The sequence below is a fragment of the Xenopus laevis genome, chromosome 7S (assembly GCF_017654675.1).
Source record: "Xenopus laevis strain J_2021 chromosome 7S, Xenopus_laevis_v10.1, whole genome shotgun sequence".
Taxonomy (NCBI): domain Eukaryota; kingdom Metazoa; phylum Chordata; class Amphibia; order Anura; family Pipidae; genus Xenopus; species Xenopus laevis.
In genome coordinates, this window is record NC_054384.1 from 11,255,881 (window position 1) to 11,316,828 (window position 60,948).

At 40.8% G+C, this 60,948-nt stretch overlaps 2 protein-coding genes across 5 annotated transcripts; both read right to left on the minus strand.

Moving 5' to 3' along the window:
- Positions 1-3,715: 3,715 nt before the first annotated feature.
- On the minus strand, positions 3,716-21,337 carry bub3.S (BUB3 mitotic checkpoint protein S homeolog). 4 transcript variants are annotated; one of them, XM_018227349.2, is made up of 9 exons: positions 21,183-21,313; positions 18,768-18,894; positions 17,002-17,107; positions 12,800-12,994; positions 12,598-12,667; positions 10,764-10,915; positions 8,689-8,847; positions 6,520-6,697; positions 3,716-4,797 (listed from the first exon to the last, which is right to left on the minus strand). In XM_018227349.2, exons 3-9 carry the CDS (start codon positions 17,017-17,019, stop codon positions 4,577-4,579), a joined length of 993 nt encoding a protein of 330 aa, XP_018082838.1. In that variant the 5' UTR covers positions 17,020-17,107; positions 18,768-18,894; positions 21,183-21,313; the 3' UTR covers positions 3,716-4,576. The 4 variants fall into 4 exon arrangements, with proteins under 4 accessions (XP_018082838.1, XP_018082837.1, XP_018082840.1 ...); XM_018227348.2 differs by lacking the exon at positions 18,768-18,894 and having other exon boundaries at positions 21,183-21,337; XM_018227351.2 differs by lacking the exon at positions 18,768-18,894 and having other exon boundaries at positions 17,002-17,089; positions 21,183-21,325.
- A 10,972-nt stretch (positions 21,338-32,309) lies between these two features.
- Positions 32,310-60,718, minus strand: LOC108697376 (homeobox protein HMX2). The gene is made up of 3 exons (XM_018227353.2): positions 60,643-60,718; positions 33,914-34,188; positions 32,310-33,020 (listed from the first exon to the last, which is right to left on the minus strand). The coding sequence occupies exons 2-3, from the start codon at positions 34,185-34,187 to the stop codon at positions 32,500-32,502; spliced, it is 795 nt and encodes a 264-aa protein (XP_018082842.1). The 5' UTR covers position 34,188; positions 60,643-60,718; the 3' UTR covers positions 32,310-32,499.
- Positions 60,719-60,948: the final 230 nt, after the last annotated feature.

Below are 60,948 nucleotides of genomic sequence, written 5' to 3' on the forward strand. Positions count from 1 at the left end.
ACAAGCCATTATTATTTGGAACAAGACTCAATGAATGATTCAATGACACAGAATCAGCAGCATGACAGAACTGTTGAGTCTGTTGGTTTCTATTACTCTACTACGACTACTAGTAAATTATTTGCCATGTAGAAATATAATTTCTACCAAATACATTGATCGATCAAGTTAGTGATGTCGGACTACTATTATTCCGAACACAACTGTACGTCTGCACACGCAGTTAGCAAAGTTCAATTTCAAGCGCAACTGAATGTTTTTCCCAAAACGCAACATTTTCCCAGAATTTCAGTATCATTGCACCAGCCTAAAGTTTCAGCTTGTCAATAGCAGCAATGATCCAGGACTTCAAACTTGTCACAGGGGGTCACCATCTTGGAAAGTGTCTGTGACACTCACATGCTCAGTGGGCTCTGATTGGCTGTTGAGAAGCTAAGCTTAGGGCTCGTCACTAATTATCCAGCAGAAAATGAGCTTCCCTGGCTGTAATATAAGCTGATGCTACAGGTTTGCTGATTATTAAATTCTGATGCTAATTGCACTGGTTTCTGTGCTGCCATGTAGTAATTATGTGTATTAATTACTTATCAGCCTTATATTGTGACATTTCTATTCTATGTGTACTGTATATTGTGAGTGGCTCCCTAAGCTCAGTAAGTGACAGCAGCACAGAGCATGTGCAGTGAATCAGCAGAAAAGAAGATGGGGAGCTACTGGGGCATCTTTGGAGACATAGATCTTTACTGCTAAAGGGCTGTGGTTGCCTTGGGCTGGTACAGAAGCACAAAACATAATGTACAAGATTTCTAGCTACTTCTTTAGTTAAGCTTTAGTTCTCCTTTAATGTTTACATGATTTTCTGGTAGACTTAAGGTATGAAGATCTAAATTATGGAAAGATCCGTTATCCGGAAAACCTCAGGTCCCAAACATTCTGGATAACAGGTCCCATACCTGTACTGCTTGAAAAAATGAAGCTATAATTGATATAACAAGACTACCCTTTAAAAATAAACAATAACCCACGAGTTCCCTGGTCTGGTTATTCCCTTTTAATACAAGAAACTTCAATGAGCTCCCAAACAAACCAGAATATTAACAACCAATGGAATCATCAGTAACAAAAAGAAGACGACTTGCAGACATTAGGTATTTACAGATGTTTTATTACTAATCTCTGATCAAATAGACCAAAATCCATTTTGTTTAATATACAGACACAATCTTAACAGATCACAAACAGTACAGGATGTTTAAAGGAACAGTAACAAAAAAAATGAAAGTGTCCTAAAGTAATGTAAATATAATGTACTGTTGTGCTGCACTGATAAAACTGGTGTGTTTACTTCAGAAACTCTACTATAGTTTATATAAACAAGCTGCTGTGTAGCCATGGGGGCAGCCATTCAAGCACAGGATACACAGTAGATAACAGATAAGTACTACTATAGTTTATATAAACAAGCTGCTGTGTAGCCATGGGGGCAGCCATTCAAGCACAGGATACACAGTAGATAACAGATAAGTACTACTATAGTTCATATAAACAAGCTGCTGTGTAGCCATGGGGGCAGCCGTTCAAAGCTAAAAAAAGGATAAAAGGAACAGGATAAACAGCAGATAACAGTAAAGCTCTGCAGTATACAATGGGATTCTTCAGAACGTATCTGTTACTGGATTTGGGACCTGTTATCCAGAATGGTCGGCAGCTGGGGTTTTCCGTAATTTGGATCTTCATACCTTAAGTCTACTAGGAAATCATATAAACATTAAATAAACCCAATAGGCTGGTTTTGCTTCCAATAAGGATTCATTATATCTTACTTGGGATCAATTACAAGCTACTGGTTTATTATTACAGAGTAGGGATGGGCGAATTTGACCCATTTAGTTTCGCAAAAATTCGCAGACGCCCATTAAAGTCTACGGGCGTCAAAAAAATTGTCGTTCGGTGAAATTTTTTTTGACGCACATCTTTTTATTTTGACGCACAATGCCATACAAGTCTATGGGCGTCATGTTTTCGGAGAAACAAGGCAAAAAAATTCACCCATCCCTATTACAGGTGATAAAGGAAATCATTTTTAAAAAAAAAAAATTTGGATTATTTGAAACTGTAGTCTATGGGAGACAACCTTTCTGTAATTCTGAGCTTTCTGGAAAACCGATCCCATACCTGTATGAGTCCTGTGCTTGAATGGCTGCCCTTGCTCATTTATTGCGAATGAAACGTTTCGGGCCGTAACCCCTTTGTCAAGCGCCGAAACGTTGCATCCACAATAAATGAGCAAGGGTTTTCCCTGCTAGAAATAACCCATGCTGTGCCAGTGATTCTTCTCCTCTTCACGCCGAACTCGAGGTCGCCAACGGCTCTTTAATTGAGCACCTGGGACTCATACAGATTAGGAAGGCCAGGGGGTGCGAGGGTAATCTCTTCTCTATTCCTTGAATGGCTGCCCCATGGCTATTTGTTTATAAAACTATAGTTGCTTTGCCAGTGCAGGGCACAAGTACATTATATTGTCTTTCCTTTACAACACATTTTTTTTTTGGTGTTACTGTTCCGTTAAGAAAAAAAGACTACAGAAAAGGTAAAAAAACATTGATAAAGAGTCTACTGTGGCTGAAACACTGAGAAAACGCAATCTGTAAATTCATATAAAACGGTTTTAATTTCTTTGAGTTTGGCACAAAAATCAACCCATCCCCGATGGTGAAGAATGAAGCTACAGAAACAGCTTCTTAAAGCAACCTAAAAACATCACTGCTAAAAATGAGCACAATAAATAGGATTTGTGTTGAAAATGCCTTCTGCCTATTCGTTTTACTTAAAAATCTTTTTTTTTTTTTTTTTAAATTCTTAAAGGGGTTGTTCACCTTTGAGTTAACTTTTAGTATGATGTAAGGAGTGGTATTCTGAGACAATTTGCAATTGGTTTTCATTTTTTATTATTTGTGGTTTTTATTATAATTATTTTTATTTATCATTTCGTTTTTTTAAATCAGCGGCTCTCCAGTTTACAATGTCAGCAATCTGGTTGCTAGGGTCCAAATTACCTTAGCGACCATGCCCCGATTTAAATGAGAATATGAAATATTAATAGGGGAGGGACGGAACAAAAAGATGAGTCATAGAAAGTCGCAATAACAATAAATTTGTAGCTTTACAGAGCATTTGTTTTTAGATGGGGTTTTGAAAGCTAGAAAGAGTTAGGAGAAAAAGGAAATAATTCATAAACTATAAAAAATAAATAATGAAGACCAATTGAAAAGAAGTTGCTTAGAATTGGCCAGTCGATAACATATTAAAAGTTAACCTGAAGGTGAACCACCCCTTTAAGCACTAATTTGAAAGTTTTTTTCCCACTGAACATACTCCCTACGCCCCTTTTATAAACAGGTCAGTTTGTGCAGAGCTCTTTACCTTTGAAAAACCCCTCCCCCTTCTCTGCATCCTTTAAGCAGCTCATAATCAGAGGGCATCTCAGTGGACCGGCAGTAGCTTTTCCTGTGCTCTGCAGGACCAGGAAGTGCTAACATGAATCAGGTTTCCTTTTCTTGTTTAGTGCCAAAAATCATAGAGAAATCTGTGAAAATATATTCAGAAGAAGCCCAATTGATTGTGTGCGTGCTGAAAAGGGGTGCAGACTGTCTCTTTAAGTGTGTCAGAACATAGCTGAATGGATAAATTCTAAGCATTGATTTTTTTTTACAGGACAGGAATGGGGATGTGACTCTGCTCCACTTAGATGGAGAAAAATGCAGCGTAAAGCTTCTAAAAGCAAGTGAAACCTGCAAAGCAAAACAAAAGCCGGTGACAGATTTTGGGGTGCTAATTTGCAGTAGAGGAATGAAGTTGTTTCACCTTTCACCCCTTAAGGGTCAGGGCACAGTCAGATTCAGGGAGATTGCCCGGCGACAAATCTCCTCTTCTTCGGGGCAACTAATCGCCCCGAACTGCCTCCCGCCGGCTAGAATTTAAATCGCTACGGGATGGTGCTTGTTTTCCGAAGTCGCCTCGCCCAAAAAAGAGGAGATTTGCCACTGGGCGACTGATCTCCCTGAATCTGTAAATCTTTCAAATTCCACCTGTAAAATGGTTTGACTTTTAGATTTGTTTAACCTACGGGAAAGATTTCCAATGGGGGATTTAGTGAAAAGCCTTTATAGCACCCATACGCCTGCAGTTTTCAGAAGCAGCATTATGTAAATGTAATAGTGAGATTGGAGTAATAATTGCCCAAATAAGCAGGTGAGATGGCAAATGACAGTCAATTCTGCAACTGCATTATAAAGGGCAAAGCCAACAGTAAGGAGTCCTCCAGGTGAAATAATGAAGATAATGAAAATGCAGAAGAGGTCGACGTGCTCCAGTATAAAACAACGGAGCATAATTTTATCTGTCAGACGTCTATCAACTGGCGGATATTGAAAGCTTGGAAAGATGTGATAAAATCTCCCCCGGCCCTACAGTCAGCCACAGTTATCTCCCCTTGACATCAATAAAACTATTCATGAGCCAAGGGAAAATTAATAAAATCTCGGAGCTGGGGGGAGGGGGAGGAGTAGCAGCTGCCTCACTTGGGCTTTGTCTCTGCGTCTGTCACTTGCCGTATGTAGATTGCATCTTCGGGGTGATCAATGTCATCCATTTCATACATGTAGGAGGCGGCGATTGCCAGAGTGCTGCCGTCGTTGCTGAAGGCCAGGGAAGCGATGCTTGTGGGATAGCGATGGAACTGGCACAGGCGCTTTTTGTTAAAGGGATCCCAGATGTTGACAAAACCATCAGAGCCTCCTGTTTTGAAGTTTAAGACGATGTTAAACATGAACTAGAAGCAGTTTTATTTTTCTGGTCCCTATACATGTACATACACTGGAAAGTGGTGCTTAGTTAGTATAAGGAATAACTTTTGGTAAGGCTCTTACATAAAAAAAAAAAAAAAGTCTTTGTTTAAGGTAAACAATCTGAAAACAACAAAACTGAAAATAGTGGTTGTTCATCTTTAGGGCAGAGACACACTCTCAGATTTGGGGAGATTTAGTCGCCCGGAGGGGTGGCACTCAGAGCGATTTGTTTTCCGAAGTCGTCCAAAGTTTCCACATGAGGCAACTTCGGAAAACGAAGCGCACGGATTGCCATCCTGCCAGCGATTTACATTCTAGTCGGCGAGAGGCAGTTCGGGGAGATTAGTCGCCCCGAAGAAGAGGAGATTTGTTGCTGGCCGACTATCTCCCCGAATCTGAGCGTGTGTCTCTGCCCTTAAATTATATTTTAGTATGAAGTAGATTCATATTCTGAGATAATTTGGTATTGGTTTTAACTTTTGTGGTTTGAGTTATTTGGCTTTTTTTATGCATCAGCTCTCCAGTTTGTTATTTCAGCAATCTGGTTGCTAGGGTCCAAATTACCCTAACAACCATCCATTGATTTGAATAAGACTGGAATATGAATAGGAAGAGCCTGAATAGAAAGACATATTACAAAAAGTAGCATATTAACTAATTTGTAGCCTTACAGAGTCTGTTTTTTTTTAGATAGGGTCAGTGACCCCCATTTGAAAGCTGGAAAGTCATAAGAAGGCAACAAATACAGGCAGTCCTCGAGTTACCTACAAGATAGGGACTGAAGGTCTGTTCTTAAGATGAATTTGTATGTAAGTTGAAACATATACATTTACTTATTAAATGCAACTTATAGTATTTATTTTTACCTTTCGGTGCTCAGCAGTAGAAAAACGCACACAAGAGGGGAGGTGGTTTATTTAAGCTAAATACTAATAAAGGCCAAGCAAACCATAATATGTTACTGTAACAGCCCCCGTCTGTAACTGTGAGTTGTACGTAAGTCGGGTTTATGTAACTTGGACTCCCTGTATTAAAAAACTATATATAAAAAAAAAAAAAAAAAAAAAAAAATTAGGGATGCACCAGATCCACTATTTTGGATTTGGCCGAACCCCCGAATCCTTTACGAAAGATTAGGCTGAATACCGAACCAAATCCTAATTTGCATATGCAATTTAGGGGTGGGAAGGGGAAACCATTTTTATTTCCTTGTTTTGTGACAAAAAGCCACGCGATTTCCCTCCCGCCACTAATTTGCATATGCAGATTCAGTTCAGCCGGGCAGAAGGATTCGGCCGAATCCCGAAACGAATCCTGGTTTTGGCGCATTCCTAAAAACAAAAGTGAAGGCCAATTGAAAAGTTGCTTACAATGAGCCATTCTATAACATACTCACAGTTAACTTAAAGGTGAAGCACGCGTTAATTCATTTCCAGGTGACAGATATTTGTGTGTTCCACCAAACAGTATTTCTAGACTTAATTGATTTATTTTTTTTCCACTGGGTCTGTACCAGTCAATTAACACTTGCTTGTAGTGCAGAGGAACACACAAATCCACACTCACCTGAATTAAAAACGCCCATGTCTTAAAAGTTTTATTTTTTAGTAGAGAACACAAGCAAATAAATAGGAGGAGGTTTGTTGTTCGTACGGGGACAGAAGAAACTGACCTGTGGCAAAGGTGTTGTGCAAACCGTGGAAAGACACGGCATTGACTGGGTAAATTTGCTCGATGTTGTTCTCTTTCAGTCGATGACACTTGAAAGCATATTTCTTCTTCTGGACTTCCAAACTTGGATCCAGGTATTCGACAGCGACTCTGCCTTCAATGGAGCTCAGTACATACCCCTGCGTACGACAAAACAGAAGAGAAGATTAAAGGGGTGGTTCACCTTTAGGTTAACTTTTAGTATTTTATAAGCAATGTAGATTGGTCTTCATTATTTATTTTGTATAGTTTTTAATTATTTCCCTTCTTCTTCTGACTCTTTCCATCTTTCAAATGGGGGTCACTGACCCCATCTAAAAAATAAATGTTCTGTAAGGCTACAAAAGTATAGTTAATGCTACTTTTTATTACTCGTCTATCTATTCAGCCCCTCTCCTATTCATATTCTATGGTCTTATTTATATCAATGCATGGTTGCTAGGGTAATTTGGATCCTAGCAACCAGATTGCTGGCACTGCAAACTGGAGAACGGATGAATAAAAAGCTAAATAAGTCAAAAACCACAAGTAAAAAACAGTTTCAAATTGTCTCAGATTATCACTTTCTACATCATACTTAACGTTACCGTGTACACTCGAGTATAAGCCGTCCCGAGTATAAGCCGAGGTACCTAATTTTACCTCCAAAAACTGGGAAAGCTTATTGACTCGAGTATAAGCCTAGGGTGAGCAATGCAGCAGCTTCTGGTAAGTTTCAATCAAAAAATTGAGGGTTTCTGCTCCCATTGGAGGTGCCGGCATCTGGTTTTTGGATGCCGGCGACCATTCTTGGACGCCGGCGAATATTCTTGGAGACTATTCTTGGATGCCGGCGACTATTCTTAGGCGCCGGCGACTATTCTTAGACACCAGCGACCATTTTTGCACTTGACCCGAGTATAAGCCGAGGTAGAGTTTTTCAGCATATTTTGGGGGCTTGAAAAACTCGGCTTATACTCGAGTATATACGGTAACTCAAAGGTCAACAACCCCTTTAAAAGCCGCTATGTAGCAAAGTTTTACAGTCAGCTCCATGGACCCACACATTTCATTGCACTTTATGATGTGATTCATGAGGTATTATTATCGGTCTCTCAACCTAAAGGCACATGAAAAGAATTCTGTATACAATTTAAACATAAGTACAGGTATGGAATCAGTTATCCGGAAAGTTCCATATTACAGATGCCTCCCATAGACTCCATTTTATCCAAGCAATCCAAATTTTTTAAAATTATTTCCTTTTTCTCTGTAATAATAAAACAGTACCTTGTCCTTGATCCAAACGAAGATATAATTAATTATAGGAAGCAAAACCAGCCTATTGGTTTTATTTAATGTTTACATGATTTTCTAGTTAACTTAAAGGAGAAGGAAAGGTTTAAACTAAGTAAGCTTTATCAGAAAGGTCTATAAATATACCAGTAAACCCTCAAAGTAATGCTGGTCTGAGTCCTCTGTCAAAAGAAACACTGCATTTCTTTCCTTCTATTGTGTACTCATGGGCTTCTGTATCAGACTTCCTGTTTTCAACTTAAACCTCCAGGGTTAGGGTTTGAGCATGCTCAGTTTGCTCCTCTCTCTCCCTCCCCCCTCCCTGCTGTAATCTGAGCCCAGAGCTATGAGTAAGCAGAGATAAACTCGGGCAGGAAGTGATGTCACACCAAGCGAATATGGCAGCTGCTATCCTAAACAAACAAAGAGAGCTTTTAGAGCTGTTACTCAGGTATGGTAAATAATTCTGCAGAATAAATATAGCATTATAGCTTGCACTATTGTGGCTAATCGGCAATAAACTGCCTCGGTAGCTTTCTCTCTCCTTTAAGTTATGATCCAAATTATGGAAAGATTAGTTATCAGGAAAACCCCAGGTCCTGAGCATTCTGGATAACGGGTACAATACCTGTATACATTTTGAATGAAGAGGATTGCTTGCAATTTAGTAATCATACCATGAAAGCCTTCGAGTTTGATGAGAAGCTGGTGAAGAGAGAGTGGTAGTTCTCTGACCCTCAGATCTCACTGTGTTTAAAACGGCAGTCACCTCTACTGGCTTTACAACCAGGACTTGAGCTTACTGTATATAAATCAAATCCCAGAAAGCACACATGCAGCGACTAGACATCATTACCTGTTTATTTGGGAATGCCCTGATGCATCGCGTTTGGTACTTAAGACTGGATTCTCGCCTTTGCTGCACATAGCCCATATTTCGAAGATCCCAAACCAGTACCCTTCGACCAGCAGTTCCCACGATGAGTCTGTCCCCTGATACAGACAGTGTGTAAACCTACGTGAGAAAGCAAAGTTCTATTAAATCCCTGTTGGACAGATACAGCCAGACAAAGGCTATGTATTATAAAAAGAAAAACACAGAAGGAAATTGAGCATAATAAACTTGATAACTTCAGTCAGCAAGTTGGTGTGATACCCCCCCTCCCTTTTTCCCTCAGCAGCCTAACAAGAGAACAATGGAAAGGTAACCAGATAGCAGCTCCCTAACAAGTTAACAGCTGCCTGGTAGATCTAAGAACAACACTCAATAGTAAAATCCAGTTCCCACTGCGACACATTCAGTTACATTGAGTAGAAGAAACAACAGCCTGACAGAAAGCAGTTCCATCCTAAAGTGCTGGGTCTTTCTGAAAGCACATGACCAGGCAAAATGACCAGGGCTAATTGTTAAATTCTGATGGGAATTGTGCTGGTTTCTGAGCTGCCATGTACCAATAATCAGATTTGTTAATAACCCTTATATTAGGACATGTATATTATATTTTCAGTAACTTTTGCTTCAGTCCCTAAACTCAGTAAGTGACAGCAGCACAGAGCATGTGCAGTGAATCAGCAGAAAAGAAGATGGGGAGCTACTGGGGCATCTTTGGAGACAGATCTTAACTGCTAAAGGGCTGTGGTTGCTTTGGGCTGGTACAGATGCACAAAACAATGTAAAACATTTCTAGTCTACTTCATTACTTGAACTTTAGTTCTCCTTTAAGGTGGCCCTGCCTCTTTAGGATCCTCGTAAGAATAAAAAAATCCCCATAAGGGATGAAATATGTTGTCCCCCTTTCCTACAGTTTCTAGGACACAGGTCTATCCCCAGAACCAAAGATGTGAACAGGTCCTGCAGGTTATGTGCTAAAGAACGAAATTCACTGTCCAAATTTATCAGCCACACACATTTCAGAGGCAATGGCCTGTATGCAGGACCATCCATGTAAATACGCTAGAAATGTCAGGCTATAATGACCTTTAGGTTATTATGGTAGGAATTGTCTTTTGCTTATGAAAAACATTCCAGCCAATTAATATAATATTCTAGCCCTCTTATACTAATATAAAAAAATTATATAGGACATATGTACACCACCTAAAAATGTAAATGAATAAAGTGATGCTAGCCGCTTTACAAAACTGCCACAGGTACAGCGTCTGCCACCATTACCAAGACATACAGCAACTACAACACACATGAAGGAGAAATCCTAATGAAACAATCTTGCCCCGAAAAACCTAAATCTTCTTTACAAACTGGTGTCACACCTGGATTGGAAGTAGTCTTTCTACCCAGCAGTCTCATCAATCACCCAAACTAGCGTGTCACGCAGCCGACTGGGTGGACACATTTATCAGGAGTATGGAAAGAAAAAAATTAAAAAAAAAAAAAAAAATTGACATGCCCAGCTGTCAGCCAATCAGTAGGCGGCTTCCCAGTGGCTGTCTATTATATGCTGTTCTGTCAGCTATTCATCATGGCCTTTTACTGGCCACATACATCCATAAATCAAACCAAGAAACAATGCAATTATTTTGCTCCGCACAAAGGTCTCGCCAGAAGTAGATTCAGTCGTGATGGGGTAAAAATGATGGCCATTTAGAAAGAGTGCAAGGCCTGTAAATGATGGCTCCAAACTGGCCGGTATATTTAAGACGAAGCACAGTCACAGAAGTGTTCTGTTGATTTAGTGGAAGGAGATGGGTTTCCTGCTTTATCTTGAAACAATAACTTCGTAGAAAATATGAAGGAGAAAAGAATGTAATAAATGTAAGCACTTCAATCTTATGTGAGGTATGGAAAAAAACAATTGAGTTTTAGGTGATCACTAAAGCCGCAGCAGCAAATATTAGGAACACGACTGTCAGAATCCACAAGCTGAAGCTTATTTGTACTTATGCATATTGCAACTAGTAGAGGTAACAAACCTTATCTGGTTGAGAGAAGGTCCCTGCATTGCAAGGAGTCCTTGGGTCCCATAGCTTCACGGTTTGATCCCAGCTCCCGGTCACAATTACATTCACCTCTGGGCAGTATTCCACACATCGAATGGGAGCCTCATGACTCCCAACCACAGTCTCTGCACAGAAATAAAATGGCAACCATCATAACCCATAGGTATAGAGAAAAAAAATCAAAAAAAAAATCTGAAAAATCTGAATGTCTAGCTAAAGAGCATTGCTGCACTGCTAGCCAAACCAAGAGCTGTGGAAAATAGTAAAGGAATAGCAATGAGATACAGGTATTTGATCCGTTATCTGGAAAGCTCCCATACACTCCATATATCCAAATTGTTTCAATAATTTTTTCTCTGTATTATTAAAACAGTACATTGTACATGATTCAAACGATGATATAATTAGTCCTTACTGAAGGCAGAACCATCCTATTGGGGTTATTTAACGGTTATATGATTTTCTAGTAGACTTTTGGTATGAAGATCCAAATTACAAAAAGATCCATTATCCCCAGGTTAAAAAAAATCACAAGTTTCCGAGCATTCTGGATAACAGGTCACATCAGCACTAGGATGATAGCTTCTAGCATGGGACTGTGGGACAACAGTAATAGTAGGGAGAGATGGTGCCTATAGTAACAGTGGGATAACAGTCTCTGGGAAGGGAGTGTGGCTGTGGGATAGCAGGTATAGTAGGGAGAGATGGTGCCTATAGTAACAGTGGATAATAGTCTCTGGGAAGGGAGTGTGACTGTGGGATAGCAGGTATAGTAGGGAGAGATGGTGCCTATAGTAGCAGTGGCAATAATTCTCTGGGAGGGACCATGATTGTGGGTTAGCATGTATAGTAGGGAGAGATGGTGCCTATAGTAACAGTGGATAATAGTCTCTGGGAAGGGAGTGTGACTGTGGGATAGCAGGTATAGTAGGGAGAGATGGTACCTATAGTAACAGTGGATAATAGTCTCTGGGAAGGATGTGTGACTGTGGGATAGCAGGTATAGTAGGGAGAGATGGTGCCTAAAGTAGCAGTGGCAATAAGTCTCTGGGAGGGACCATGATTGTGGGTTAGCATGTATAGTAGGGAGAGATGGTGCCTATAGTAACAGTGGATAATAGTCTCTGGGAAGGGAGTGTGACTGTGGGATAGCAGGTATAGTAGGGAGAGATGGTGCCTATAGTAACAGTGGGATAATAGTCTCTGGGAAGGTAGTGTGACTGTGGGATAGCAGGTATAGTAGGGAGAGATGGTGTCTATAGTAACAGTGGATAATAGTCTCTGGGAAGGGAGTGTGACTGTGGGATAGCAGGTATAGTAGGGAGAGATGGTGCCTATAGTAACAGTGGATAATAGTCTCTGGGAAGGGAGTGTGACTGTGGGATAGCAGGTATAGTAGGGAGAGATGGTGCCTATAGTAACAGTGGATAATAGTATATGGGATGGGGCTGTGGGATAGCAGGTATAGTAGGGAGAGATAGTACCTATAGTAGCAGTGGGATAACAGTCCCTAGGAAGGGACTGTGGGATAGCAGGTATAGTATAGAGCGATGGTGCCTATAGTAACAGTGGATAATAGTCTCTGGGAAGGGAGTGTGACTGTGGGATAGCAGCTATAGTAGGGAGAGACGGTGCCTATAGTAGCAGTGTGGATAATAACCTGTGATATCACTTAAAATACTGTAAAACAGTGCCTTCAGTACCAGCAAGCACTAAGGGTGGTGAGGGCACAGTATACCCCCTTACTTCCAATACTGTGCCATACAGAAGATAAACCTCATCAGAAAAAAAAAAATGGTAAACATACCTCCATCCATATTTAAATCATGCATTTTTAATTGGTGGTCTAATCCTCCACTCCAGGCATGGGTTGGATCCTGAAAAGAGATTGTTTAAATGCTACATGAAATTCAAGGGATCATTAAGTTATACATTAACTATAATGGGACATGAAATACATGAATATATTTAAACAAAGATGTACAAGAATGTACAAATGCTATGCTTACATAAAAAGCACAGTCCAGGACTGGCCCCGCATGCTGGTATTTAAGTCTCATTGTGTTTGCAGGTACATCATACAGACGCACAGATGAGTCCCAAGAAGAGACCAGCAAAAACTGGGAAGTGTTTGGACTGAACTTGACTGCGGAAATCCCATCTTCGGGTGCTTGGTTTAGCTTAAACTCGTTCGACCCGGTCATCTAAAGAAATGAACAACAGAAAGGGAATCAAATTAGAAAGACTGACAGTTAAGACACAAGCTCTCAAGCATTCAGACAAAAGCACTAAAAACAACCAAAACTGTGTGTAAAGGGCAACTAAAATTATCTACGGAAATGTTACTGGTTTGAATTTCTAACAATCAGTATGCGGTGAGGATCAAAATGAAGCACAACTTTGCCCACCCAGGTGATGCACTGAACTGGGCTGATATAGTTGTTGGTCTTTGAGACTAATAGTTGGACCCCATACAGGCTAACAAAATATTTTCGAGGAGGCTGTTGTTTCCAACCAATATAGGGTCCAATAAACTAGCAGCTCACTATTTTACATTTTACATTATTATTATTGCAAAGGCAGATTATCTTCATACACAGCAGTAGAGCTGTTATTTGTGTTGCCAGCAAAATGAGATATTAAATTGAATCAAGCGTCTTCTACAATAGACTTTAAAGTCTGCTAAAGGAGCAGGAAAAATGGCATAACAGCAATGTGCTACCATTAAAGGGGTGGTTCACCTTCAAAGAGATACTGTCATGGGAAAACATGTTTTTTATCAAAACACATCAGTTAATAGTGCTGCTCCAGCAGAATTCTGCACTGAAATCCATTTCTCAAAAGAGCAAACAGATTTTGTTATATTCAACTATATCCTGAACTTACTGGGCCAACCTAAAAGATACAGCGTCACTATAGTAGCAATGATGCAGGTTTTCACTGGAGTTTCCTATTTTGGATTTTGTTAGAAGTGGGTGACACTCGCATGCTCAGTGTGCTCCAAGGAGCTATTAAAGGGATACTGTCATGGAGAAAAAGGTTGTTTTTTTTCCAAAACACAGTGCACTGAAATCCGTTTCTCAAAATAGCAAACTGATTTTTTTATATTTAATTTTGAAATCTGACATGGGGCTAGACATACTGTCAGTTTCCCAGCTGCCCCCAGTCATGTGACTTGTGCTCTGATAAACTTCAGTCACTTTTTACTGCAAGTTGGAGCGATATCACCCCCTCCCTTGACCCCCAGCAGCCTGACAACAGATCAATGGGAAGGTAACGAGATATCAGCTCCCTAACACAAGAAAACAGCTCCATGGAAGATCTAAGAACTGCACTCAATAGTAAAAGCCAAGTCCCACTGAGACACATTCAGTTACATTAAGTAAATAACAGCCTGCCAGAAAGTAGTTCCACCCTAAAGTGCAGGCACAAGTAACATGACTGGGGCAGCTGGGAAACTTACAATATGTCTAGCCCCATGTCAGCTTTCAAAATTGAATATAAAAAAATCTGTTTGCTCTTTTGAAAAATGGATTTCAGTGCAGAATTCTGCTGGAGCAGCACTACTGACTGATTCAAACATTTTTTTCCCATGACAGTATCCCTTTAAGGTTCAGTAACACAAACAATATATAAATATTAATGTATATATGTATGTATATATTTTGGAAAAAAAAACATGTTTTCCCATGATGGTATCACTTTAAGTTAACTTTTAGTATATTATAGAATGGCCAGTGCTAAGCAACTTTTCAATTGGTCTTTGTTATTTGTTATAGTCTTTTTAATTATATGCCTGCTGATTCTCTCCAGCTTTCAAATGGGGGTCATTGATCCCATCTAAAAAAAACAAATGCTCTGTAAGGCTACAAATGTAGTTATTGCTACTTTTTATTACTCATCTTTTTATTCAGTCTCTCTCCTATTCCAGTCTCTTCTTCAAATCAATGCATGGTTGCTAGGGTAATGTGGACCCTAGCATCCAGACTGCTGTAATTGCAAACTGGAAAGCTTCTGAACAAAAAAGCTAAATAACTCAAAAACTACAAATGGTAAAGAATGAAAACCAATTGCAAATTGTCTCAGAACATAACTCTCTACATCATACAAAAAAAGTTGACTTTAAGTAGGTTTTTTCTACATTTGCATGAAACAGAGGTAAAAGCTCTGCATCATACCATTAGAAATAAGACTGCCATGGAAATGTGACTTACACTACCTTGATCTCACAGACATGCAAATTGTAAGCTCTCTGTATTGCCTTCTCGGAAAGATGCAACTAATCAATGGGAGTTCTTTTTCCTAATGAAGCCTGTTCTAGTGGCAACTATATTAATAAATGAATAAGGAATGTCTTCTCTGTAACAAGATCTGTCACTAATTACTAAAGTATTTTAACCTCCTAAATTACCAGAAAGGAAGATTGGTTTAAACAAGACATATGTCTTTCCTAAACACAGGCCTCTATGAAGCCGCTAATAAAATAAAAAAAGCCCACTAACGCAGCTCATTTCCTCTCGGATCAATAAAGTAATTATATACTACAGACGTTTAAATAAAAATATGCCAGTGGCTTCGAGCAAATTTAATTTCACAGATTCGCCTCCACAAAACCAGCCTGCATAAACAGACCCATGTCAATTAACCCTGCTCTGCCAGGGATCTGCCTCTAATTGCACTATACAGCAAAGGGTTATTATACTGATGTTAGCTGGTTACTATATCGCTAATCTGTAACAGGGTATATATGCACCATCTATAAGAATATCTGTATTTATATCTTTAATCTTCAGTTAAAATTAAAGGGAAAGGACATAGAATCCATCCTCTGAAAGCCCTCCAGAACTGAAATGGACAGTCCCATGCCCCCATATATTTTAAGGGGAACGATCGCGAAAATGTAATATAAGCTTCATCATACTGAAATAAGAAACTTTCTAAATAAAACCAAATGTATATTCTATATAATTTCTGAAATAATAAAGTTTATGTTAAACGTTTCCTCTCTCAGCATCTGTTTCTCTTCATTCTGTCTTCTTGCAGCAGTTGGGTGTCAGCCTAATCCTTCTGCCCGGCCGAACCGAATCCAAATTCTAATTTGCATATGCAAATTAAAGGCGGGAGGGAACTTTTTTTCCCCTTCCCACCCCTAATTTGCATATGCAGATTTGGATTCGGTTTGGTATTCGGCCAAATCTTTTGCGAAGGATTTGGGGGTTCGGCCGAATCCAAAATAGTGGATTCGGTGCATCCCTACCTTTAAATAGGACATATTAAACTTGCTTGATTTCTACTAGGGATGCACCGAATCCAGGATTTGGTTCCAGCCAGGATTCTGCCTTTTTCAGCAGTATTCCGATTCAGCCGACTTGTCACAAGGGGTCACCATCTTGGAAAGTGTCTGTGACACTCACATGCTCAGTGGGCTCTGATTGGCTGTTGAGAAGCTAAACTTAGGGCTCGTCACTAATTATCCAGCAGAAAATGAGCTTCCCCTGTAATATAAGATGATGATACAGGTTTGCTGATTATTCCATTCTGATGCTAATTGCACTGGTTTCTGTGCTGCCAGGTAGTAATTATCTGTATTAATTACTAATCAGCCTTATATTGTGACATTTCTATTCTATGTGTACTGTATATTGTGAGTGGGTCCCTAAGCTGAGTAAGTGACAGCAGCAAAGAAGATGGGGAGCTACTGGGGCATCTTTGCAGACACAGATCTTTACTGCTAAAGGGCTGTGGTTGCCTTGGGTTGGCACAGAAGCACAAAACACAATGTACAACATTTCTAGCCAACTTTATTTAGGCTTTAGTTCTCCTTTAAATTGATTGCAACATTCATCAGAAGTCTAAATAAATTGGTTAAGCCAACTTAAACTACACAAACACTTTTGATTTGTAAAAGTAAAGAAAATACACAGAACTACAATACCAGTTGGATAACCAGATGGAGCTATACACTGGAATTTGGGACTCCTGGATATTAAATAGACTTATTATTCAGAAGGAAAGAATGTTATACACACACTAAACATAACACGTGAAGCTTAAGTATGAATTGTAATAAATGTAATTGAAGAGAAACTCTCTAGATATAATGCAATTACATTATAAAGTTTGACAGCAAAATATAAGCATGGAATTTATGAGCCATAAAGGTTTAACTGCACAGAGAACAAGAAGGTAAATCTAATGAAGTAGAACTTACATCACTTTGAGTGTTCATCGTGAGGCTTTTATTATATGTCTCTTCCTTCTGACTTTCCTCTCACTGCATCCACACACTTAACCGGACACTAAGCAAGAGTGAAGGGCTGTGTACATGGATGGCAATACACAAATGAAGAAACATATACACAATAATAAAAAAGGAAACAGACAAAGTTCTAACTATGCTCAACTCTCTGAACAAAATGGCATCTAAATATTAAAGGAACATTATAAAAATAAAAACTGGGTAAATAGATAGGCTGTGCAAAATAAAAAATGTTTCTAATATAGTTAGACAAAAATGTAATGTATAAAGGCTGGAGTGACTGGATGTGTAACATAACAGAACACTACTTCCTGCTTTTCAGCTCTCTAACTCTGAGTTAGTCAGTGACTATAAGGGGGGGGGGGTCACATGGGACATAACTGTTCAGTGAGTTTGTAATTGATCCTCAGCATTCAGCTCAGATTCAAAAGCATGAATCCCCATGTGCCACTCCCTCAAGTCACTGATTGGTTACTGCCTGGTAATCAATCAGTGGAAACCAAGAGAGCAAAAGTTTTTTGTTTTTTTTAAGTGCTAGAGACAGTGGGGGTTATTTATAAACACTGGGCAAATTTGCACCTGGGCAGTAACCCTTGGCAACCAATCAGATTACTTTCAGTGTTCAACCTGATGCTGGCTGAAAAAAACTAATCACTGATTGGTTGTTATGGGTTACTGGCCAGGGGCCAGTGTTTATAAATGAACCCCAGTGACTCCCATTTGAAAGAAGCAGAAGAGGAAGGCAAATTTAAAAAAAAAAAAAAACACTAAAAACATATGTAGATCAATAAAAAAAGTTGCTAGAAATAGGCAGATATATAAACATTACCCAAAAGGAGAGGTTCCCTTTTACCCTATCATACCAGTGCACTGTACAAATAAACCTTTCATTTCCAATCTTGCATTTAAGGGGTTTCACAAATTTAAGTGATCCCTTTAAATCATTGCATGCTGTAATCAATCATACTCCATATTGCATTCTAGGGAATGGAGCCATTATGGGAAGTGCACTTAAGGGAACATAACACCAAAAAATGAAAGCGTATTAAAGGAAAGACAATATAATGTACTGTTGCCCTGCACTGGTAAAACTGGTGTGTTTGCTTCAGAATCACAACTACAGTTTATATAAACAAGCTGCTGTGTAGCCATGGGGGCAGCCATTCAAGCACAGGATACACAGTAGATAACAGATAAGTACTACTATAGTTTATATAAACAAGCTGCTGTGTAGCCATGGGGGCAGCCATTCAAGCACAGGATACACAGTAGATAACAGATAAGTACTACTATAGTTTATATAAACAAGCTGCTGTGTAGCCATTCAAGCACAGGATACACAGTAGATAACAGATAAGTACTATTATAGCTTATAGAAACAAGCTGTTGTTTAGCCATGGGGACAGCCATGTGGATACACAGTAGAGAAATACATTTTTTTTTGTTAATTCCCATTGGTACTACAGAGCTTATCTGTAATCTGTATCCTGTGCCTTTTCTCCTTTTTTTAGCTTAGATATCAGTGCAGCAGTAAAGAGTGAATGAAGTTCATCAGAGCACAAGTCACATCACTGGGGGCACCTGGGAATTGTTGAGTTTGGTCACCACCTTATCCGTCTAAAGGACAAGCAAAGTCATTAATTGACAGTGTCAATTTGTAAGCTCCTCCCAGTGAATCTAGCTGCTAACCTTGGACCCCAGGTTGGTGTTTCCCTTACCTGCTATGTAAGAACCTGTCTGATTATCTCCCACGTAACAGTGCATGTGTAGCCGTGTCAAACATTTTAGCATACTGTGCTGGTCCCAGTCCACCAAAACTGATGCAAGGTAGTGAACATGCATAGTCTGCTGAACCAAAGGAAAATTCATCAGATGGCGGCATAGTAACTTGCACAAAAGGTGCATGGAGCACCTGCTCATGGTCCAAAGTTAAGCAATTCTACTCACTGGGTGGTGCCTAATAGATTTGCACCAGCTTTGAAAGAATAATGGTCATTTAATGCCAGACACATATACATGCTGCGGACTCCACAGACTTCTGAACAGTCATGCAGAGCGCACCTGAACAGATGACTGGAGTGAGGTGGCAACTCCGACATGAAAACTGGATCCTTGCAGCATCTCTAGAAATTATATAATATATATACTTGCTCAGTAATTCAGGCAGACTCTATACAATTTTGCAACATTGAATTGATACATTTCTCTGGAGTATTAGCAGCTATTGTATCAACTATTGTATCAATTCTAACAGCTGCCTGTAATGAAAAACTAGTTGTTTGAAGGTGAACCACCCCTTTAAGGTACGAAGATACAAATTACTAAAAGATCTGTTATCCGGAAAAATCCAGGTCCCAAGCATTCTGGATAACAGGTCCCATACGTACGTGTGTGACTTTTTTTTTTAATAAAGGGGGATAGTGTTCTGCACCTGTCTTACATGTGATCATGGTGACAGCAATTTAATGCAAGTAAAAGCAGGATTCACTAGTAACTAGGGCTGCCACCTGGCCGGTAAAAATGGCGGTTGATTCGAATGTTATTAATAGGGAAAAAGATAAATATTTAGGAAAGCCGGTATTTTTTTCCAGAAAAGGTGACAACCCTTAGTAACTAGATTATGAATTAGCATTCACTCGCTATATCTTATTATTGACTCTAAGGGCTATTCCACACGGGGAGATAGCGACGCGTTTGCGGTCGCGGCGACAAAGCGCCGCGACCGGCGCAGGCGACAGTTTTGTATGGGCGCCTATGTAAAAACGCCTGTGCTAACCACACGAGGCGATGCGCTTTTCAACAGTCGCCTGAAAAAAATGTTTTTACATAGGCGCCCATACAAAACTGTCGCCTGCGCCGGTCGCGGCGCTTTGTCGCCGCGACCGCAAACGCGTCGCTATCTCCCCGTGTGGAATAGCCCTTAGCAACTATGAACCCCATATAATCTGCCAAAGGCTAATTGGTAGATCATGTAGATGCACAATGAATGGCTTCTCAGAATGTACTGCAACCTCCCTACTCCTGCCCACAACTCCCAGCAACACCCCTGCTCCTGCCCACAACTCCCAGCATCACCCCTGCTCCTGCCCACAACTCCCAGCATCACCCCTGCTCCTGCCCACAACTCCCAGCATCACCCCTGCTCCTGCCCACAACTCCCAGCATCACCCCTGCTCCTGCCCACAACTCCCAGCATCACCCCTGCTCCTGCCCACAACTCCCAGCAACACCCCTGCTCCTGCCCACAACTCCCAGCAACACCCCTGCCCACAACTCCCAGCATCACCCCTGCTCCGGACTACAACTCCCAGCATCACCCCTGCTCCGGACTACAACTCCCAGCATCACCCCTGCTCCGGACTACAACTCCCAGCATCACCCCTGCTCCGGACTACAACTCCCAGCATCACCCCTGCTCCGGACTACAACTCCCAGCATCACCCCTGCTCCGGACTACAACTCCCAGCATCACCCCTGCTCCGGACTACAACTCCCAGCATCACCCCTGCTCCGGACTACAACTCCCAGCATCACCCCTGCTCCGGACTACAACTCCCAGCATCACCCCTGCTCCGGACTACAACTCCCAGCATCACCCCTGCTCCGGACTACAACTCCCAGCATCACCCCTGCTCCGGACTACAACTCCCAGCATCACCCCTGCTCCTGACTACAACTCCCAGCAACATCCCGGTTACTAACAACAACTCCCAGCAACATCCCTGCTCCTGACTACAAATCCCAGCACCCTCCCACTAAATAAAGTAGCAAAGCATTCTGGGCACTCACTGTAGCTGTGAGCAAGTGAAGAGCCAAGGAATCAGGGGAGGATTATTATCCATACAGACTGCGGCTTCATAGTGTTCTACTACCCCTAATATGTTACACAGGCACCAGTCCCTGAACAGCAGTGAACAGCCGCTCCTGAAGTCACTAGTCTTATACAAAACACATTCTGGTATCAGGCAACATGGCTGAGGGCAGTGATTATTGGTACAGGAACCTGAAGGAACAAATCGATAACATGCAGGGAACAAGGAGATCAGGGTTACATAAAACGCCACCAACTCCTTAGAACACCATGACACCCGTTATCCGACACCTTTCCACACAGACTAACCCCCTCCTCTCACCTTCTCTCCGCTACCGGCTTGTGTTGCTTTTATCCTCCACTACAAACTCCCCTCACGGAAACGCGTTCTGCCGGAACCTCTCAACAAAGGAGTTTGCGATTGGTTGATTTCAAATTATCATCTCTTCTCTCATTGGACTAACCAAGAAAGCGGCCGCCGGAAGAGGCGGGTTAACTATGTAACGTAGTAGGAGCCGCAGATTCCCTCACAGCTTCCAGTGGTTCATCGCTAATGTGTTGAAAATGATTGCGTTGTTTCAGTAGCTCAGAGTTGCCGGTTTTCAGCCACATTGGGCTACTAATTTAAAGCCCGGGCGGATTTTGAAAGTACAAACGAGCCTAAATACGGATTTGGGCTACTTTTTAGGCCTTTTGCTGGTTTGTACCTGAAAACCAGCCAAAGTTTTTTTTGTGCACTAATGTGCCAAGCCTGTGTCTCCCGATGCATGTTGGGTAATGTTTTTTTTATTTAACATTTTGACAAGTTTAATGTAAGACTACAATACCCAGCATGCAATGGGACTGATGTGTAGAATTTACGCTGTCCCACATTTTGCTTCACGGAAAAATTTGCGAGAGCTAAAATTGTAAAAAGGCATATTTTCACATATATTTATTTTTAAGACTTTTTTTTTCACTGCACATGTTGTGCTAATTTTTGGCTACTTTTGAAGTACCACTTGGCTAGTTGTGGGCTGGTTTTGAACATTAGATCAGGCAACCCTGGCTCAGCGTCTGAGTAGGGAATAAGCTCAGCTATTTGGTGGGTGTGGCCTGTATGATCGTTACCTTGTTATTCCCTAATGAATGAAAACTTAATTCCATTCTAATTACATGTCTTAGCATCTGTCTCTTACTGCTCTGAGCGCTGGTGGTTCTGACTCTCGAAAGAGTCATTTATAGGGAAGGTCCGAGTTATTGTGTAAAATTGATCAGTTCACACGAGGAGATTCGGGGAGATTTTGTCGCCTGGCGACTAATTGTCTCGTCTTCTGATTGACTGCCTCAGCCTGTTTTCCCATAAGCTATAATGAAAAGTCGCCTGCGCTAAAGCACACGCGCCGATGGGTTTTCCATAGTCGCCCAAAGTTGCACAACTTCGGGCGACTATGGAAAACGCATCGACTCTCTATAAGGGTTAGTTCATACAAGGAGATTTGGGGAGGGACAATCTTCCCGAACTGCACAACTTCGGGCGACTATGGAAACCGCATCGCCGTGTGTGCTTTAGCACAGGCGACTTTTCATTATAGCCTATGGGAAAACATTCTGAGGCAGTTCAGGGAGATTGTCGCTCAGAAGACGAGACAATTAGTCGCCAGGCAACAAAATCTCCCCGAATCTCCTCGTGTGAACTAACCCTGAATGCATTCACTCACGTGCAGAAAACGTGGGATGTGTCTATTAGATAATTGTTTTTTTTGGCTTTACAACCCCTTCACCGTCCTTGTCTAACCTGGAATGACTTGTGTCAAACCCAGTTCCCCCAAATCTTGCCGGTTTACTTATAAATATAAAATACTGTATAATAAATCACACGCACACTAGTCAGCCACCCAGGGTTGCCAGGTTGGGTGTTTTCCAGCCAAATTGGGCTACTGATTTAAAGCCTAGGCGGTTACAAAGTAGCCAAGGTTTAATACTTGGGCTACTTTTTGGGCCTTTGGCTGGTTTGTACTTTGGAAACCAGCCAAAGTTTTTTTGTTTTTATTCTTGCCGTAATGTGCTAAGCCTGTGTCTCTCCCAATGCATGTTGGGTAGTGTAGTTTTTGCCAACTGCCAAGTTGAATGTATGACTACAATACCCAGCATGCAATGGGACTGACGTGTACCCCAGTCCCCCGTCCTTCTCAATCTTTTTTGCATTTTCCAGTGACTTTCCTCAATTTCAGATAATTGGCAAAAATCTTCTGGCCACCAAAATGTCTAGAGGTTGACCGGTTTTACCAATGTTTATTGAAATTGTATGTGTATTAGGGCCTTATGGGGCTCCTGGGCCCCTCTCTGTAGTTATGCCCCTGGTTACTGGGAAATTTGTCCCATTTTGCGTCATGGAAAAATTTGCAAAACAGGGAAAATTTTAAAAATGTGTATTTTCATATATATTCATTTATTTATTAGACTTTATTTTCACTGCACATATTGTGCTATTTTTAGGCTACTTTTGAATTGACTCTTGGCTAGTTTTGGGCTGGTTTTGTAGCTGACTTTGGCCGGTTATGACAATTAGACCTGGCAACCCTGCAGCCACCAGTGCTAAGTTTATAGTTCCAAACAAAAAATTCACATTTTTCCACTTATCAACAGAATCATTCTAGTTTCTGCAGACCTGCTCACAGTAGGAGCTGACAGTCAGGTTGGCAAAACAGACAGGTTTAGAAATTTCAAGTAGCAATTACTTACAAAAGCAGAACTATCAGCGAAAAACGATCAACATAACCTATAGGTAACTTTTGATGTAGGTTCATATTTTGAAAATAAAACTTTTAGTGTCAGTATCACTTTAGGTTTTCAGTGTGATATTCGCAGTAGCACAGATAAAGTATCTGGATATTGAAAGATAACAAATGGATGATAGATAGAGGAAATGTATGTACGGGTATGAGACCTGTTATCCAGAATGCTCAGGACTTTGGGTTTTCCAGATAATGGATCTTTTCATAATTTGGATCTTCATACCTTAAATCTACTTGAAAATCATATAAACATTAAATAAACCCAATAGGCTGATTAAGCTTGTATATATTCACACCACATAGGGAGATTTGTGTAAAACTGAAGCAAGAATACAGATATGGGGCCTGTTGTCCAGAATGCTGAGGACTTGTGGTTTTCCGGATAACGGATCTTAATGTAATTTGCATCTTCATACCTTAAGTCTACTAGAAAATCATGTTTAAATGAACTAAATAAGCTAGTTTTGTTTCCAGTAAGGATTAATTACAGGGTACTGTTTTATTATTACAGAGAAAAATATCATTTTTGAAAAATTATTTGATTATAATGGAGTCTAACAGAGACTGCCTTTATGTAATTCAGATATTTCTGAATAACGGGTTTCTGGACAACAGATATCATACCTGTACATGTATTGCTAAGTGGGGAGGGGGAGTTTACAAAAGTGGCATTAAAACATATTTGGCATTAAATTGGAGTAAAATGTTCATTTACTTCACAAAATCATTAAACAAAAACTCACAAATTTCTTAACACCTGTTTTGTTTTTTAAGCCAACCTACTACAAAACATTTTAGTCATTAAATCATAAAGTTTAATCCAAATTCACTAAAGTTGCTTTCCGAAAAGCGATTTAACTCCACAGTGTACAAACTGAAAGTTATGAAATGGATTATGATTGAGATTATGAAATGGATCCAACACTTTTTTCAGTTCAGTTGGTTTCAGACAATTCACGAGAAATTTAGACTTTTTCTAATTACTTTAGATTTTCTATGTCTGACAGTTTTTCGAATAATGAAGTGTAATGTTTAATTTTTCACCTTCTAAATCAGCTCTTGGCGGGGGGGTCGCCGACCCTGTAAACTGTTCTAAATTGATACATTTAGTTGATGCATTTGTTATCTTTGTCCCTGCTGAGCAGAATCTTTGAGTTCCAATAAAGGCAGCTGTTAGACTTGATACAATTGTTCAATTGATAATATTCAACCTTTGCTTCTGAGAAATGTATCAACTAATTGTTGCAAAATTGTAACTGTTGTAAAAATTGTAGATTTTGCACCTGAATTACTGAGCTGCCAAACTCAAACACCAGAGACAGGGACATTACACTTTAAACTTAGATTTTGGAAAAACAGTAAAATATAAAAGAAAGTAAGTCTTTATTTCTGGGGAACAATCTGAAAACAATTGAAATGAAAAAAGTGTTTGGAAGGTGAACAGCCCCTTTAAGACTTTTGTGAATCTGGCGTCCTTTTAACTTCAATAATATTTTTTACTCCAATTTCAGTTTAGTTTTTTTGTGAATTCTCCCCCATGGTAGGCCATGCAGCCAAAGACGTTTATAAAATCATCTGAGCATCGGGAGGTACAGTCTATATAGATATAAAGGTAAGTGGCTACAGTCTGAATGCATTTAAAGCAATATACAGCATTTCTGCCACAGACAAGCTATGCACCATTATGTTTGGCCTAGATTCCCGAAAAAGTACTAAAAATGACCACTTGTATAGCACTTACAATTGTGAGGTATTATCTCTGGCAGGAGATCTAGCAGGGTTAGATCATACATTAGCAAGTAGAAATAGCAGTTGCAATAGTGACTTTTTATTGCAGTCTGTGGCATGTACAAGCTCTGTTTTTCTGTTCATGGTAAAGACATTAAAGGCTTCTGATTAAGAGTATTTCAGTAGATTTAATTAGAAAAAATAAGAACTGGTCTATACAGAAACCATAAGTATTGTGCAGTAGGGATGTCGCGGACTGTTCGCCCGCGAACTAATTCGCGCGAACATCGACCGTTCGCGTCCGCCGAATGTTCGCGAACGTTGCGCAACGTTCGCCAATTTGGGTTCGCCTTAGCTGGCGCTTTTTTTTGCCATTTCTCCCCCAGACCAGCAGATACATGGCAGCCAATCAGGAAGCTCTCCCTCCTGGACCACCCCCACACCCCCTGGACCACTCCCCTTCCATATATAAACTGAAGCCCTGCAGCGTTTTTTCATTCTGCCTGTGTGTGCTTGGAAGAGCTAGTGTAGGGAGAGAGCTGTTAGTGATTTGAGGGACAGTTGATAGTAACTTTGCTGGCTAGTAATCTACTTGATACTGCTCTGTATTGTAGGGACAGAAGTCTGCAGGGATTTGAGGGACATTTTAGGTTAGGTAGCTTTGCTGGCTAGTAATGCCACCTAGCTGTGTGAGCTTGTTCACATTCTGTCTAAATAATAACAATAATAATTCCGTGTCCGTAAACACCACCTGAGTGACGTTTTTCAAGCAGCAATAATATATTCCGTATCCACTACTGTATACGTTGACCTTGCAGGCATTGTTTGCCCAGTCTTTAACCAAGTACCACCTAGCTGTGTGAGCTTTTTCACATTCCGTGTCCAGAAACACCACCTGAGTGACGTAGTGTGATTTCTGCCCTTTACAGCACAAAACGCAGCGCTGTGTCAACAATGGATTTTTCAGATACATTTTTGCCCTTGATCCCCCTCTGGCATGCCACTGTCCAGGTCGTTGCACCCTTTAAACAACTTTAAAATCATTTTTCTGGCCAGAAATGTCTTTTCTAGCTTTTAAAATTCGCCTTTCCATTGAAGTCTATGGGGTTCGCGACGTTCGCGAACCGTTCGCATTTTTGTCCGGACGTTCGCGAACATGTTCGCGAACATTTTTTCCGACGTTCGCTACATCCCTATTGTGCAGATTTCTAATTGAATATTTGAATTTTTTTATGGTTAAAACTGTCAGATTCGACTAGAGAGTTATCTATATTTGATTTGGGTTTTTTTTAAAAAAAAAAAAATTCAAATTTGATTTTCAAGATTTATCCTACTCTTGCCCTTTAAGAATTCAAATTCGACTATTCGCCCCTTAAAACCTGCCTGAATTGCTGTTTAAGTCAATGGGAGAATTCCAGGGATCAATTTTGCAGCCTTCCTGACATTCAAGTTTTTTTTTTTTCCGGAGAATTGAGTTTTATTGAATTTGATTCAAATTGGATTCGAGTTGTTTCAATTCGTCCAACTTTAAAGAATTAGATTTCAATATTAAATTTCAATTGGTCGAATTTCGAATTCATGGGAGTTTAGGGGAGTTTAAAAAAAAAAAAACATGAATTCAAAATTCGACCCTTGATAAATGTGCCTCCAATTGTTTAAATGGCCTGTGCACTGAGCAGGCATAATGAACTCTGCTGCAGTAATGTGCCCAGAGTACCCCAAAAATCTACTCTATGGTTATTAGGTTAACTCTTTCCTATCCTGACTCATCCTGCTTGCTGCTTATACGTCACTGTAAATGTGTATATAGACTGTTTCTGGTAATCATTTGCATTCAGAAAGAAGCACATCATTAGCTATGTGTAAATATAGATTTAACATTGATATTCTAAATGCATTTGTATCATAGCAACCTATTTGAATGAGTGCTTCTTTCTATTTAAAAAAAAAAACAGTTTTTTACAGGGATATTGTGTGGTATAGAAGGGGGGCATACAGAAAATGGTATGATAATGCACGTTGCATGGGATGATTTTAGTATTTTAAGGGGTCGTTCACCTTTGAGTTAACTTTTAGTATGATGCAGAGAGTGATATTCTGAGACAATTTGCATTTGGTTCTCATTTTTTATTTGTGTTTTTTTTAGTTATTTAGCTTTTTATTCAGCAGCTCTCCAGTTTGTAATTCCAGCAATCTGGTTACTAGAGTCCAAATGACCCTAGCAACCATGCACTGATTTTAATAAGAGACTAGAATCCGAATAAGAGAGGCCTGAATAGAAATATGAGTAATAAAAAGTAGCAATAACAATAACTTTGTAACATTAAAGTGCGTTTGGGTTTTTTTTTCTTATATGGGGTCAGGGACCCCCATTTGAAAACTGAAGAGAGTCAGAAGAAAAAGGCAAATAACTATAAAAAAAGATGAAGACCAATTGAAAAGTTGCTTAGAAATTCCCATTCTATAACATACTAAGGGGCAGATTTATCAAAGGTTGCAGGGAATTTTGGAATGAAAAAATTTTTTTATTTCAAGCTATTTTTTGTGTACTTCGACTAGGGAATTGTCCAAATTCTATTTGAATTTGAAATTTTTTTAAAAATTAGAATATCGAAATTTATCATGTACTGTCTCTTTAAGTTCAACTTCGACCATTCGCCATCTAAAACCTGCCGAATTGCTGTTTTAGCCTATGGGGGACCTCCTAGAACCTGCTTGGAGTCAATTGATGGACTTTGAAAAATCAAAGTTTTTTGGGGGAGAAACTTTGAATCGAATTCGATCGAATGCGCTATTCCTTTGATTCGAACGATTCTAATTCGGCTGAATACAGACCTATTTGATCGAAAATAGACCGATTCGACCCAAAAAAAACTTCGACTTCATTTCCGTTGGTCTTTTTGAATTCGAGTGTCAAAGTTTTTTCAATTCGAAATTCGACCCTTGATAAATATACCCCTAAAAGTTAAATTGGTCTTCAACATTTTATAGTTATTTGCCTTTTTCTTCTGACTTGCTCGAGTTTTCAAATGGGGGTCACTGACCCCATATATGGTTCATGTATAGTGGCCCAGCCATCTTGACCTATATTCATGTTCTATAGATATTGGTTAATTCATGAATTAGGCAGGAGCAATGGGGATTGGTACACGGGAAATATTAAAAAAAAGCTTGTATCTCTGCGGATCCCCAGTGTTTCTGAATCAATGTGGGTGTGGTTGGGCAGTATGCTGGCCTCTAAAATTCTGCGGCCCTAGGCCCGGGCCTTGGTGGTCTTTCCACAAATCGGGGCCTGTGGCTACTTGTATCGCATGTGTCCATTTGGTCTGGCCAGATATCGTGAGGCATATAGGAAAATATGTATGTGGGAGAAAGTGTTGCGCAAAGGCTGCGGGGTTATTTATTAAGTCTGAATGCTAAAAACTCAAAAAAAATGTTTTTGTACTATAAAATCTGAATTTTTATTGGAAAAAAAAACTAAACTTTTTTGAGATTCGTTATACCCCAAGGCTGCAAGTCAGAATCCAAAAATACTCAATTTACAACCTGTCCAGGTCCTGTAGAAGTCAATGGCAGACTTCTATTTGCAATTTGAAGATATTATTGTCTGAGCTGGGTTTCATACGATAATCCGAACATTGTGGGATTTTCCGCCGATTTCAGGAAAAAATTTGACTTTTCTGGGCGTCAAATCCAAAACATTTGGATTTTTCGCATGACAATCTGAAAAAGTCACCGTTTTCGTGCGACAATCCAAAAAATGTTTGGAGTTTTTTGTGATGATAAATAAGAGCAAATCATGGATTCTCATGGATTCTTATTTGGAAGAACTTTTTTTTTTATTGAAAAAATCTGAAAAATGTAGGATTTTGATAAATAACCCCCTTGGTGTTTGTGTGCAAGAGAATGTGTAAGTGTGTGTGTGTGTGAGGGTCAGTGATTGTGTATGTTTTATGTGTGAGTGTTTATGTGTAAGAGCAAGAGTGAGGTAGGTGACTGTGTGAATTTATAAGTGGTAGGTTGTGTGTGTATCTGAGTGAGGCAGAGTGTGTGTGTAAGTTATAGAATAATTCAGATATGGAGGTGTGTGTGTAAGAGAGAGAGGAGAGAGAGCGGAGGTAGATGGGTAAAGCTGGCCATAGACGCACAGATCCTATCGTACGAATCGAGGATTCGTACGATTTTCGGATTGTGTGTGGAGAGTCCCGACATCTTTCGTCTGGCGGAGATCGGTTGTTTGGTTGATCGAACAGGTTTCATTTTGACCCGATCCCGCCGGAGCCTATTGCACATCGTAATACAGCCGAACGTTCAGATTACCCCCGATATAGCCATGCTTGTTAATGGCATATGGGGGGGAAAGATCCGCTCGTTTGGCGATGTTGCCAAATGAGCGGATCTTTGCATCTATGGCCACCTTAAGTGTGAATTTGTAAGTGGTAGAGTGATGTAGGATGTGTGTGTATCTGTGAGTGAGGCAGTGTGTGTGTGTGTGTGTGTGTAAGTTATAGAATAATTCAGATATGGAGGTGTGTGTGTAAGAGAGAGAGAAGGGTAGATGGGTAAATGTGAATTAGTAAGTGGTAGAGTGGTGAAGGTTGTGTGTGTATCTGAGTGAGGCAGTGTGTGTGTGTGTGTGTGTGTGTGTAAGTTATAGAATAATTCAGATATGGAGGTGTTTGTGAGAGAGAGGGAGGTAGATGGGTAAGTGTGAATTTGTAAGTGGTAGAGTGATGTAGGTTGTGTGTGTATCTGAGTGAGGCAGTGTGTGTGTGTGTGTGTAATTATAGAATAATTCAGATGTGGGACTGTGTGTGTGTGTGTGTGAGAGAGAGAGAGAGAGAGAGAGAGAGAGAGATTGGTAAGTGTGTGAGAAAGTGTGTTATTGATTAGAAACAATACCGGTTGGTGTATGAGTGTGTGTGTTGTATAGATACATTGATGACTATGGTGTGTATATGCGTGACAATGCCTTGGTGTAAAGGCTTCATTGAGTGTGTAAATATATATTTGGATACATTCAGATAATTAGAACACGTACTACAAGGGAAGCAGGAGAGTGTGTGTCAAGTACAGAGCAAATTCTGCCTCTGTTGAACACAGTACATTGTTTTATGTGTGTGTGTGTGTATGTGTGTGTGTCTATATCACAATGAAGCCACGGTGGCACTTACCGACCTTGCCCAGTTCCCGACTCCTGGCCCAACCGGTGGCAGCTACAAAACAAGCCTTGTAAAAGCGGCTGCATATTAAACGAGTTAATTTGGTGCGCAAGGTAAACATCCAAATGATTTCATTGTCAGCTCATTACCCTCATTATCTGCATCTGGGGGAGGGGAGACAATGACTTAATTGGCTGAAGCCTCTCTCTCTGGGTCAATGCCTGTCGCAAATTTTTGTTGCATCGAGTACTGAATCGCAGAACAAATCAAGTGGCCCGCTAGCCTCCAAATAAACGGGACAGTTCATTTATAAGTAGAAATAAAATAAATGAATTATTGATAACCTCTGGCTACCTAATGTGAATATGAGCTTTTCAATAAGCCGAATGGTAGAGTATTCGATTCCAACCTTCTAATTGTACATTTTTGCACAGAAGCGAGCTTTTTCGTTTATATAGTAGTCGAAAATGATTTACAGACTGCGATAAAATCGCAGAGCTGTGCAGCCGTTCGTTTACAAACCAAGAGCAGATGTACACACTGGAAATAGTCGGGCAGAAATATACAATCCGCGTAAATACGAATACACTAAAGAGAAAGAGAACTGAAATGTCTCACACAAGTGCCCTCCGTCGCCCCTTCAAAAAATACTCCCCTTTCAGAAAATAAAATGTCATAATATATTTTATTTGGGTAAAAAAAAGTGCTTGGGACCTCGTCACACCGGGAAGGTTGGTGCTTGTCATTTGTATCAAAATATTGTCAGTTATAATTAGAAACAGAATCATTTATAAATTCAGCAATTATATTGTTCTGCGACTACTGAACGTGGGGCATTTGCCAAATTTAAACGAAAACATCAAGATCTATTCACTGGGTCTAAATTGAATTCTTCATTCTCCAATGTGATAAATAGTTAAAAGTCAAAGATTAAAAAATATGAACTTTTCTGATCTTGTTACAAAAAAATAAAAATCTAAATCTGGGGGGAAAGCACAAAGGTCGTGTCGTTTTGGTGCATCCTGTTAAATTTGAATACTCTTCTTTAATATAATACAGGGACATATGAAATATTCACATGAGGATTCCATTTTATAATAAAAAAAGAAAGAAAACAGCCCTGTAAAAAATACAGTATCAGCAGTCTCTTTTGCTATTAGAACATAGCACATATATCTGTGTATATATATATATATATATATATATATATATATATATATATATATATATATATATATATATATATATATATATCTGTATATCTGTATATATATATATATATATTTGTATATATTCATTTGCTGTGGGCCCCAATAACATCTAGTTACACTACTAAATATATATAGAGAGAGAGAGAGAGAGAGAGAGAGATAGATATGTAGACATAGATTATATATATATAGAGATATATATATATATAGACATGGATTTTATATATATATATATATATATATATATATATATATAAAAATATATATAAATACGGTATATATATATATATTTATTTATTTATATTCAGTAGCGTAACTAGATGTTACTGGAGCCACAGCAAAATTATTTCAGGGCCCCCAACATATCCAGAGTTTTGTTTTTTTTTAACAAATATGTGTTGAAATTGTTCATTAAATAGAGTCTCATGGGGCCTCCTATACCTCTTGGGACCCCCTGCAGCCTCAGGGTCTGCTTCCTCTGTAGTTACGCCCCTGTATATATATATATATATATATATATATATATATATATATATATATATATATATATATATATATATATATATATATATATATATATATACATGACTCCTAATATATACGTGCCTGTAAATAACCCAACAAATAAAAAAAAGCCTAGTGAATACACATTGTGTATTTTGCTGCTTCTGCTCTGTATCAGCAATCACAGACTTGGAGAAGTGGAAGGTTGCAGCTGCTGAAGTCTCAAGTCCTGACAAACTGTTTTTGGGGGGTTGGAGTCAGTATTCCATCTTGTTGTACAAGTTGTAGAGAGGTAGGGAGATGTTGCTGCTGGGGTAGTACAGAGGGGCAGGGAAGGCAATGGACCTGGGCACTGGAACCCTTAGGATGGAGTTGTCCCTGAACACCAAGGGCATTCCCACCAGAGTCTGTGCTGACGCGTGGGCCATGTTGGCAGCCTCCAGCTCGGCAGAAAGTTGCCTTTTCCATTTGTTCCTGCGGTTCTGGAACCAGGTCTTGACTTGGGTCTCTGTTAGCTGAAGGCTGGAAGCCAAACAGGCTCTCTCTGAGCTGCTCAGGTATCTCTTCATGTCAAAGGTGGACTCCAGCTGGTACACCTGACTTCTAGAGAACACTGTCCGGGTTTTCTTCTTAGAATTGCCCATATTGTCCCCTGCGTCCTTGTGCCTGTCCCCTAATGACTGGGAGTAATGGTTCTGCTTCTCCTCAATGTAGCCCTGCTGGGAAGGAGAGGGCATCTGCAGTCTCTCATTGCTGGACGAGGATCCCTGGGTCCTGTCTGTAGAATATCAAAAAGTCATATTAGATAAAGCATTGTCTCATCATCAGTCTCCCCACCAAATGCCAACTCCCTGCCATTTAAACTGCTCCCAACCCTGCTTCCCCCCCGAACCAACATACACGCGCAATAAATACAAAATTGCGTAAAAATGCCAAATACAAACGATATTATATCATTGTTCATTGTATTTACACCTAACATTTCACACACATGCCTACATTTGTTTTAAATCATTTTGCTGCCATTGAAATTCCCTATCCGAAATGAAAATATTAAATGTAATAATGATTTTTAAATGGTTTTTTTAAATGGTTTTCTTCCCAGTAACCTTTTACGCATTTCAGTAAAAGTCACCAAATAAATGCAATTTCCACTTAAAAGCCCAACCAAATAAACGTACAAAGCTGCTCACCACTGATAATGAATATGAGGATAATCGAATATGTGGTTCTATGAATTCGCATTATATGGAAAAAACAAAATCAATTGTCCCCGATAATAAATCAGTGTATTTAACACAAAAGAAAGGCGAATGGAAATCTTCCCTGAATGACAGACCATTTATTCTTCCATCATTTAATGACTTTTTTGTTAAATACTTCCCGGTCCCGTAGCCAAATATGGTTTAGAGATAAATGACTGAAGGACATGATCGACTAATATCAATTATTTAATTTAGGAAGCAGAAGGAGCGCTGAGCGTAATCCCGCACAGACAACCCAGCAATCCCTAGTTCTCTCTCCCAGAGCTGCTGGGATTATTCATGTGTGTATATTAAATTCAGAAGAAAGTCCAGTAAATATTATCTGTATAACTAGCTGTCTGATTGCTGCTGAGAGTGTTGCGCACAGGCCGGGCGATCATGATGTTTGAAGATAGCGGGTACTTACTAGGGCATCTGTGGGCACCGCAGGGGCGGGGGGCTTGGCCCTTGGAATCCTTATCCCCTTGGTCAGGGCAGTTACAGCCGGGCCCGTTCCAGAATTCGTCTTGTTCCTCCTCATCTGAAGAAATGCTGGGGCTGGACGACTGGCAGGAGATGGTATAAACCCTGGCAACGTTTCGCCCGGCTCTGTCCGATGTAGTAGTAGTAGTTCCCTGCAGGATGGACTGGATGGTGAAGCTGGAGAGAGTGGGCTTGGTGGGCTCTTCTTTGGTGCTCATCCTGAGTGCAGAGGAAGGAGAGATAGAGGATGAGGATGGTGGAGCTTCACTGGGTAGGTGAGGGGGAGTAGAAGGAGGGGGTGCTGATATTTTTTATTATTGAATTGGGGGGAGGGTGCCTTTGCTTCCAGTTTGCTCAAAGAGACTGCTGCCCTCCCTTCACACAGCCCAAGTCCCTTCTGATGTCCAGACTGCCTGCTGGCGTGGCCACATTTGCATGAGTCTCTCGGTTCTATAGGACCAATCATAAGCTCCTCAGTGCAGCAGCGGGGGAAAAATGAAATTGAACTAAAAACCCACTGTCCCCCCCGAGGCCCCTGACACCTGTCCTCTTGTAGGAGGTAGAGAGTTGATGGTAGGGGAATGTGTGAAGTGCCACTGCAGGGAGAAGCAAGGAGCAGCAGGGAGAAGCTAGAGAAGCAGGGAGAATGAAGAGAAGCAGGTAGAAGCAAGAAAATCGGGAGAACCAGGAGAAGCAGAGAGTTGCAAGAGAAGCAGGGTGAAGCAAGAGAAGCAGGGAGAATGAAGAGAAGCAAGAAAAGCGGGAGAAGCAAGAGAAGCAGAGAGAACCAGGAGAAGCAGAGAGTAGCAAGAGGAGCAGGGATAAGCAAGAGACGCAGAGAGTAGCAAGAGAACCAGGGAGAAGCAGAGAGTAGCAAGAGAAGCAGGGCGAAGCAAGAGAAGCAGGGAGAATGAAGAGAAGCAAGAAAAGCGGGAGAAGCAGAGATAACCAGGAGAAGTAGAGATTAGCAAGAGAACCAGGGAGAAGCAAAAATAAAGCAGAGAGAAGAGGATTTCCTGCTAGTTCTGCAGGAGCTTTGGGAGAGAGCCAGACTAACCAGGCATTACGAATATACAGAGAGGCTGCCTAGTTCACACAGTTACTGAGTGGAAATTAAATTAATGCTGGAACCAGAGGGCAGGTATGTGCAACTTGTAGCTCCCTATTTGTGGCAGTGGCAGAGCTATCAGAACTCTTATCCCTGTGAGGCAGTGTACTGTGCAGGATCCAGCTCTTGCTGAACTTCACACAGATTGGGGCTGTGTGGGGATTCCTGGAGTTGTAGGTGAGCAAGAGAACTGCACTTTGGGATATACAAGTTATTCAGCGCTGCTCCACTGACCCCTGGGGTTTGGCCATATCACCAATAAGATCACTTAGCTAGGACTGGGTAGCTGCTTGTCTGTGTGAATCAGCGATCTACAATCTGAGGCTCTCCTATCATTAATGAACTACAAGTCCCAGCATCCATCTCTGCATACTCCTGGGCACTACACTTCACTATATTACACTTTCAACTGTGCAATATCTCAGAGATTTTATATATAACTCTCTGTATTGGCCCCTATTCTGTGATATATAACTGGGCACAATGGTAAATGATCTTCTATGTTGCAATGTTTGGTTTGGTGGGTTAAGGTTTTAAAGGGGAACTCCACAAAAACATAACTTGAGATTTTCTTAAAAGTAAACATAATTTCAAGCAACTTTGCAATATACATCATTTAAAAAATATGCAGACTTTTGGTGGTGATTAATGGTTTGGAACAATTCCCTAAGCCTAACCCCCTGCTCTCCTGCTGATCTGTCTGACTACTTTGCTGATCTGTCTGACTACTGTTACTTTGTATCAACAGCCATCTGTCCTCAGCCTGCATCCTCCAAACCCCACAATTTCCTCAATCAGTGTTTAGTCCCTCCTTCCCTGCCAGGATTTCAAATGATGCAGAAAGAGGAGAACTATTAAACAGCTGAATTTCAGTATAGAAAATGGCATTTATTCATACTTTTTGAAGAAACAGGTAACTGTGAAGTTATTTGGTCAGTCATGCAGTATGGCAGCTCCTATTCATATGTTTTCAAACTGTTTTAAAGATTATCTTCTATACTGCATGCAAACATCTTAGGGGGGCAATATAATAAATGTCACAGAGTTTCCACCAGTTATTACATAATCCCATTAATACAGTGGATAATCATTCCCAGGGTTAAATTTAATTCACAACACTTCTTTATACAAAGACAGACAAGTAACATTACTATGGGGCAGATTTATCAAAGCTCGAGGTGAATTTTCAAATGAAAAAAATTTGAATTTCTAGCTATTTTTTTGTGTACTTGGACTCGGGAATAGTCCAAATTCGATTCAAATTTGAAAAAAGTTAAAAATTAGAATATCGAAATTTTCATCTCGAGGGAATATCGAATTCGATTTGAAATTTTTCCCCAAAGTCCACCAATTGACTCCAAATAGGTTCTAGGAGGTCCCCTCATAGGCTAAATCAGCAATTCAGCAGGTTTTAGATGGCGAATGGTCGAAGTCGAACTTTTAAAGAGACAGTACATTATAAATATCGATAATCTAATTTGGACTATTCCCTAGTCGAAGTACACAAAAAATAGTTTGAAATCCGATTTTTTTTTCATTCAAAAATTCACTTCGACCTTTGATAAATCTGCACCTAATAGTCCTGGAAAGAGAAGTCCAGTTGAAGAGGTCGATACCTTTAAACTGGCCAATATGATATAACAAAAATATGGATTACAGAGCTTTCAGTGCCTTATTAATCTCTTAGGTTTCTTCTTTCCAGTTACCCCTTAATATGTCCCCTACCTACCCACTCAGCCCCTCCTCTTGCCCCACCCATTGCCTGCCTAGGTATGAGTGTTGGGATAGATGAGAGATATGAGACTGGCGCCTAGAACTTGAGACAAGACTATGTATAACATGAAGAGTCGCTCCTGAATGATGGGCCAAACCCAGCAGTTCTGTGATCCAGTTCCAGCCCAGACAAGGCGGCCTCATCATGTTACCTGTCATGTTTATTGGGGAGGAAAAGGAAAGATTCATGGGACATCGCTGCATTCCGTGGAAATAGTTTATTGATCTGCCTGCAATACACCCTATCTCTTGTATTCAGCAATTTGTAGGCCCCACCACAATACCATTTAAAGGGAAAATGTACCATGTTTATAAGCTGGGCTAATTTTCCCTTAAAGGAACAGTTCAGTGCAAAAATAAAAACTGGGTAAATAGATAGTATGTACAAAATAAAAATTGTTTCTAAAATAGTTAGCCAAAAATGTAATGTATAAAGGCTGGAGTGACTGGATGTCTAACATAATAGCCAGAACACTACTTCCTGCTTTCTGACACTGCCATTACTTACCTTGTTTCTGTCGCTGCGAAATCGGCCGTGAAGTCCTGCCCTTAGTCTACTAGAAAATCATTTAAACATTAAAGGGATACTGTCATGGGAAAAAAATATTTTTTCATAATGAATCAGTTAATAGTGGTACTCCAGCAGAATTCTGCACTGAAATCCAATTCTCAAAAGAGCAAACAGATTTTTTTATATTCAATTTTGAAATCTGAAATGGGGCTAGACATATTGTCAATTTCCCAGCTGCCCCAAGTCATGTGACTTGTGCTCTGATAAACGTCAATCACTCTTTACTGCTGTACTGCAAGTTGGAGTGATATAACCCCCCCCCCTTTTTTCCCCAGCAGCCAAACAACAGAACAATGGGAAGGTAACCAAATAACAGCTCCCTAACACAAGATAACAGCTGCCTGGTAGATCTAAGAACACCATGACCAAAAACCCATGTCCCACTGAGACACATTCGGTTACATTGAGAAGCAAAAACAGCAGCCTGCCAGAAAGCATTTCTCTCCTAAAGTGCAGGCACAAGTCACATGACTGGGGGCAGCTGGGAAATTGACAAAATGTCTAGCCCCATGTCAGATTTCAAAATTGAATATAAAAAATCTGTTTGCTCTTTTGAGAAATGGATTTCAGTGCAGAATTCTGCTGGAGCAGCAATATTAACTGATGCGTTTTGAAAAAAACATGTTTTCCGATGACAGTATCCCTTTAAGGAAATCAGATCTCTTTATCATCCATTTCAATCATTTTATCTTCCTCCCTTTCTACAAGCCACTTCCCGTTTCTCTTCATTTAGCATGTTGCCCTTTGTTCTCTACCTTCCCTCTTTCTATGTCAGGGTGCGGGGCAGGTGCAGGGTAAACTATCTCCTCTATCAGCACATTAACCTTTTCAGGGCTCCGCACCACAGTTCAGACACATTACAAATGGTCAGCTTTTATCATGATGTCAGGTCATTAACCCAGGGAGACCCCGCATTGAAAAACTATTTGGGAACATGTCCTTCACTCAGTCCCTGTATATACTTATATTAACACCCAGTCGAACTAATAGACTCACCCACGTGGGCTTGATATAATCTGCTGTTTAAGAGCCCAGAATATCATTGTAATACTATTTATTTAAAAAGCAAAATATCATAGACACGATACAGCCACTTGGGAATCCTTTGTGAGTCCCCTGATACACACTTGCAGGTATTTTTGATCAAGCTTAAAAAAAAAAAGTCACATGTCTATCCATCCCTTTACTGTCATAAATCTTATTTCCTATTAAGATGATAGATCGACACTTTAGAAGATAATTATAGCAAAAGACAAAACACAAAGCTTGGGCTGGTTTCAGGTCAGGTTAGGGAGGGCATTTTTTCCTTTTATTACTTGCACAAAGCTTTCCTTCTCTGCATTTGCACCTATGGGAGCTGCCATATGGTTTGTCTGACCCAGGAATACCCAACCTTTTGAACCCGTGAACAACATTCAGAAGTAAAAGGAGTTGGGGATTCGGGTTTTTAAAAAAAATTTAATTTGATTTTCGAGATCATTGTCTTGCTGAAATGTCCACCCTTGTTTCATCTTCAGCATCCTGGTAGATGCCAGTAGATTCTTATCAAAAATGTTCCATTACATTTCTCCATTCATCCTTCCTTCAATTATATATTGGCCCTAGGGCCCATGATCGGATCAGCCCGATATTGCCCACCTCAAGGGGAGAGATCCGCTCGTTTGGCGACATCGCCAAACGAGCGGATCTCTTCGTGTATGGCCACCTATAGTGCCCGGTTTAGGGTGAAATGATGTTCTTTCCACTTCTGGATTATGACCCCAACAGTACTCACTGGAACATTGAGCAGCTTAGAAATACGTCTGTAAGCAATGCCATCAGTATGTTTTGCAACAATAAGTTTGCCACGGTCTTGAGTGAGCTCTTTGCTTTTACCCATCATGAGATGCTTCTTGTGTGATACTTTGTTAAAGAGAAATGTTGTTATAGGCCAGTATGTGTGGATTACTTGGGGTATTACCAACATATGATGTAAATTTCATGTTAATAGCTCCATTAGAAATATATTTACTGAGGGAAACTTCCTTACTTCCCAGAACTTAAGGAAGCTTTGTTTGTTTCCCTGTAGAGCAGCCGGCGACTATGTAGAGATTTGTATTCACAGACCCAGTGCAGTCTGTATATTCTGATTATTAACCAGTTTTGCTGTATCAGCTTCTATGGCATATATTATTTGACTTGTGCTGTTTTGATCATTTATGACGATCCCTAAGCTTAACCTCCCAACTGAAGCCCAAACCACACTGAGCATGTGCACAGTCTTGGTCTTGCAAAGATTGTAAACAAAGTTACAAGATGACAGCCCCCTGCGGCTAATTTTGAAAGCATAAATCATTTGTTTAATGAGGCTTTTGGTGCAGTAAGTTTATGTTTATGTTTATATTTAGTATACAAAATACAGCATATATATACAGCACATAACTTTTAGTATGATGTACACAGTGATATTCTGAGGCAATTTGCAATTCATTTGGTATTTTTTTGAAGGATTTAGCTTTTTGTTCAGTAGCTCTTCTGTTTGGTATTTAAGCAGCTGTCTGGTTGCTAGGGTCCAATCTACCCTAGCAACCAGGAAGTGGTTTAACTGCAAGATAAATAGGTTTATTTATTGGGCTGGTGGGGCTGTTTGGGCCTCTGTGTGGGCTGTTTGGGCCTCTTTGTAGCTGAAATGCCAGGGTCTGTTTTGATTTTCAGTCCAGACCTGGCTCCAAACCAGTTACAAGACTGACTAATACAAGTAGTACAAGCCATTCCTATATCCCCAGATTGTGCACATGAAACAAGGGGGATAGTCTTGCACAATGGAAGAGATGGTCTGGCAGATAACCTGTGCTTGTATGTGTGTAAATAAGTCACTGCACATCCACAGGAGAAAGGGAGGATCTTTGTGTAAACTCTAAATAAAAAAAATGCAACTTTTACCAATCTCTAGACTCAAAACAAAAAATACTGCCTGATACCAGTCTGCACCCTTCTGGCCCTTTCCACACACTCCTGACTAGTTTCCTTCAGTAATGGGCAGTTCCCACTGGAGAAATGTAAAGATCTGACAGCTTATTTGTACCTGTATGTGTTCTGACACTGTCAGATACTGTTCTCCTTCATTAATAAAATAATTCACTAACCTTCAAACAGAGGCAGACCAGGCAATTTTGTTACTGGCTGCATTTAAAGCCCAAGGTATTCCTCAAATATCATAACGTTGGGGGTCGCAAGAATCATCCATCAGTTCCCTGAGAAAAAATCCCCCTTAGAAATCAACAGCAACTATTCTCTTTTGTTACCATTAACTTTTTTGAAGCCTATGCTTGTCCACCCATGCTAGAAGATGGTAGCGCTCACATTTTGTAAAAATATATATAACTACACAATAAGACCCTTCTTTGGGGCAAATTTACTAAAGGGCAAAGTGACTAACGCTGGCGAAGGAGATAGACTGTAGCGCTACTTCGCACTCTAACGCCAGGTGAATGGCGAATGGACGAAACTACGCAAATTCACTAAGATGCGGATTTTACTGAACGTTACCTCTTGCGCCAGACTTGCCTTCGCCACCTCAGACCAGGCGAAGTGCAATACAGTAGATGGGAGTTCCTCAAAAATAAATTTAAAAGTCCCAAAAAACGCTGGCGACTTTTCAGTTTTTCAGGGTGATAGGCTGTAAAAGATCGTCAATTTTTTTTAGGGTTTTCCTACATTTCCTAACATATGGAACATAAACTATACACTGGGCTCATGTGTAGGGCATTATAACAACTTTATTTTCTTTTATTAAGGTTTCCCTGGCTTGTGTAGTGTAATGTATTTGCTGCAACATATACGTCCAATGAAATTTTACTTCCTGCCCTATGCAAATTAGTCAACGCTAGCGCAACTTCGCTTTGCTTGCCGAATTAACGCTAGCGAAACTTCGCCATCGTTCGGCACCCTGGACGCAACTTCGCATTTTAGCGAACTAGCGTTGTCCTGGCGAATTTTTGCCTGGCGAAGTGTGGCGATGTAAGCAAAGCCGTCGCTGGCGTATTTCCGGAGGTTAGTGAATTTGCACCTTTGTTATCTTAGCATCACAACTAATTAACGTGAAATCAGCAATGCAGTTAGTAGACCAGCTGAATATCATACTTGGTATCACTACTGATTTGTTTACAGGCTCATTATGATTGGTTGCTTTTTAAAATAGATGAGCAACTAATTGTGTGACTTACTACCTAGTGCATCAGTTGCAGTCTGCATGTTACTGGCTATATATTATAGCCAAACTACATGCATTGTCAAGAAGGGCTGAGCCCATGGCATTCACCAATAAGCACTGCAGCTGTGCCTTCCCCATATGCCTTTCTCCATAGAAGGCAATTAATCACACTTTTGGAAACTTCCCACTGCCTTTAATCACGGCTGAGATGTCGCCCTGTGTGATGTTAGCCTTAGGTTATAAAGGGAGGAACACAGCAAGCTTTATAAATTAAATTATATTTATGGCAGGTTTGTTAACCAGGGTAGAACTGGGAGGCCAATTGGCCATTATCACTCATCAAATTCTGCATATCTGCATCTGTGATGTGTAGCTGGATCCTCTTTCTTCCTCCTTTTATTGCTCATTCACTGCCACTTCATAGTGTGATATAATGATGGCTAATTAAATGACTGACCCCCATGGCAGTAAGGGGATAAAGAAAAATTTGACATACGCCGGGGCCCTGTATCTCTGCTGTCAGGATAAGGCGTTTAACTAATTAAAAGTGCGATAAAGTCTTTGTATCAATTACTTGTCAATCCTGCAGCGAGCCATTAACATGGAAGAAGAATAGAGAATTAAAAGCACCGTTCTGCACTCTCGCAAAGCCTGGAATAAGCAGGAACAGGGGGAGCTGTGCAGTCACCAACCATTTGGAATACTGGAGAATTTAACCTCCCAATGCCTACAGATTATTATCAGTCTTCCATTCTAGCCATAATTATAGCAACAGAGAAATGATTCAAGGCCCAGCCCTGAGTACAAGAAAGCTTTGCTAGGCTAATCTCTTCTAGTCAAATGGGTAAAATGAAGTGATGGGCGAATTTGTCCTGTTACGATACGCCGAAAAATTTGTGAATTTTGACGCCAGCATCAATTCTGCCGCTCGTGTCAACGTTGACGCCAGCTTCAAAGTCAATGAGCGTCCGAATAATGTTGACGCGGAACGGTTTTGACGCAAGCGAGTTTTCCGCCACGTGTCCAAATTTTTTTGACACTGGCGAATTCTCGCAGCAGTTTCTCAAATGTATTCGCCAGCTGTGAAATGCGGAAATTCGCTGCAAATTTACACCTGACAAATTTATTTGTCCATCACTATGATCTTCCTATATAAATATCCAGCTTGAGCCAACACTGGACATGGGAGCTTGAGCTACAAAGCGATCCTTTGCATTACCAGTTTTGCAGAGCAGGAAGTGAAGGGTTCTGCAGAACAGGAAGTGAAGAGTACAAAACTGCTTCGGATTCAGACAAATTCTTAGTGCTTAGCTGAACCAAATCCAAACTCTAAAAGTCATATGACTTCACCTTTGTTAACTTTTAGTATATACTAGAATGGCTAATTCTAAGCAACTTTTCCATTGGCCTTCAGTTTTTCTTTTTTATATATTTTTTTAATTTTTCTGCTTCTTCTGACTCTTTCCAGTTTTCAAATAGGGGTCACTGACCACATAGAAAAAAAATCAATGCTCTGTTGGGCTGGTGGCACACGAGGATATTAGTCGACAAGCGATAAATCTTCACTGCAGGCGACTAATCTAGTCGCAAGGAAACTTCAGGCAACTTCGGAAAATGAAACAACGCGAATACCATCCCAGCTGCGATTCACATTCTTGCCGGTGAGAAGGCATTTTGGGGAGATTAGTTGATGGCAGTAGCGAAGGTTTATCGCTTTGGGACTAATGTCCCCCTGTGCCACCAGCCTTAGGCTACACATATAGGGCAGAGACAGACAAGAAGATTCGGGGAGATTTAGTCGCCCAGCGACAAATCGGCTCTTCTTCGAATCGGACAACTCTTCTCCCCAAACTGCACTCTGAGCGTTTCATATTCCGAAGTTGCCTCACGAGTAAACTTCTGGCGACTTTGGAAAACAAAATGCTGCGAGTGCCATCATGCCGGCAATTTAGATTCTAGCTGGCAGGGAAGAAGTTTAGGGAGATTAGTCGCCCGAAAAAGGGGTGATTTGTCAGCAGGCGACTAATCTCCCCAAATCTCCATATGTGTCTCTGCCCATATAGTTTTTGAAAGGTAACAGATTTTTCACAAATTAAAATTTTTAAGTTTGGCCAAATACATGTTGCAGGATTGAGTATTCAGCATCGATGTGTCATTTTACACATCATAAGCTGGATGTACATGTTCTGAATTGGAGGTCCAATTTGACTGATCTCAGCCAAATGAGAGGAGGAAGGGATTGTGTTTAATAAAACAGCCCAAAATGTTCTGGCAGACCCAATTCCACCTGTACATAATTCAACCCTTTCTCTTCCATACACGGGCTGATAAAAGCTGCCGACAGACCGTGTCGGCAGCTTATTGGCCCGTGTATGGGGCCCCCCGACGGGCTTCACTGATCGAGATCTGGCCGAAAGTCGGCCAGATCTCGATCGGATGGGACTAAAAATCCCGTCGGATCGCGGCCGCATCTATTCGATGATGCGGTCCCGCGATCCGACCGCCCGTTAGGCATCATTAGGATCCGAGCGTTGGGCCCTAGGGCACACGATCGGATCAGCCCGATATTGCCCACCTCAAGGTGGACATATCGGAGGGAGATCCGCTCGTTTGGCAACATCGCCAAACGAGCGGATCTCTCCATGTATGGCCACCTTTACTCACTGCCATGAGTGATGTTCCGTCATTGGTATAAACAGATATTACTGAGCCCCCAAAATTCTTAGAAAGATATTTTATATACTTATATTGGATTCACCATATTGAGAAGGAAAACCATTGGACATTGTGTAGTAATGGGCCCTCCAACAAACACAGGGTCTTCAATCATTATCATTATTACATCTCTTTGTGTTATATTGCACTGTGTTAAACTCAAAGCATCATTAAACCCTCCTCCATCTATTTGTGCATACATGCATGTATATATACCACTAGCATCGACAGGGCTTCTTTACCCTGGGACGTATATGTCTAAAGGGTAAGTAGGGTCATCCCTGGAGCAAGGTGTCCTGCTCTCTAGTCAGCCATGCTTAGTGCGACCATTAGAAAGAGGCATATGCTAGAAGCAGGGGGGCCTCTGAATATATTAGGCAACTTGACTGCAGCACAGTTGGTGACAAAATTTACAACCTCTGTAGACAAGCCGTGAAATCTCCTCTGTCACAGCTAAATGGGGAGATTTTATACACCCATTTCAGCTTCAGCTTGTTAAATGAGCACATCTGTCAGCTGAGCAAAGTGTCTCAAAGACCCATCGAGCAGGATTTCCTACTCTTTAAGTCAATGTCTGGTCCCTCTTCCATATGAACCTTCATCAATGGTGCCAAACAGACATTGCCTGTAATTTCTATGAAAACAGACTGGTTAACCTATGAAACGTAATTTCTGGTTCAACTACAGCTCTCTTCCCATGAGTTTGTGGTCCTGAGTGGGCAGAATTAATATAGATTCTTTTGTTGACACTGTCCAAATCTTCGTCCACTATACTTTTAGCCACAGTTATGTCTCTGAGGTTATTATCCACATATAGGGGCCTCTACCTTCCCCAAAGATGCTATCCCTACTGCTACACACACCTGCTCACCCTGATATACCTGCTATGCCACAACCACAGTCCCTTCATAGAGACAATTATCCCACTGTTACTATAGACACCATCTCTCCCTACTATACCTGCTATCCCACAGTCACACTCCCTTCCCAGAGACTATTATCCACTGTTACTATAGGCACCATCTCTCCCTACTATACCTGCTATCCCACAGCTAAATTCCCTTCCCAGAGACTATTATCCACTGTTACTATAGGCACCATCTCTCCCTACTATACCTGCTATCCCACAGTCACACTCCCTTCCCAGAGACTATTATCCACTGTTACTATAGACACCATCTCTCCCTACTATACCTGCTATCCCACAGTCACACTCCCTTCCCAGAGACTATTATCCACTGTTACTATAGACACCATCTCTCCCTACTATACCTGCTATCCCACAGTCACACTCCCTTCCCAGAGACTATTATCCCACTGTTACTATAGGCACCATCTCTCCCTACTATACCTGCTATCCCACAGTCACACTCCCTTCCCAGAGACTATTATCCACTGTTACTATAGACACCATCTCTCCCTACTATACCTGCTATCCCACAGTCACACTCCCTTCCCAGAGACTATTATCCACTGTTACTATAGGCACCATCTCTCCCTACTATACCTGCTATCCCACAGTCACACTCCCTTCCCAGAGACTATTATCCATTGTTACTATAGGCACCATCTCTCCCTACTATACCTGCTATCCCACAGTCACACTCCCTTCCCAGAGACTATTATCCACTGTTACTATAGGCACCATCTCTCCCTACTATGCCTGCTATCCCACAGTCACACTCCCTTCCCAGAGACTATTATCCCACTGTTACTATAGGCACCATCTCTCCCTACTATACCTGCTATCCCACAGTCACAATCCCTTCCCAGAGACTATTATCCCACTGTTACTATAGACACCATCTCTCCCTACTATACCTGCTATCCCACAGTCACAATCCCTTCCCAGAGACTATTATCCCACTGTTACTATAGACACCATCTCTCCCTACTATACCTGCTATCCCACAGTCACACTCCCTTCCCAGAGACTATTATCCACTGTTACTATAGGCACCATCTCTCCCTACTATACCTGCTATCCCACAGTCACAATCCCTTCCAGAGACTATTATCCCACTGTTACTATAGACACCATCTCTCCCTACTATACCTGCTATCCCACAGTCACACTCCCTTCCCAGAGACTATTATCCACTGTTACTATAGGCACCATCTCTCCCTACTATACCTGCTATCCCACAGTCACACTCCCTTCCCAGAGACTATTATCCCACTGTTACTATAGGCACCATCTCTCCCTACTATACCTGCTATCCCACAGTCACACTCCCTTCCCAGAGACTATTATCCCACTGTTACTATAGGCACCATCTCTCCCTACTATACCTGCTATCCCACAGTCACACTCCCTTCCCAGAGACTATTATTCACTGTTACTATAGGCACCATCTCTCCCTACTATACCTGCTATCCCACAGTCACACTCCCTTCCCAGAGACTATTATCCACTGTTACTATAGGCACCATCTCTCCCTACTATGCCTGCTATCCCACAGTCACACTCCCTTCCCAGAGACTATTATCCCACTGTTACTATAGGCACCATCTCTCCCTACTATACCTGCTATCCCACAGTCACAATCCCTTCCCAGAGACTATTATCCCACTGTTACTATAGACACCATCTCTCCCTACTATACCTGCTATCCCACAGTCACAATCCCTTCCCAGAGACTATTATCCCACTGTTACTATAGACACCATCTCTCCCTACTATACCTGCTATCCCACAGTCACACTCCCTTCCCAGAGACTATTATCCACTGTTACTATAGGCACCATCTCTCCCTACTATACCTGCTATCCCACAGTCACAATCCCTTCCCAGAGACTATTATCCCACTGTTACTATAGACACCATCTCTCCCTACTATACCTGCTATCCCATAGTCACACTCCCTTCCCAGAGACTATTATCCACTGTTACTATAGGCACCATCTCTCCCTACTATACCTGCTATCCCACAGTCACACTCCCTTCCCAGAGACTATTATCCCACTGTTACTATAGGCACCATCTCTCCCTACTATACCTGCTATCCCACAGTCACACTCCCTTCCCAGAGACTATTATCCCACTGTTACTATAGGCACCATCTCTCCCTACTATACCTGCTATCCCACAGTCACACTCCCTTCCCAGAGACTATTATTCACTGTTACTATAGGCACCATCTCTCCCTACTATACCTGCTATCCCACAGTCACACTCCCTTCCCAGAGACTATTATCCACTGTTACTATAGGCACCATCTCTCCCTACTATGCCTGCTATCCCACAGTCACACTCCCTTCCCAGAGACTATTATCCCACTGTTACTATAGGCACCATCTCTCCCTACTATACCTGCTATCCCACAGTCACAATCCCTTCCCAGAGACTATTATCCCACTGTTACTATAGACACCATCTCTCCCTACTATACCTGCTATCCCACAGTCACAATCCCTTCCCAGAGACTATTATCCCACTGTTACTATAGACACCATCTCTCCCTACTATACCTGCTATCCCACAGTCACACTCCCTTCCCAGAGACTATTATCCACTGTTACTATAGGCACCATCTCTCCCTACTATACCTGCTATCCCACAGTCACAATCCCTTCCCAGAGACTATTATCCCACTGTTACTATAGACACCATCTCTCCCTACTATACCTGCTATCCCACAGTCACACTCCCTTCCCAGAGACTATTATCCACTGTTACTATAGGCACCATCTCTCCCTACTATACCTGCTATCCCACAGTCACACTCCCTTCCCAGAGACTATTATCCCACTGTTACTATAGGCACCATCTCTCCCTACTATACCTGCTATCCCACAGTCACACTCCCTTCCCAGAGACTATTATCCCACTGTTACTATAGGCACCATCTCTCCCTACTATACCTGCTATCCCACAGTCACACTCCCTTCCCAGAGACTATTATTCACTGTTACTATAGGCACCATCTCTCCCTACTATACCTGCTATCCCACAGTCACACTCCCTTCCCAGAGACTATTATCCACTGTTACTATAGGCACCATCTCTCCCTACTATGCCTGCTATCCCACAGTCACACTCCCTTCCCAGAGACTATTATCCCACTGTTACTATAGGCACCATCTCTCCCTACTATACCTGCTATCCCACAGTCACAATCCCTTCCCAGAGACTATTATCCCACTGTTACTATAGACACCATCTCTCCCTACTATACCTGCTATCCCACAGTCACAATCCCTTCCCAGAGACTATTATCCCACTGTTACTATAGACACCATCTCTCCCTACTATACCTGCTATCCCACAGTCACACTCCCTTCCCAGAGACTATTATCCCACTGTTACTATAGGCACCATCTCTCCCTACTATACCTGCTATCCCACAGTCACAATCCCTTCCCAGAGACTATTATCCCACTGTTACTATAGACACCATCTCTCCCTACTATACCTGCTATCCCACAGTCACACTCCCTTCCCAGAGACTATTATCCACTGTTACTATAGGCACCATCTCTCCCTACTATACCTGCTATCCCACAGTCACACTCCCTTCCCAGAGACTATTATCCCACTGTTACTATAGGCACCATCTCTCCCTACTATACCTGCTATCCCACAGTCACACTCCCTTCCCAGAGACTATTATCCCACTGTTACTATAGGCACCATCTCTCCCTACTATACCTGCTATCCCACAGTCACACTCCCTTCCCAGAGACTATTATCCCACTGTTACTATAGGCACCATCTCTCCCTACTATACCTGCTATCCCACAGTCACACTCCCTTCCCAGAGACTATTATTCACTGTTACTATAGGCACCATCTCTCCCTACTATACCTGCTATCCCACAGTCACACTCCCTTCCCAGAGACTATTATCCACTGCTACTATACCTATCTGGTCCAGACTGAGTTTCAAAAAAGGCTCTGGCATTTCAAGTAAACAGAGTATCTCTTAAAGCCCACTAAATAATAATTCTCTACAGCAGTCCATCTGGCATATGCTAGAATCTATAGATTTCTAGTCCAGGCCTACCTGTTACTTCAGGAATAATGAATGGATAAACCCAGGTCTAGACTGAGAGTCAAAATACACCCATGTATTCCAAGTACATAGAGGCCCAAACAGTCTCTACCAGCCCACTAAATAGTCACGTTCTATGGTATTTTAAAGCAGCCCCTGTGGCATTTGCCAGAATCTACAGAATGATAGTCCAAGCCTAGATAAACTCAGTGGTGGAAACTTGGCACCATATGGATCAACCTTTTTTGACAATCTATGTGCTACTGAGAAGGCTTATTAGTGCATCACCCTGTTGGTCTGTGATAACAGGCAAATATTCTATTGCATTTACCAAGTAAATATTCACAAAGTTTGAAGACTTTGGACTGGTTACCTCCTGAATAAATATTAATAACATAACAATGAGATCCTTCGGGCCTCCATAAATATGCCAAAGTTGCTGCCAAACATTGGCTGTAGTGGATTTCTAACAAATATAAATTACAGTATTCCTATATAAAATGGAAATAATTACGGCAATCCCTGTGTGTAGCTTTGGGGAAGGAACTGCTAAATCAAGGTGGCTTTGACCTAAGGTGACCAGATTTTTGATAAATACAGAACTTATAGCCATTGCCACTGGTGGACTCTAAATTGAAGCTGGAGACACACAGGCCAAAAGGTTTGATTGTTTTGCATGTTGGTCAAATGACTGGATCTCCTGTACAATAACATGTGATCATAATATAGTTACTTATATTAGATATACCATGTCCTGGATGAAAATCTTCATAGTCACATGTGATCATCAGTTTTGCTGGGATCACTCAGGAGGACAAGTGCTCATAGATCAATGATTTTAATTAGAACTTAAAGGGATACTGTCATGGAAAAAATGTTTTTTTTCAAAATGAATCAGTTAAAAGTGCTGCTCCAGCAGAATTCTGCACTGAAATCCATTTCTCAAAAGAGCAAACAGATTTTTTTATATTCAATTTTGAAATCTGACATGCGGCTAGACATATTGTCAATTTCCCAGCTGCCCCTGGTCATGTGACTTGTGCTCTGATAAACGTCAATCACTATTTACTGCTGTACTGCAAGTTGGAGTGATGTCACCCCCTCCCCCCCCAGCAGCCAAACAAAAGAACAATGGGAAGGTAACCAGATAGCAGCTCCCTAACACAAGATAACAGCTGCCTGGTAGATCTAAGAACAACACTTAATAGTAAAAACCCATGTCCCACTGAGACACATTCAGTTACATTGAGAAGGAAAAACAGCAGCCTGCCAGAAAGCATTTCTCTCCTAAAGTGCAGGCACAAGTCACATGACCAGGGGCAGCTGGGAAATTGACAAAATGTCTAGCCCCACGTCAAATTTTAAAATTGAATATAAAAAAAATCTGTTTGCTCTTTTGAGAAATGGATTTCAGTGCAGAATTCTGCTGGAGTAGCACTATTAACTGATTCATTTTGAAAAAAAAACATGTTTTCCGATGACAGGATCCCTTTAAGCAAACTGCAAGAAAAATGTTGTGTCTAGTGTTAAAACTTCTGGCAAATGGTTATTGCCATGCTCAGTGCAGCAGTGACTGAATTCCTGCAGTTAAGCTAATTAAGAGTCCAGCTACTTGAGCTTTTATTGTGTCTAATAAACAACCTACACTTTTCGCTGCTTAAAGGAACAGTAACACCAAAAACTGAAACTGTTTTAAACTAATGACAATATATTGTACTGTTGCCCTGTACTGACAAAACTGGTATATTTGTTTCAGAAATCCTACTATAGTTTATATAAACAAGCTGCTGTGTAGCCATGGGGGCAGCCATTCAAGCACAGGATACACAGTAGATAACAGATAAGTACTACTATAGTTTATATAAACAAGCTGCTGTGTAGCCATGGGGGCAGCCATTCAAGCACAGGATACACAGTAGATAACAGATAAGTTCTGAAGAATCCCATTGTATACTACAGAGTTTATCTGTTATCTGTTGTGTGCCTTGTCTTCTTTTTTAGCTTTGAATGGCTGTCCCCATTGCTACACAACAGCTTGTTTGTATAAACTAGGGCTGCACTGAATCCAAGATTTGGTTCAGGAGGCCGAATCCTTCTGCCAAGCCGAACCGAATCCGACTATTAATTTGTGTATGCAAATTAGGGGCGGGAGGGAAATCTCGTGACTTTTTGTCAGAAAACAAGGAATTAAAATATGTTTTCCCCTTCCCACCCCTAATTTGCATATTAAAATTAGGATTCAGTTCAGTATTCTGACGATTTTTTCACAGAGGATTCGGGGTTCAGCCAAATCCAAAATTGTGGATTCAGTGCATCCCTAGTATAAACAATAGTAGCCTTTGTGAAGCAAACACACTAGTTTTACCAGTGCAGCACAACAGTATATTATATTTTCATTACTTTAAGACAATTTTTTTGGTGTTACTGTTCTTTTAAGTTGATCTGTCTTTCCAGCTTAAAGGGATCCTGTCATAGGAAAACATGTTTTTTTCAAAACACATCAGTTAATAGTGCTACTCCAGCAGAATTCTGCACTGAAATCCATTTCTCAAAAGAGCAAACAAATTTTTTTATATTCAATTTTGAAATCTGACATGGGGCTAGACATTTTGTCAATTTCCCAGCTGCCCCTGGTCATGTGACTTGTGCCTGCACTTTAGGAGAGAAATGCTTTCTGGCAGGCTGCTGTTTTTCCTTCTCAATGTAACTGAATGTGTCTCAGTGAGACATGGGTTTTTACTATTGAGTGTTGTTCTTAGATCTACCAGGCAGCTGTTATCTTGTGTTAGGGAACTGCTATCTGGTTACCTTCCCATTGTTCTTTTGTTTGGCTGCTGGGGGGAAAAAGGGAGGGGGTGATATAACTCTAACTTGCAGTACAGCAGTAAAGAGTGATTGAAGTTTATCAGAGCACAAGTCACATGACTTGGGACAGCTGGGAAATTGACAAAATGTCTAGCCCCATGTCAAATTTCAAAATTGAATATAAAAAAATCTGTTTGCTCTTTTGAGAAATAGATTTCAGTGCAGAATTCTGCTGGAGCAGTACTATTAACTGATTCATTGAAAAAATGTTTTTTTCCCATGACAGTATCCCTTTAAGATAGCAAATAAAAGGTTAGATTTCTCCCTAAGAGTTCCTCCTCGACCTGCACCAACAGTGGGTGCTGAGATCTGTACAACAACAACTGATATGGTTTAAGGATCCTCAGTACTGGTTTCCCCACTTTTATTATAGACTTTGCTCCCATAGGTGCTGCCGTGCTATTATCCCTGCTTTTATAGGTTCTGCTGTGCTATTAATCATCTTCCCCACATTATTCCTACCTGCGTGAGCCCCAATAAAGCACCCTTTCCCCGGTGTATACTACACTAGCCGCACTTCTTCTGAGATGTCATGAAATATTTAGGCATTCAAGGAACCTGGATGGGAGAGGGAGCAGTGTAATCCAAGATGCAGAGCTGAATCCTCCCTCCATTCTCAATGCAAACTGATCCAAGATCTAAGTGTCAGCAGGACAGACAGTGAAGACGGGCACTTTTACCATTGTGTAAAGAGTGTGTGGATTAAAATGGGCCTGATATGAATGTAGCTTCATACAGGAACTTTTCTGAACCCCCTTCCTATGAAGTAGGGTCACTAGGCCACCTAGGGTCAAGGAGAGAGCTTGACATCCAGGTCCCAATAAATTGATGGAGATAATTCTAAATGGTATAGAGATTATGGCAGACATAAAAATCGGTTAAACTCTGGGCCATGATCCACTAGGAGAAACTCCAGTACTCTAGCAGGCCATTCGGACCCTGTTCTGTACATACACAGCCTGGGCAAATGGGAATTTGGGTATCTTTACCCCAGACGAACTGGGATGGCTTCCAATGTTACCAGTAAAAGCTCAATAATGGAAGTAAATTAAAGCACAATTTCCCATACTAAGCTGGTACTTTTAACTTTTCTCCTCTACACTGTATTTCACCAAACTTAAAGGAACAATAAGGCAAAACAATGAAAGTGTTTTAAAGTAATGAAAATCAGTGTCGGACTGGCCCGGCGGGACACCGGGAAAATACCCGGTGGGCCCCGACCTTCAAGGGGCCCCGCCGGGCCAGACCCCCAATCGTAATAGTTAAAAAAAAAAAAAAACGTAGCCGGCGCGATGCGCTGTCTGCGCATTCTCGTCGGCACGGGTGCCGTCTGCGCATGCGCGCCGGCATGGGACAACGCCAAAGAGGAGCGCGGCGCTGGTGCCGCAGCAAGGGGAGGTAGGGGCCCTGCAGCAAGGGTAGGCGGGGGCTGGGGGGCTGGCGGGGGCTGGGGGGCCCTGGACAGCAGTCCCGGTGGGCCCCAGGCCCCCCAGTCCGACCCTGATGAAAATATCATGTAGTGTTGCCCTGCAGAAAACGGATGTGTTTGCTTCAGAAACACTACTATAGTTTATATAAACAAGCTGCTGTGTAGAAATGGCGGAAATTGAAAAAAGGCTATATGGCACAGGTTAAATAGTGGATAACAGATAACACCATTATGTTCTACAGAGCTTATCTGCTGTGTAACCTGAGCCTTTTCTCCTTTGAATGTCTGTCCCCATTGCTACACAGCAGCTTGTTTATATGAACTATAGTAGTAATTATCTGTTATCTACTGTGTATCCTGTGCTTAAATGGCTGTCCCCATGGCTACACAGCAGCTTGTTTATATAAACTATAGTAGTACTTATCTGTTATCTACTGTGTATCCTGTGCTTGAATGTCTGCCCCCATGGCTACACAGCAGCTTGTTTATATAAACTATAGTAGTAATCTGTTATCTACTGTGTATCCTGTGCTTGAATGGCTACCCCCATGGCTACACAGCAGCTTGTTTATTTAAACTATAGTAGTACTTATCTGTTATCTACTGTGTATCCTGTGCTTGAATAGCTGCCCCCATGGCTACACAGCAGCTTGTTTATATAAACTATAGTAGTAATCTGTTATCTACTGTGTATCCTGTGCTTGAATGGCTGCCCCCATGGGTACACAGCAGCTTGTTTATATAAACTATAGTAGTACTTATCTGTTATCTACTGTGTATCCTGTGCTTGAATGGCTGCCCCCATTGCTACACAGCAGCTTATTTATATAAACTATAGTAGTGTTTCTGAAGCAAACATGGCAGTTTTACCAGTGCATTGCAACACTACATTGTATTTTTATTACTTTAAAACTATTACATTTTTTGATGCTACTGCCCATGGACCAAAAGACACAGCCATGATAACTTCTTACACAGTCAGTTACTCAAGCTGGTAAAATATGTGGGAGCAGTTGCCAGTTTGTGCCTCTTAATAGGATTGTAAGCCTAAATGTATCATGATGCATCATAAAATGACAGTTAATTCAAAGTAACTTTCCAATGTACATTATTTATAAATGTGCAGCTATTTGTAAATGTAAGCTATATCTGCCTGTCCTATACTGTTCTGTGCACTGCTGGTCCTGACTATATGTACTGTTCCGATAATGTATCCATAGTCAGCTCCTTATATCCAAACTTCCAATTCCCACAGTGCTTACCATGCTCTGTGATAACAGACTTAAAAGGAGAAGGAAAGCTACCATGGCAGTTTATTGCATACCTCTCCCATCTGTCCCTCTTTTGACAGCTCAACCCGCAGTCCCTCGTTTGTATTGGAAAGCCCCAGTTTTTCTCTGCACTGAACAGCCAGAAAAAGAAACAAGGTTTCTAACTTAATTGGCTTTTGGCAGAGAGCCCAGAACAGCCACAGCAGCAGAAAATATACTTTTGTAACAATTTTGAGATCAGGAAATAAGTTATTGTAACAATATAAAATAACAGGTCTTTTGGGAGAAGTTAGACTCACAGCTTAAAGGGCAATTCACCATCATTAGGAAAACTGTAATAACTGGAGGAAAAAAAAACCACAGAAATATGTTCAAACTTTCATAACCTGCCAAATGAACATGGTAATTAGAGCGTGGTCAAAAAAATTCACTGCACTGCGCGTGGCAACTTTTTTGTACCTCTTTTTATTTCCAAACTGTTGGGAGGTATGTTATTGCCAATAGATTAGCCACAATGGTGCAAGCTATAAGACTATATTTATTCTGCGAAATGCTTTATCATACCTGAGTAAACAGCTCTAGAAGATCTCTCTATTTGTTTAGGATAGCAACTGCCATATTGGCTTGGTGTGACATCACTTCCTGCCTGAGTTCCATAGTTCTGGGATCAGATTACAGCAGGGAGGAGGGAGAGGAGCAAACTGAGCATGCTCAAGCCCAAGCCCTGGAGGTTTATGCTGAAAACAGGAAGTCTGATACAGAAGCCCATGAGTACACAATAAAAGGAAATAAATGTAATGTTTCTTTTGACAGAGGACTTTCGAGCAGCATTATTTTGAGGGTTTACTGGTGTATTTATATAGACCTTTCTGATAATGCTTACTTAATTTTAACTTTTCCTTTTCCTTTAAAGAAGGAGAATTGTACAGGTATGGGAGTCTTGGCTTAGGAGAACTGACTACTACTGCTACCATGTAGTTAGAACCAACAGTGCAATGAATAAGAATAAAATCAGATGCTGCTGCTTCCAATAGTAACAGAGAATTAATGTCATGGGCCTACAATAACCTGCCTCTCTCTCTCTTTATTCTTTATTATTTATTTTAAATATTTCATTTTATTGTACTTTATTCCCATGCCCTGAGTATGGAGACTGCCAGTGGGTTAATCCTCGTGGCACCAGGGCAGCTTCACACTGAGGGAGCTGTGAGATTTTATTCAGCCTTAATAAAAATTGATCCTTTTCCCTTTGTGCTGCAGTTGGAAATAGGCTTGTTGCTGGGCCGTTATATTGGGGAAATCTATGGGTGTAAATGACAGATGAAGCCATAAACAAGTCTGATCTCGGAATAAACCTTTGCTAAATATTAAACACAAGCTACTTGCCTGTTTTTCCCCCCACTGACTGGGGTTATGATATACGGCATGTCCAAACTTTAGAATAAGGAAATTACCAGAGAAAATGATTGCAATAAATTTTCTAAGTATAAACGTTGATTATATTTCGATTTTCATTCAGAAGATATTTTGGTGCAAATGGCATCTGGCACAGTCTTATGGGGTGGGGAGAAGAGGGTTTCTTTATTTCTTTTTTTCTTTTTTTTTTAACCCAGAGCCCTGGAGGAGTAGAATTTATGTAATCTGTGCTTGGGAAATGAATTGGGTAATTTATTGGAAAACACAAAGTCCTAAAGATTGGATCAGCATTGCCTCCACTGAGTCTCTCCATCCATCAAGTTCCAATTAACAGCCCCGGCCAGAGGAGTCTTTAATGGCTTTCCAATCTAGTCGCCTGATAAACCCATCAATTCCTCTGGGAGAAATTAAGGAAATCGACCGGCCTTTGGTGTTGTAGTGTCATTCCTTTCTGCAACTATATGTCAAATTAAAAACACAATTAAAATTTAAACTGTTTCAATCAGGGGCTGCCCTCCAACCTATGTTTCTCTTAATGGAACTCTGATGAAAATCTGATGCTCGCTCTCTATCAACAGAGATTCGGCACCGAAGAAGAGGCAGCAGAGTTAGTGGATAGAGGCGCACCAGGGGGTTCAATTCATACCCACTGCTGGTAAATTGGAATGGGGCATGGCATTTAAAGGAGAACTAAACCCTAAAAATGAATGGGGCTAAAAATGCCATATTTCATATATTGAACTTATTGCACCAGCCTAAAGTTTTAGCTTGTCAATAGCAGCAATGATCCAGGACTTCAAACTTGTCACAGGGGGTCACCATCTTGGAAAGTGTCTGTGACACTCACATGCTCAGTGGGCTCTGATTGGCTGTTGAGAAGCTAAGCTTAGGGCTCGTCACTAATTATCCAGCAGAAAATGAGCTTCCCCTGTAATATAAGCTGATACTACAGGTTTGCTGATTATTAAATTCTGATGCTAATTGTACTGGTTTCTGTGCTGCCATGTAGTAATTATCTGTATTAATTACTAATCAGCCTTATATTGTGACATTTCTATGTGTACTGTATATTGTGAGTGGGTCACTAAGCTCAGTAAGTGACAGCAGCACAGAGCATGTGCAGTGAATCAGCAGAAAAGAAGATGGGGAGCTACTGGGGCATCTTTGGAGACACAGATCTTCACTGCTAAAGGGCTGTGGTTGCCTTGGGCTGGTACAGAAACCCAAAACACAATGTACAACATTTCTAGCAACTTCTTGAGTTAAGCTTTAGTTCTCCTTTAATGTTTACATGATTTTCTGGTAGACTTAAGGTATGAAGATCCAAATTATGGAAAGATCCGTTATCCGGAAAACCTCAGGTCCCAAACATTCTGGATAACAGGTCCCATACCTGTACTGCTTGAAAAAATGAAGCTATAATAATTGATATAACAAGACTGCTCTTTAAAAATAAACAATAACCAACAAGTTCCCTGGTCTGGTTATTCCCTTTTAATACAAGAAACTTCAATGAGCTACTGGGGCATCTTTGGAGACACAGATCTTTACTGCTAAAGGGCTGTGGTTGCCTTGGGCTGGTACAGAAACCCAAAACACAATGTACAACATTTCTAGCTACTGCTTTAGTTAAGCTTTAGTTCTCCTTTAAATGGCTATTAGTCACACTATGGAATATGTTCTGGGAGAGGGTTAACCTGACAAAAGGGCAGAGCAGCTAATAATGAGTATAATTTAAGACACAGTTAGGACTGACCCCAGGCCTTGCTATACAGACTCAAGGACAATGGCATCTGCTTTTGGGACAGATTTACTGGCCCCAATTTGAAATTGATTGTTTTGCCCTACTGAACTAAATGTGGTCATTCTGGTTGCTTGTGTGTATGTGTTTGTTTAAGTGTGTTTAGAAAAGTAAAGTGTCCCACTGTCTGTGTGTTAGTGTAGTTTGAGTGTTTCCTGATGTGTGTTTGGGTGATTGGTGTCTCCCAGTGGGTGTCTGCTTCTCCCAGAATCTGACGCTCACTGATTATTATTTGTGTGAGTATAAAATATTGGTGCAGGTATGATTTGGATTTCTGTTTTCTAAGAGGGTTCCAAAATTCTGTATAGTAGTGAAAATAGTAACATTTGCATACATACAAAATGACAGGGAATCCAGCCTCACCCACAGGGTGCTAAAAATTGATCAGAAAGGTCACATTAGGGTGGGCTCATGTAAATCGTTAGATGGGGGGGGTTCATTTCACTGTCTGGGAAAACTGTTTATGGAAATCACAGGAAAGACAAATGAAAATATGACCCATGTCCCCACTGACCCCTTTATTCTGCTCTTCTCCCCCCCCTGCAGTGATATTTGGGGGAATTTCTTAATCTGATCAGCCACATCAAAGCCTCATTTGGCTGTTTGAGAAGAAAGCCAAGGTCAGTAAATGACACAACAGCAGTGGAACAATAGATTCGTTTGAAACAATATTTTACAGACATTTTACGATCAATAGGGACTGGAGCATTATGCTGCAGCAATCTGTTAATGTTTCTTAATGGGCTGCTCATTCTGTTTTCACACTGCCAGGAGTCGATAGGCTAAAGTGATTACTGTACAGACACTTGCCACATATTCCCCCATATTAGCCCACTGCAACTCCCTGAAAAGCATCAGTTCTACAGGCGAATACACAGGCTCCTACATATATATATCTATATATTATATCATACCTATATATATATATATAATACACAAAAGCCATGAATATCTTGTAAATTATATCCTTATAAACGGTGAGTTCTGATGTCATTTCTGTCACATGACTCACCGAAACTTGTGTATTATAATAAATAAAGTACCCCCAGTTGCAAAATATGAGGATATTAGACGTAATCTCGGAGTTCCATGACCTGTATAAAAACACTCGGCCTTTGGCCTCGTGTTTTTATATGGTCATGAAACGGTAACTTATAATATCCTTATATTTTACAAGAGGGGGTACTTTATTCACTATATATATTATATATATAAATGTATATATTATATATTATACCTCTGTATAACAATGGAGTACATAGAACTCAAGCATTGATCAATTACAATATACAGGTTCAGAGGTATAATACACCTTTCACTGTACAATGGGGTACATTAATATTTATAACTGTCACGTTTTTGTGAGTCATGTGACATAAGTGACATCACAAAGCAGATAACAGACCTAAGGGGTTGTTCACCTTTGAGAAAACTGTTAGTATGATCTAGAGAGGGATATTCTGAGACAATTTGCAATTGGTTTTCATTTTTTATTATTTGTGGTTTTTGAGTTATTTAGCTTTTTATTCATCAGCTTTCCAGTTTCAGAAATCTAGTTGCTAGGGTCCCCATTAACCTAGCAACCATGCATTGATGTGAATAAGAGACTGGAATATGAATAAGTAATTAAAAGTAGCAACAACAACAAATTTGTAGCCTTCCAGAGCATTTGTTTTTCAGATGGGGTCAGTGACCCCCCTCATTTGAAAGATGGAAGGAGTCAGAAGAAGGTGGAAATAATTAAAAAGCCTATTTAAATGAAGGCCAATTGAACAGTTGCTTAGAATTAGCCATTTCATAGCATTCTAAAAGCTAACTTAAAGGTGAACCACCCCTTTAACAGGTTATTCGTGATAAAATATAAGAACAGGTGATTGTGAATTCACAAGACCACCTGGATGGTTGATTCAGCCCCTTGAAGTCCATAACAAGAATATGTATGCCCAGGCCCGGACTGGCAATCTGTGGGTTCTGGCAAATGCTAGAGGGGCTGCTATAAGGTCCCATAGAAAGTCAGTATTTAGTGGGCTGATGTGGGCTGATTGGGCCTCTATGTGGGCTGATTGGGCCTCTGTGTACCTGAAATGCCAGGGCCTATTTTAATTCTCAGTCCGGACCTGTGTATGCCTAAATATTGTCCTTGCTAAAGGGATACAATAGTATCAGCATATTAGCTGTGTCCCCAGTTCTGGCAAAAATTACAGAAAATTGTAGTTCAACAACAGGAGCTCTGGAGAAAGTCCATCACTGGTCTGGGCAGTCTTTATATTTTACCCTGAATTGGTGAACAGAATCCCCTTCCCCTTTAGGTAGTTCTGTCCATACATAAATGTCTTTGCCTTTTCTCATTTGAGTTGAAATCCCCCTCACCTGACACAGAAAGACTTTCTATTTATTATGTCAAGGCAATTTGGAAATGTAGCTAAATTCTTCTGTCCTCCTTACAACAATAAAAAGTTGGCATAGTAAGGGTTAAATGAGGTGCAACACCCCCCACCCCCCTAGTGGTATCCCAATACATTCCTTAGGGGTACTCACCTTACAGGGTGTCTAGGTGCCAATCCTGGGGGGACAATGAAGAGAGAGAAGAGGGGTGCGCCTGCTTGGAGCTTGATGCGTCTTGGCAGAATCTGGATCTATTAGTCCATGCGCTGGGTGGAAGTTTATATATTACAGCCTACTGTTGTCTATACACAGAGCTGAAGTATTTACTATCAAATAAAAGAAATACATGTGTGTTATGACTACAAACAGCCAAGCGAGATCAGCACGGTCAGGTTGAAAAGCCTGGATTGATAGAAAGAAATTCATCTTTTTTTTTTTTCTTTTACTTTTTAACTGCAA

Excerpts from the sequence above, each read along its gene's own strand:
- bub3.S (XM_018227348.2), bottom strand. Across the intron at positions 8,848-10,763 it reads CCTTCTCTCAACCAGATAAG|GTTTACACACTGTCTGTATC; the intron begins GTTTGTTACCTC and ends TTTCTCACGTAG. Across the intron at positions 6,698-8,688 it reads GGGCATTCCCAAATAAACAG|GGGTATGTACTGAGCTCCAT; the intron begins GTAATGATGTCT and ends TGTCGTACGCAG.
- LOC108697376 (XM_018227353.2), bottom strand. The coding sequence starts at position 34,187 with ATGAGCACCAAAGAAGAGCCCACCAAGCCCACTCTCTCCAGCTTCACC. Across the intron at positions 33,021-33,913 it reads CGGTGCCCACAGATGCCCTA|ACAGGACCCAGGGATCCTCG; the intron begins GTAAGTACCCGC and ends GATATTCTACAG.